The sequence below is a fragment of the Pelodiscus sinensis genome, chromosome 17 (assembly GCF_049634645.1).
Source record: "Pelodiscus sinensis isolate JC-2024 chromosome 17, ASM4963464v1, whole genome shotgun sequence".
NCBI classification, from domain to species: domain Eukaryota; kingdom Metazoa; phylum Chordata; order Testudines; family Trionychidae; genus Pelodiscus; species Pelodiscus sinensis.
The window spans coordinates 30,062,716-30,134,366 of NC_134727.1; the positions used below are offsets into that span (position 1 = coordinate 30,062,716).

General features: G+C 42.3%; 2 protein-coding genes and 1 long non-coding RNA gene across 3 annotated transcripts in view; 1 reads left to right on the forward strand and 2 right to left on the reverse strand.

Annotated features, from left to right (window-relative positions):
* Nucleotides 1-1,651: 1,651 nt before the first annotated feature.
* LOC102451330 (leukocyte cell-derived chemotaxin-2-like) lies at nucleotides 1,652-8,363 on the reverse strand. Its single transcript, XM_025181197.2, has 4 exons — nucleotides 8,209-8,363; nucleotides 4,879-4,975; nucleotides 3,317-3,465; nucleotides 1,652-1,883 (listed from the first exon to the last, which is right to left on the reverse strand). Exons 1-4 carry the CDS (start codon nucleotides 8,252-8,254, stop codon nucleotides 1,717-1,719), a joined length of 459 nt encoding a protein of 152 aa, XP_025036982.2. The 5' UTR covers nucleotides 8,255-8,363; the 3' UTR covers nucleotides 1,652-1,716.
* Nucleotides 8,364-20,296: 11,933 nt separating this feature from the next.
* Nucleotides 20,297-33,868, reverse strand: LOC112544637 (leukocyte cell-derived chemotaxin-2-like). Its single transcript, XM_025181196.2, has 7 exons — nucleotides 33,710-33,868; nucleotides 31,810-31,947; nucleotides 29,694-29,843; nucleotides 27,964-28,979; nucleotides 22,725-22,821; nucleotides 21,412-21,563; nucleotides 20,297-20,489 (listed from the first exon to the last, which is right to left on the reverse strand). The coding sequence occupies exons 4-7, from the start codon at nucleotides 28,019-28,021 to the stop codon at nucleotides 20,323-20,325; spliced, it is 474 nt and encodes a 157-aa protein (XP_025036981.1). The 5' UTR covers nucleotides 28,022-28,979; nucleotides 29,694-29,843; nucleotides 31,810-31,947; nucleotides 33,710-33,868; the 3' UTR covers nucleotides 20,297-20,322.
* Nucleotides 33,869-58,236: 24,368 nt separating this feature from the next.
* The window catches only part of LOC142818674 (uncharacterized), a 25,072-nt gene continuing 11,657 nt past the window's right edge, over nucleotides 58,237-71,651 (forward strand). The window contains exon 1 of the long non-coding RNA XR_012896258.1: nucleotides 58,237-58,355. This is a non-coding gene — a long non-coding RNA (uncharacterized LOC142818674). The remainder of the gene's footprint in view (nucleotides 58,356-71,651) is intronic.

The window sequence follows — 71,651 nt, forward strand, 5'->3', positions numbered from 1 at the left end:
GTGGGCAAAGAACGAGACTTCAGGATCAGACTTCAAAGAGAAACTGCTGAGCTACAGTTCATCTTCAAGTTTGACACAATCAACTCAGGATTAAACAAAGACTGTGAATGGCTTGCTAACTACAAAAGCAGCTTCTCCTCTCTTGCTAGTCACACCTCCAGATCAGCTACTAGAAGTGGTCCTCATCCTCCCTGATTGGACCCACCTTGTCATCTCCAGCCTGATTCTGGCCTGCATATTTATACCTGCCTCTGGAAATGTCCACTACATGTATCTGACGAAGTGGGTCTTTGCACACGAAAGCTCATGCTCCAACACTTCAGTTAGTCTATAAGGTGCCACAGGACTCCTTGCTGCTTTTGTAGTTTAAATATGACACAAAGGTACAATATTAAGATGAATATTCATATTAAAAAAAAAGGTTGTAGTAGGACAAGTTGGCATTTCTGGTATAGTTTATTGCTGAGGAAAAAATTACAATGTCATAGACAAGAAAGCATGGGCATACAAAGCTGAGTGTGAAACACATGGCTAATTATAATTACCATGGCTGACTCATACACTTTGGCTGTATCTACACTGGGCCACTTATTCCGGAAAATCAGCCGATTTTCCGGAATAAGCTGCGAGCTGTCTACACTGGCCCTTGAATTTCCGGAAAAGCAACGATGCTCTACTGTACAAAATCAGCCGCTATTCCGGAAAAACTATTCTGCTCCTGCTCAGGCATAAGTCCTTATTCCAGAACACTGTTCCGGAAAAGGGCCAGTGTAGACAGCCCAGTAGTCTTTTCCGGAAAAAAGCAGTGATCGTGAAAATGACACTCGGGGCTCTTTTCCAGAAAAGCGCATCTACATTGGCCACAGACACTTTTCCGGAAAAAGGGCTTTTCCGGAAAAGCAGCCTGCAAATGTAGACGCTCCTTTTCCGGAAAAATTGAAAACGGATTCCGTTTTAGTATTCCGTTTTAAGCAGTTCCAGAAATTCATGCCGGTGTAGACACAGCCTTCTATTTTGCTGCATGTGTAAAATGTCTCTTCTTTTCCTGTGCATTATATACTGTCAAGCCCTCTGGTGAGGGGAAAGGGGAAGGGACAGGACCAGGACCATCCCTAGGATTTATGGGGAGTAATATTAAACTGGTACCCCTATGCTGGATGGCAGCTGGGGTGGGAACAATGATTTTTAGAGATGTGATTTTTATAATCTTCAGCAATACCTTACTGAAATAGTTTAGAATGGGCTATAAACTAAGCTATTGTAAACTAACACAGTAAAGTAAAAAACTAGGACAGCATTTACCTGGGGGGTTGGAAAATGCCTGTTAAGTGACATCATTGCCATTTGAATGGCTTCTGCTAATTTGTCTCAGGCTTTTTCACTTTTAAGTTAACTAGTTCCTCTCCAGAGGAAGCATAGCCAAGGAACAGGGATAGGAAGAGGCAGGTAGATGGACACTAAGACCCAGGAGTGCCCCAAATTTTGGGGTGCCCTACACAGCCATGTATTCTGCATATGGGTAAGGATGGCCCTGGGACGAGGGTTAATGAAAGGGGGGCAATTCAAAAGGACCCATGTCTCCCCACCGCTACTGCCGCAGTAGCAGCCACTGAAGTCCCAGACTCTTTAAATCACTGCCAGAGTCTTTGGAGGAAGAGAAGAAATTTGCTTTTATTTGCTCATATGATTTTATTTGAGACTTTGTACATTTTCCATTTATAAATTGCGAGTGGGATCGGAGAGGTTGCAAAGCTGGACATGAACATGAGATGTCATACCAGGATATACACTTTGCATTCGCAGCATTCGTCCAATTCTTTGCCCTTTGGTGACTCGACCGTTGTATTTATCAGGCTTGAAGTAGAACATAAGAGCACAGTAACCTAGAAGGGAGGAGAGGAAAAATAAAAAGATTTAGGAGGGACAAAAGGAAACATCAAACATAGATCGTTATCTGAACTCTTTGGCTGGTTTTTATATGGCAATTTTTGGATTGTCTTCTAATCTCATACTACTGTGGGTGCTAGGAGCATTAGTTCAGTCCAGCCAACAGTATGCATGAAATTGTGAAAGGGAGAGAGAAAAAAATGATTTTTTTTCTTAGGGCTGTAGACAATGAAAGCAACAAAAGCTACCATTGTTATCTTAGTGGGTTTCAAAGTTATATTTCTGTAATGGAGAGGTTTCAGTCCAGTTACAATAACTGTACATCTCTGTACATATATTTCAAGCTCCCTTTTATTATAGCTCCCCTAACCCTTTTTCATCTTTGTTTTTCTCACTTTAGATCCTCATTTTTCTCCTATTATCAAAGTGGGTGGAGGGATGTAGGGGAAAAGAAGAGTGTTACTGGTCCTGTCGAAGGAGAATTTGGCCTGTTATGTTTTTCAGAGTGAAAGAGTTGTACTTTGATATGAATGCAGGAACTTATCTGTTCTGAGTGAAACATGGACATTGACCTATTCTATACCATTTAACTTTACATATATTTACAGTGTGCTTCTTCCATAGTTCTCCAGCCAGTTAGCAATAGAATGTAAATTCACTTAACCTACTATATATGTGAGAGAGCGAGTCTGTCTGTTCAAGAAGTCCCCCGAAACGGTAAGAGCTAGGACCACCAAATTCAGTGTACTGTACAGCTTCTTCTTATCATAACTTATAAAGCAAGGTAAGGATTTGGTTGTGCCAGGACAATGGGAGGTGCCTGGAATTGGATTGCTTCTGTAAAACCATACGGATGTGACAAAATCACCGGGCAGGTGAAAGGGTATGGCTGGGGAAACACCTCCCCCCACCTCAGAGTATCCCAATCCTGAGCCTCCCATCACCCAGATGCCCTTTAGAAGGGGTGGGGGGGATGAAGGTCCCCTCTCCCATATCCCGATTCATATGGGAACATTACTGCTGTTCCCCTTCATCAGGAGTGAAGGGAAAATGCACAGTCCGCTGCATTCCTCACTCTGGCTGGGAGGCACAAGGGGCAGATGAACCTGGACCTACCCCAATCAGGGAACATGTACCCCTTCCCCAGATGTGCCCACTGGAGCTGCCATGGCCATGGAGAGATGCTTCTCATCTGTCCCCAAGCTGCTGTGGTGAGATTGGGTTGGGGTTGTCCTCTTTCTCCTGGGACAGCCAGCGTACTGAACCCCTCATCCCCAACCCCACCTCAGAGCAATGATTTACATGAAATATTCACATTTTCATTTTATTTTCCAAAACACAAAACCTAGCAATGTTAAGACCGGAGCTAAATCTGCTAGTGACTTACATTTAAAGATTCTCAAAGATTTATCTATGGGAGCTCAATTACCTGATCCCTCAATCTTGAGGCCGTTATTAATGGCAGTATTCTTTCCACGAGGGTAGGGGGTAGCTTGCTTAATCACACCACTGAAAGGTGCATACACTTCTGATCCATCAGTACACTTTACATCCACTCCTTTGTGTAGTCTGGGTGGTCTGTAAATGTTCAAGTAATGAGACAATGCTGATTAATACATTCATTAGCCTTACCGCGTGATGCTAGGTACGCCATGTAGATAATTAAAGCAACAACGGGGCTCTAGCTACCATTGTTAGCCTAGTGGGTTTCAAAGTTATAGTTCTGCAATGGAGGTAGAAAGGCTTGAGGTTTCAGTCCAGCTACAATAACTGTACATCTCTCTCCCACTATTAATCAGAGCTGGTCAAAAATAGGTTTCGTTTTCACTTTGAAATCTTTTAACTCTTTCTGGACTATCGAGAAGGATTTCAAACAAACAAAAAGAAAATAACACAACCTTCCTCTCCACAGCAATCTTAGAAGCTGGGATGTTTTCCAGTGCTGGGAACGAAACATTTTTGAATTAAAAGTTCAAAATTTTGAATTAAAAGTTCAAAATTTGAGATTTTTGCTTTTTCAATGAAAACCCAGAAAAAATCCCCCCCCCCCCCAAGGGAAATTGTGTCAAGAAGACAGAAGGGGGGGACTTTCTTTTATTAAATACCTAAAATTGGATAAAAATGGTTTGACCAACTCTGCTCCTCATATATCTGAGCTGTAGGACTGACAGCCATCGCAGGCCCCAGGGCAAGGTGGTGGGGAGAGGGGTGGCTCTGTGCCCCCAGAAGGGACCAAGACCATGGCATCTAACCCTCTTCCTCCCCACCCCATCAGAGATGCATCGAGTGCTGCTTTGGTGGCAGTTCAAAGGAGAATGTGGCTCTGGCCCCAGTAGGAAGCCTGTCTCTGATTATTGCAGACTGTCACTTATTAGGGTCAAAAGAACACAACCGCCCATTGATGTAACCCAACGGAATGCCAGATTTCAGCGGATCTGTGCTAGGGTGACCAGATAGCAAGTGTGAAAAATAGGAGCCCTTTCTATGAGGGGTGGGGGAGGTTCGTTTTGTGTATAAGACAAAGCTTCTCATATCAGGACATCTGATCACCCGAAGCTATGCTGGCTTATAGCATCTGACCCATGATCTAGGGACTTTTTCAATATTATTACTTAGCTAGCTGTGTCCTGCCTGTGTCTAGAGCCTGAGAGAGCTGAACATGAAATCGTGTAAGTTGTCTGAGTTCACTAAAGTACTTAAGGAACTTTCTTGACAACCTCAGTAGCAAGGGGCCTCAGCCTGAAAGGGGCCTGGAAACAAGTCTCTCCCATTCTCAGCATCTCTCCTCCACATGAGGGACTAATGCATGCTGGAAGGACGTAGCCACAGTTCTTGTTTAACAAACTGCTTTGCGGAGGTGTCAGACACACCAGAGAAGTCCTGAGTGTTTAACTCTGCATGTTTTGCTCTGAGTGAAGAGTTCATTATTTTAGCAACAACAATGAAGAAAGAAAACACCCCTGCCCAAAATAATAGTCTTAAGTATACAACCTTGGAGCATTATAACGTCCACAGCCCCATCTGTCACAACCTCTTATTGCGTTCTTGGGATTCCCAGCACATATTTGTGCCCAGGGTCCTGCAGCAACTTGAAAAGAAATGGAATACATACAAGTAAAGCAAATTTTCTAGCCTCAAAAAGGACAGACGTGACTGTGTGTATGACATATATTCGTGCAACTAATGGAATCAAAATGGAAAGACACTAGAATTTCATTAGCTGTCTATTTTACAATGTGTCACTTTCCAATACATGTTGCTTAAATAAGTCCCCAAAACTAATGGCTCTACATTTCTTTGCTTTTAATGGAATCAGAACGGCATGGTTTCTTCATTATTTTAAGCAGAGTACTCTGTTCAGAGGAGAAGGGTTTGATTTTGAGGGATGGGCAGAAGAGTAAATGATCCTACTCACAGGTTTTCCTGATAGAACTCTAAAAGGACTGATTGTGTTATACAGCACCTGACCCATGACTAGGGCATATAGGTGCTTCTTAATACAAGTACTGTACAATAACGGAGGCTAAGGATCAGACACTACCCTCTACTACCACTGCATCTTTCTTGATCATAGTTAAGGATTTGAAGTTATTATTTCACTCTCCAGTGGAAGAGTGCACACAAGGGGTCATAGGATGTTGTAGATCAGTGGTGCTCAACCTTTTTTTATTCGCAACCCCCCAGGGCCAGGAAAATTTTTGATAAGCAAAAAAAAAAAAAGTGTGGTCTCTTTAATTTTAAGCACTGGTCCACTCCTCCCTTGACTCATGTGTGTCGAGCATCAAGCCAGGAAAACAAAATAGCAGCTGGCCTGGCACTGTGACCCCCCCAGGGAAGACAGCCACAGGTTGCACACCACTGTAGTAGATATTGACTTTCCTTCAGTCCTGCTTAGTTCATGGGTAGGATAGAAAACAAAAGAATATTCTTTACTGTAAAAGAAGTTGAGAAGCTGCCTATGGGCAGCCTGAGGGCAAATATAAATAGCCTTTCCACTTTTCCAGCTTTCCTAGCCCTGATTCTCAACACAGTTGACCTGCAGAGCTGGGGTTTAGCAGTTTTAAAGAGTTCTATTAATGCTAGGACAGAAGCGAGCAGCTCAAAGTCCCTACTTCTCTACAACCCGCCCCCGTTGGAAAACTCTTCATGGACTTCAGTAGGTTCTAGATCAGGTTCCATGCCATGCTACAAAGGAAAGTAATTTACTGGGGTACATTGAGGAAAAGTGAACCTATTGCCCTCTGAATTGTTTTTGTATGTTGATGGGGGTAAAATTATCAGAGTGCAGTGGGAATTTGATAGATGTGTAGGAATAGAAGGCTCCATTCCTAAAAATCTCTTACTCTATAGAAGCTCGAAATGCATTAGTAGATACTTCTATCAATTTGTAATTTTCCATTGCTACTATACAGGCCATAGCTAGCTCTCAAACCCAGAACCCCTGACTTAGAAAATTATGGCGTGTAACAGATACATTCCTCAGTACTTTGTTCTTATTTTCCCTGGTTGGATTCTTCAACAGGATTATCCTTACACAAGACTTTGTCTCGTGAGCCTGTGCACTAGGTGGTGTCAGGTGTAGTCATCACCATATTCCAAAACTATCCATTCAGAGACTGGGTATAGCTCTAAATGGTAGCAGCAGCCTCAGAAAGTTTAACTCTGGTGGCAGATAGGATGACTGGTGGACAGAGTGCAATCCGTAAGTGCTTAACTTGTAAGAGTGTATCCAAGTATAACTCTGACCTCCAGCAAAGATTTTTTCCCCATGTTTATTTTGTAAATTTTGGGGGAGGAAGGGCAACCTTCTTCAGACTGAATTTCACACAGAAATCTACATCCAATATAAACAGAGGTGGTTTTAGATGTTAATAGGGTTTGGATATCAAAGCAGTATACAACTTGAAATGCATGTTTTTTCTGGCTAGAGAAAGAATTTTGTTTCATTGGAAACACAACCCTTAGGAGAAACCCACAAAACCTTCTTCAGCTCTGGGTTTTTTTTCCAGCCTCAGTTAAGACAACAGTCTAGCTGTACTCAACTTTTCTTGTATTTCCCATGGTTATTTCCATTAGTGGTAGAAACAGCATACCAGAGAGTGTTGACCTGCACTGGTTGCCTCTTCCAGCCTGTAATCTCACTCGCTCATGGTGCATCCAGAGGATAAGATGGTTAAAATGCTGATAGCGGCTGTGGTTTGGTCTAGACTGTCATTCCCACCGAGTTTACTAATGATTGAGCTGCCCCAATAAAATCAGCTCTAGAAATTATTAAGAACAGAGGTCTCAAACTCCCGGCCCACCTGCCAGGCCTGGTCAGAGGCACTGCACAATCTGGCCAAGGCTCCCGGCAGGCTGGAGGGCAGGGGATCTGTCAGTTACCAACTCCCAAACCCTGCCTCCTTTCTGTTATCATTGTGCCCTCTCCCCACATGGCCATCCCCAAGCATGCAGCTCTGGATCATTGGTGATGCCTGGAGTGGTTGCACATCTCCTCCCTTACACTCTCCATGGTGGCATGAGCTGTGGGAAAACTCACTCCACTGTGCTCCCTTGGTGATCCCAAAAACACATGCTCAGGGGACAGGGTGTCATGGATAGAGGGGAGGGCGTGGTGAGGGCAGGAAGAGGCGGGACTTGGAGGCTGGTAAGGGACAACCTCCTCTCCCCATCCTGGCTCGGTGGGAGTCCCAGGACGGATTGCACAATTGCTCTGGACAGATTGGCCTGTAGGCTGGGAGTTTGAAAGCCATGCTTCAGAAGAAAAAAGCTCAGTGCAGACCAGGCCAGAGAATCTGAGCCTCTGATCTCAGGATTGTAATACTTGAAATGACACTGGTGTGAGCAAGGACAGAATGAGTCATATCTCTCAAGACCCTCAAGGTTAAATGCTCAATGTGACTTGTTCCAATACAGTACCAATTGTAATACAAAGACACAGAAAATGGCAAGTTCCTTTAGAAACCAAGCATGGTTAGTACCTTGGTCAGTTGCACATATTCTAATATTTAGACCCATTTAGAAACATTTAAAATGATCTTAACTTTGCACTTCTTATGGCATTTCTTTAAACCACCCCTTGTGTTACAGTAGTCATGCCAAATAGTTGATAAAATCATGCACAGGGATGTTTTTATCTACAGTCAGTTAATACTTCATAAAAATATTGTATGCTACATTAATCCTTCAAAAGCTAAACACATCAGGTTGGATTTTGATGCTAGAGTATTTTACCGTTGTTCATTCCACTTTCTGCTAAAAAAAAAGCATGTTTGAGAAGAAAGCATCAAGACAAGGCATGAAATAGTGATCGTAACTTACCAATGGAAACCAAGGCAACAAAAATGATCAGTTTGAGCGGGAACATGTTGCAGCTGTTTCACCACAGTTCTCTGCCCGAGATGAAGTTGTGAAGTTCAGCCTCTTTGCTATTTATCTGTTCCAGAGAGGGTGAGTCTGCCTAGTGAATCAGAGTTGAGGATGACGGAAGGCAGTATTGCCAGGTGAGGCAACACTGATGTTGAGGGGAAAAAAAGCTAACCGTTGATAAGTCCAGTTGTGAAATGAAACAGTGAGCCTCTTGCCACATAAAAACATGGAACTGGAAGAACAGCCTGGAAAATTGCACAGTTCTTGAGCAGCTGTATGGGAAAGGTGCCAAGAACACACAAGCTAGGCCCAGTGGATCCACAAGAAGTAGATCAGAGGAACCAAACCTTGGGGCTTTTTATGCACAATGAATAGCGCTTCTTATTCCTCTACCCATTGTTGTCTTCTCTTGATGTGGATGCTCATTATCTGCCTTCCAGTGGGGTCACTGAGAATACAGCAGACAATGTTAAATGCTGGGCGGATTAGTATAAACTTCCACTTAAAAATTCCATAGATAGTCTGTTGCTTTCAGAGGGAAAGTGCCATTTTCTCAGCCCATCCACTGTTCATCCTTTTCAGTGATGCAGTGGTACTGGCATGTAATGGTGAGGAGCAGCTGATGGTGGCTGGCTGGTGCTATCAAGTAATTAGTGACCTTTCTCCTTTCCCAATGCCGTGCTTGAAGCATAGGGCTCACTAAATGCTTGAAGAGCAGGGCTCGAACTCTTTCTTTATTCATTGGCCACAGTCCTCAGTTGATGGCCTTGAAAAGTAACCCTATAGCAATTACGGTCACCGTCTGTCACTTTGTTAGTTTCTGTGATCGAGTCAAACAATTTGGGTTCCTCTGTCTCGTCAATGTGGGTGTAATGATACTGCCAGCTATGACCCTGAGCAGTTCAGCAATGATGACAGGGCTTTGGGAATGAGAATGAAGGAGTGGACAGACTTGTAAGACCTTTGGACAAGAGGGGTAGGGGGGGGCTGGCTTCTTGCTCCTAGAAGGGGTAGAGTCTCACAGGGAAGGGGCAGTTCCGGGGCAGCCAGCCCCCAGTGCTGCCCAGACCATGCCCCACACACTTTCCCCACAGCCTTCGGTGTAGTCTGGAGCATGCCGCCTGGGCCTTTGGAGTGTGCCAGGTGAGGCTCTGGTGGCGATTTAAAGGGCCCAGGGCTCTAGCCTGTCCCACATTAGCAGAAGTGGCAGCCAGGAGTACTGAGCCCTTTTGAAATACTGGGCCCCAGGGCAGATGTCTCCTGTGTCACCCCAAACTCCAGGCAGGATTATGTGCATCAGGGAGACAAATGCCCAGCTCCACAGATGGTGTTGACAGAAGGGTTTTGGCTTCCTCAACCATGGGAAGGAGCAGCACTGAGAAAAGATGGGGTCCATCTGACCATGGGCATCTCTGCACCCTGATTCCTCATCCTTGTGAGGAGACAACAGGGCCATCAGAGCAATAACAGGGAAATAGTGGGGCGGGGAGAGAGGGGAATCTGTTCAGTACCTTAGATAACGTATACAAACACAAGGAGTATGGGGTATGAACAGGAACAGCTATGAGTACTGGTACCAAAGCTAAATTATGACCTAATTATCTTCACAGAGACTCAGTGGGATAAAACCTGAGAGTAGAATGTTGGAATAGAGAAGGATGTCTTAGGAAAGACAGGCAGGGAATAAAGGGAGAGGGGGTTACATTATCTTGCAAGAATATATACACTCATTTTGAGGCCCAGAAGAGGTGAGAGGCAGGCCAGCTGAAAGTCTTTGGTAAAGATAAAAGGGAGACAAGGACGGCTGATGTTATGGTAAGGGCCCGCACCAAACCAGGCAGAGGAGGTAGAGGCAGCATTTCTAAAACAGATAACTGTCAGAAACAAATGAAGTGCAAGATTTGTAAATTCATGCCTCATTTGCATTTTTTATGGCCTTCATTCGCATTCTTCTTTCGAGAGAGGAATGCAGTCTAGATGTAGCCTTACAGACTAACATGGATACCACTCTGAAATTATAAATTTAATAATTCTAAGAAAGGGAAGGAGTTAAAGCAGCAAAATATGGACACTATCCTAAAATATAAAAGGCAGATGCTAACAAACTCACGATTCTGGACAGTAAGTTCTCACAGGAAGACAATCTGAAGGGATAAAGGCGTTGAGGAAAATTATCAATTTCTCTAGGAGACAATGTCAAATGCATATGTGCAAATTATCCTGATGCAAAAGAAAGACGAGGAATCAAAAGAGACTAATACAGCTGCATTAGGAGCACTTTAATGACCTGAAAATAAAAAAAGAATGCCACAAAAATGATGTACAAAAGACTAACACATGCATATAGGAACAAAATCTGAAAAGTCAAGGCATAAAATTAGTTACACCTAGGAAGAGACAGAAAAGGCTCTACTAAAAGGTAGTGGGGGTGTGTGTGTGTGTGTGTGTGTGTGTGTGTGTGTGTGTGTGTGAGAGAGAAATACAAGGAGCAAGAAAAAATGAGAAATATCAGCCTCTACTCTCAAGGCCTGTATGTCCACTTCATTGAGATATTCAATTAGATTAGATTATTCAGTGACAATGCTAAAGTGTTTGTGAGATTATTTCACAGGTTGGATCTTCAACATAACCTTAGGTATTTCAAAAATAGTATTGATTTTTTCCCCCCTCACTTCAGCAAGTCAAACGTATTTAGTGTGGCAAAGAAACTGATTCTGAGTGCCACTGTTCCTCTGAGCTGTATGCAGTGCTTTTCTAAAATGGTTTAAAAATTTAAAAAGCTGATTTTCATGAATATCGAAGTTGTGAAGGCTACAGCTGTTTTTAGTAGTTACATATTAGGAACAAAATTATGTTTAGAAATGAGTGAAGAGCCAGCAAAGTGAGCTATTCAGTTCTGCTCCTGACAAGGGAATTGGTTAACTGCAGAATGCAACCAAATAAAATTTGGCTCTATCTAACCATGTGCATGACCTCTAGAACAAAACTCAGGGATTTGTGCTTAACAAATTAGAATTTACTAGGTTGATGAGCTACAGAAGGAGGAACAATGAAGATGAAAAAAAAATCCTAAATGCCCATAAATATAAAACAAAGATGACATGTAATGCCGATAGAGGAATAAATAAGCTGTATCCAAAAAACTTGCATATTTGCCCACAACCTGCTTATATTGTAGTTTTATTTGAGAACCGGGAGGCTTATGGTACTTATTCAGTTTTCCAATTTTCTTGTAAAGATTTGGTCAAAAGTCACTTTGAAGCTATAATATACAATATACTGTACTCCTGAACTACTAAGTTCAGGTTGAAACACTCTAATTGAGCACTCTCTAGTCTGGCAAGATCTGTGGTCTGACATGATTTTAGTTAGCAAGATGTCAACTTATCAAGGGTGTAGCCAAGTTTCGGGTGGTTACATAAAGCTTGTTTACAGACACCAGTCCTCGCTCTCAGTGTTCTGTGCTGTTATTTAGCACTATTTTACCCCATACAGGCAGTCCCCGGGTTACGTACAAGATAGGGACTGTAGGTTTGTTCTTAAGTTGAATTTGTATGTAAGTCGGAACTGGTACATATTGTAGGGGAAACTCTAGCCAAACATTTCTCCAGAGCTCAGTTTTATTCTCCCACACCTCACTTCCCTCACTCCTTTATTCTCAAGCTGAAGTGTCTGCTGAGAAAAGCCGCTCCGCGTCTCCCTGGTCTATTGGGGAGGGGCGCTAGCTTCGCGTCTCCCTGGTCTGCTGGGGGGAAGCAGCTATTGTGGGGTTGCCTCACCCCGTTTGTAAGTAGGGATCTGATGTAAGTCGGATCCATGTAACCCGGGGACTGCCTGTACATATCTTCTAAGAGCCTAGTAATCAGTGTAAGTGTTGGTAATGCTGCTGGACAGTACTGATCTTTTGTGGTTCACCACATTCTCTGGTTTGGCTCCTGTGCTGGACTAGCGAGGTTCAATCTGTATTGGGGGATGTATAATGAGACAGGCCCTATTCTGATGCAAATATTGATTTAATTTGCTCCATTTTCAGGTTCCCACTTTCAAGAAAGTGGTATGTTTATTGTAAAGGGAGAGAATAGACGTGGGAAGACAAAAGCAAAGTTTTAGGGCCTGTATATTCACAAAATGCAATCAGTGTGATTAAATCGGTATAAACCCTTTTAGTACAAATGTAATTCATTCATATAGACTATACAGGTGCTTATGGGTATTCCTGAAGAGAAAGGGTAATATGCTACATATGGACTCTGGACTTAAGTTATGAAAAACCTAAAATGTAATTAAAGTTTACAGACTAACATTTAATATTAAAAACCACAATTGAAAAAACACAAATTTCATAAGACAAATTCTCACGAGACTAATGGACACAGTGACCACTGTACAAAAGCTGGATGTATGCCAGGTGTTAAGTGTCCAGTTTGTTTATTGCCCTAACCCACAAGAACCAGGAGTTTAAATCTGATCCATGCTTACTCTCATTTTCTCTTTCTGAAGATAATATCCATTTCCAATCATAACTTTTGTTGCTGGCATACTCCTGGCCATCGACTTGTAGAGAATTTCTATTTCTCAGGCCATATAAATGGAAATACTGAAGATGTGAATCTTGCAAAGGCTTTTGTCAACAAATAACCAGGGAGATGCTAATAGTCATGGATATCAATTTAGCTGCATTGCCTTTTGCATTGTTGATACATGGTCGGGCTGCCCAGTGGTAGCTACTCTTAGCATACTTCTTCAGAGTAGCTACCACTGCATGCTATTTGTGCATTATGGGAGAATGGTGTTTTCCTTGTTTTTTAAATGCAAATTCTGATGCAGATTTGAGTGTGTTGGGTTCATCCTGATGAACACCAAAACACTGATGGTCACCTGTATATCAGGTGAGCTAATCTTGTGGATACCTTTTACTAGTTTACTAAGCAATTAGGGTTGTACTGAAAATTGGCCTCTGGCACAGGAGGTAAGCCCAACATTTTGGAAAGGTGATATACAGGATGCACTTGAACTTCTCTAAATAAGCTTCAAAGGAACGTGTGGTTCTCTAGTTGCACAAATCTTGCTTTGAAATATGTAGGGTAATGTGCTGTGTCAATAACTGATTTTTTGTGGGTAGGGAAGAGGAAGATTCTGGTCATACACATTTTCTTTAGCTTTCAAAATATTGTATTTATAAATAAAATGGAAGTAAATTTCAAAATAAAGTAATTCCGAATAAAAAAATTAGTTCTGAAAATGTCAAAATAGCACATTTTGATTTATTTCCGATTTTTACCAAAATAATTCGGCATTCAACAGCTGTTTGGGAAATGTTTCAGTCAACTCATATCTGCTTTTGGGGGCAAAAGAAAAGTTGGGGTTAGAAAGGTTTTTTCCCCCAGCTCTAGTTCTCCCTCATAGTCCAGACAAAAAAATCACAATAGGTGAAATGAAGAAGTGAGTGAATGTGTAGAACAAAAACTAATAATGTTAGTCTCTTCCCTGTACAAGGAATAATTTCTGCTTTTAGATCACATGCAGCTTCCACTGAAGGAATGGCTGAGCATAACCATGGCTAGAGTTTGATCTCTTAGTAACTATGGGTATGTCTAGACTGCATCCCTCTGTCGGCAGAGAGATGCAGATTAGGCAGGTCGTCATTGCAAATGAAGCGAGGATTTAAATATCCCGTGCCTAATTTGCACAAAAATGGCCGCTGTTTTTGCCAACTCAGCACTTTGTAGGCAAAAAGCAGCAGTCTAGGGGGGGATCTGTCGAGAAAGAAAGCCTTTTTCGACAGATCCTGTAAACCTCCTTGCAGGAGGCATAAGAGATCTGTCGAAAAAGGCTTTCTTTCTTGACAGATCCCCCTCTAGACTACCGCTTTTTGCCAACAAAGTGATGTCGGCAAAAATGGTGGCCATTTTTATGCAAATTAGGCACAGGATATTTAAATCCCCACTTCATTTGCAATGTCGACCTACCTAATCTGCATCCCTCTGCCGACAGTGGGATGCAGTCTAGACATGCTCTATATGACCACAGTGCTTGCAATATGGCTTAGTCCTTGAAGATCCTTGGAAAAGGCTGTCATTGGCCTGAAATATCTCATCCTATTATGATCCTGGAAAAGGGTTAAAGTGGGCCCTGCTGACTTCATAAGCCAATGACTCGTCGTCCCACCCAAAAATAAGAGATGAGGGTCTAGGTGTGTCTAGGGAAAGCAGTCCTGAGAGAGAATTTGGAGAAAGAAGGTTTGAACTGATCCTGTTTCCTTTGCTTAAAGACAGGGCCCAGCAAGGAGCCACGTATGGATTCTCTATATAGTGGTTGTGTGGGCTGGTTAGGACAACAACTGACCACAGCCAAGAAGGTCGATCAGTACAATTCTGCTGTTGCCTCCATTATTTGTTCCACCTTGGTTCAGCTTTCAAGTAATGATGTACTTTTGAAGAATGCAATTCAATTAACTTGTTGAGAGTGTTTTTAACAATTGAAGAATGGGATTCAAAATGAAAACAGGGAGAATTCAGGGACAAATTGCTAATATCTTTCTCTTCAGTCCTCAGCAGATGGTAGATAAATTCCTGATTTCAAAAAGGTAACTGAATGGAAGACAGGAAAAGAATTCCAAGTAACTTGTAAAGTTAGTTAGATAGTCATGCAAACACAAAGCTCACTTTTAGGAAGGAATTCAACTGGTTGAACAATTCTGTACTTCCCCAGGTGAACACTGAGTAATCCACCTTATTTTAGAAACATTGTAGGCAAATAGAACCTCATTAGAGTGTTCCAGGAAATGTTCTTTTATGCCTCCTTAGCAAATGGGATACTCCTACTCAGTTACACAAGTCTGTTTCTTTGTATATATTGGCTATAACACGCCTTCACAGTTAACATCCTTACCTTTGTTGTTCCTTTCTCCATAGCTCTATCCTCTTATTTGATTTCTCCCCTCCTACTCAATGTGAGAATCAGATGTAGAGATTACACGAGCATTTCCCAACCATTTTCCCTCAATTCCTAGTTCTGAGTTCGTTTGATCAGTTGTGCCAGCCTTCATCCCAGAAGTCTATTTCCCTCCATCTTAGGCTAGTCCTATCACCACAAGATCATGCTCCTTTCTGATACCGGAATTACATGTGGCCTTAAAAAACCCACCTTACTGAGGACTATCATTTAATTGAACTCTGAGGAACATTAAAAGACAAAAGTGACTTTTAAGGAGAGGTAGGGACATAGAATAGCTCCTCTGAGGAGGCAAAGCAGAAAACTATTTATCCTGGTTTATTGTTTAATTAAAAGTGTGGCATGAGGTAACTAACTCTGCCAGGCTGAAGCCAGAGTGTCTACCAGTGTTGATATGTCACAATTCCCGGAGTTCATTCTAAACTCATTTTTAGAAAAACCTAGAGCTGAAACAGGGGGTTTAGTTTTAGGCAACAGCAAAGTCTTGAGATAAAATAGAAGGTTCAGAGCAGTGTTCCTTGTTAGCTTTGTGCTTGTGCAGCCACTCAGGAGAAATTCAAATGCCACCCCATCTATTAGCTGCATGCTGACAGGTAGGTTTTTTATTTCTACTGGTGGTGCACATTCACATGTGCCTTGGTGTACATAACATTTATTTCACACATGGATGAAAAAAATCTGCACACGGATGGACAAGATTAGAATGAACATTGGTGTGGTGTTTAAGGAGGGGATTGTATCCAAATTAATTTTCCAACCATCCATGCAATTGCCATTAACGCAGCAGACAAAATTATTTCCATTTGATTTGTGCACGTAGGCACCAGGGTGGGGGAGGGAAGAAAGGGAACAAACATTAATAAGCCAGCAATTAATTAAGCAACACTATGAATTATGTAAGACTGCCATCACCCAAGTGCCTTGTCAATCATGTTTAGATCAGTCCTCTCCTGGCTCTGCATGGCTAACACATTACTGCATGTGATCCTCATCCATTGTCCTTCTCCCTACTTGTGGCTTGTTTTCCAGTGTTGGCAGAGTCCAGAAAAGATGGGCAGGTTTGTCTCCAGCTTTTAAGGGAATAGCTACTGGGCAGCTAAGGGAGGAGCCCTTGCAGAATTGATTTGCTGGGGAAGGAGCCTGCAAAGAGACCCCCGGCTAGGTTGCTACTCTTGTCCAAGCTGCCTCCGTGACGATTCTGCACTGTCTGCTATCTCAAAACTGCTGCAGCTCCGCTCCATATGCCCCCTCAAAGCTGCATCAGCCAACCTAGCCCAGTCCACTGCCCCGGCTCAATACAGCCCACTCCCCCAAAGCCACCTTAGCTCACCTCACAGCCTTAGCTCTGTGCTGTTTCTTCAGCGATTCATCAAGCACTGATGGTAGCAGAGAACTCCTTTCCCTATGGAGCCTCTGTCCAGCTGGAGTTTTAAAGCAGCTCTGGGTTGCTTCTTAGCCTATTCGTTGGCAGGTGTCAGCAGCCAGCTCCTAGGGCTTCAGGCCTCGGAGTGCAAACAGAGCTTTCGATTTTCAATGTTCACCACCACATACAGATTTTAAAAGGGACATTGGAATGTACAGAATCAAAGCAATGGAGGGCTGGGAAGGACCCCAAGGGCCCATCAGTTCCGGCCCCCTGCAAAGGACTGAGCAAACCTCCACCAGCACTGACAGGTGTTTGTCCGACTTGATCTTAAAAACCTCCTGTGGAAGGGATTTCAGTGTGTGATTCGCTCTAATCCCCATTTCCCATTCGTCAGTACTACCCGCTAGCCACATATTCCCCATGTTCCATTTGGGCACTTGATCTTTCCCTTCCTAGGTTCATCTTGATTGCCCTAGGTTCATCTTGATTGAATTTCATCATGTTGATTTCAGACCTATTCTCCAATTTGTCTCAGCTGATTTGAACTCTAAATTCTGTCCTCCAAAATGCTTGAAAATGAGGAGTACAGGAACTTTAGAAATGGGGCATTTCTGTGAAAAAAGCCCCATCTAAACTGCCATTTTTTTTAAAAGCTCAGTTTCGAAAAGAACCAGTGGCTTCCATTATGCAAATAAAGCATGGGATAATTAAATCCTGGCTTCATTTGCACTTTCAATGTGTCTAATTTACATCCCTTTGCCAACAGAGGGGTGTAATTTAGACACACCCTTAGTCTAGTCCTATCATCACTGGAGCATGCTCCTTTCTGATGTTGGAATAACACATGACCGTAAAAAAACCACCTTACTTATAACTATCATATAGACAGTGTAGGGAGGTGGAGTGGTCTCCCTCCCAATTGGAAGCCAAGCCACCTCACCCCACACACTCACGTCCACACACTCGAGTGAGACCAGTCCCCAGCTGGGGGCAGGAAGTAGAAAAGGAGAACCCTGGAGCTATTGAGGCACCGCTGCAAGAAGCCTACCCAGTCCTAGGGCGAGCTAATCCCTTGCCATCAGGGAAGGCAGGATGAGGAACCTAAGGAGCTGCCAGAGATACCTGCTGCTGAATACTCTAAGGAGACAGAGGCTCTTTGGACCACAGGACCCTACATCTAGTCTGTGAAGGAAGTAGTCCAGGGGGACCAGACTCTAGTCTGGCTCTGCTGCTGGAGTGCGAGTCCGGGTGTTGAGGCTGGCTTCCCCTCTAACTCAGTGGCAGAACACTCCACTACTGCTAGGGCCCAGGGCTGGGATGTGATGGAATCAGGAGGGCCTGCATCCCTTACCCCCTGCCAACAGCCAGAGCCATCCTGTCTGTAGACTTTGGGAGGCCCTGCGGTGGCTGCCTCAAGTGTCCTATGGATGGGGCCCAAGGTGGTGCAGAAGATTACCGGGAGGCCTGGCGCAGGGTGATAATAGGGGTCACCCCACCCCTCTCACCGCAGCAGAAGGATTCAGAGTGATCCAGCAGCTGCTCTGCTATGCCCTCCCCTCCGCCACCTCCCAATAAGTGGCGCTCCACTTTTCCACAGCAGCAGGAAGCAGAGCACCTTGGAGCACTGAGCTGGGAGAGGGGCAGGTTGCCTCAGATCCAGCGCCCCTCTATGGACGGCCCTGCCAGCAGCTGCCATTCTGAGGTGGTGATCTATTTATCCCTAGGTTAGAAGGCCATGTGTGTTTGTTGGTAGCTGCCTGCCCCAGCCAGGTGTCTGAGCTAACGACTGTTGTGCTTTGCCCCACCCAGGGGATTGGAGTTCTCTCTTATAAGACTGTGATTTGTAGTCTGCTAGTAGATAGGCAGAGTGGCTTCCCTCCCTACTCATGTCTGAGGGATCACTACCGACACAATTTGCTCTTGATGAATTCATGATGACTACTATAGGGAATAGCACTTCTATGTGCTACAAATAGATTGTTTAATAATTTGTTCCAGTATCTTCCCTATTATCGAAATTACACTCTCAACTTTATAGTTTACTGGATTCTTTCTGTTCCCATTTTCAAAGAGAGATATTGTTCTCCAGTCCTTTGGGACCTCATCTTGGAGTGCTCAAAGATAATTGCTAACAGTTCCGAGACTGCATCAGATAATTTAACAAGCCTATGATGGATTTCATCAGGCTCTGCTAACTTGAATGCATCTAACTTAACTAAATATTTTAAACCTGCTCTTTCTCTGTTTTGGTTTGTGTTCCTTCCACTTCATTGTTAATATTAAGTGTGTTGAGTACTTGTCCACCATTAACTTTTTAGTGAAGAGTGAAGCACAAGAGATATCGAACCCTTCTTGATGTCAGTTATTAGCTCTGTCTCCTTCCTCCCCAAGTAGAGGCCTATACATCCCTTCATTTTTCCTCCCTTTTATTTCCAAAAACCTTTTTCTTATAGAATTTGATGACCCTTCGTAGGTGTAACTCATTTTATACTTTGGCTTTTCAGATTTCGTTCTTATATGCATGTGTTATTCTTTTGTACTCCTTCTTAGCATTGTTACTGTCTGTAAGATTCCCTTTTGATTTTCAGATCATTAAAGAGCTCCTGATGCTGCCACATTGGTCTCTTCTTATTCCTCCTATTGTTCCTTTACATAGGAATCATTATGGTTATGCTTTGAGAAACTGCCAGCTTAAGGGTAATGATGCTTATTCTGCTGCTTTCCTTAGAACCATGATATCCATCATTTCATGATCATTTTCAGCCAAATTGCCTTTCACCTTCAGATTCACCATCAATTCCTCCTTTTTTGCTTAGAATCAAGTCTAAAATGGCTGTCTCCTGGGTTGCTTCTTCTACTTTCTGAAACAGAAAGCCTCCCCCTCCCCTTCCATTCCAATAATTTCTTGGAAATTTTGTTTTTTGCTGTGTTACTTTTCCAACAGGTACCTCAGTAATTAAAATTCTCCATTACTGCCAGGTCTTTTGTTGTTGATGGTTGTTAACTGTTTTAGAAATGCCTCCTTCACCTCTTCTTCCTGATTTGGTGCAGGCCCTTCGCATAATGTCTCCTTTACTTGTCCCCCTATATCTTTACACAGAGACTTTTGACTAATCTGCCTCTCACCTCCTTCTGGACCGCCAAACAAGTGTACATATTCTTGCTGTATAATCCAACATCCCCTTCCTGTATTCCCTGCCTGTCTTTCGTAACAAAGTCATATTGTTCTATTCCAATATTTCACAAGATGTAAGTCTCTGTGAAGCTAATCAAGTTAGAATTTAGCTGAGGTTCAGCTCCGTCTCTGGCTTCTCCATGCAGGGAAAGAGGAAGTCCCATCATCTTCCCTCCCTCTGCAGCCCACCCCAGATTAGTAACTGAGTCCAGCACAGACTAGGAACCATTGGCCAGAGCATCCCCTCCTCCCAGTGATTTACCTCTCCACCAGATTCCTTGGGGAGTGGTGTGTGACCCTTCTTTTGGCTTTCCTTGCTTGCCCCTCAAAGTCATTTTTCTGCAGGGAAGCAAAGAAACCTGTGGGAGACATGAATTCCATGGGCATGCAATGGTGTGGCATTCCCCCAGAAGTAATATACACTTTTATTTTTCTGTATGTGTAAAATATCTTTTCCTTTCTCATGGACTGCATTTTAGTATTTACTCCATCAGAGGAAGAAACTTCCTTTTGTTCACTCAGATGATTTTATTTGGGATCTTGTACATTTACATTCAATATACATTTCCATTTATAAGTAGTGAGTGATATTGGCGAAGTCACAGTTCTGGATGTGAACGTAAGATATTATTCCAGGATGTACTTCTTGCATTGGCAGCATATCTGCAATTTTTTCCCCTTTTTTGAACCACCCTCTGTATGTAACAGGTTTGACGAAGAACATATTAACACAGAAACCTTGAGAGGAGGGAAGAGGAGGGGGAAAAGATTTAGGAAGGATAAAGGAAACATCAAACTTTGATCATTATCTGATTGCTGAGCTAATTGTATTCTGGCAAGTATATTATCTTTCAATCTTGTTCTGCCATTTGTGTTAGCACTAGAGCAGTCTAGCTAATAGCATTCATTGTATTGGGTTTATTAGCCTGGTGTCTCAGGGTATGTCTACATTACAGAGTTTTTCTGGGATACCAGAGGGATCCTGGAAAAACTCTGCCATATCCAGGGAATGCATCTGCTCTTCCGAAATTTTTTTTGGAAGAGCGAGCAAACACTTTTTTGGCATCCTTGTAAACCTCATTTTACAAGGAGAAAGGGATGTTCCAAAAAAGTGGGGTTTTTTTATATGTGGTCTAGTGTAGACAGGCCAAATGTTGGAAAAGCCTCTTCCGAAAAAAGAAGCGGAAAAAGCTGATCAAATTGCAGTTTGCAAGTTGCGTAGCTTTTTCTGGAAGAACAGTGTAGTGTACATAGCCTCAGGGAGGGATCATTTTTTTTCTTATGGAAACAAACTATCATGTATTTCAAGCTCCCTCTTTTATTTTTCTCCTCTCCTTTTCCTCTTGGTTTTCTTCAAAAATGAGGGCCAAAAGTGTTCCTTTGTCGAAGTGGGTGGCAAGCTATTGCGGGAAAGGAAGATGTCACTGTTGAATGTGGCCTGCTTTGCATTTGAGTGAACAAGTTTTACTTGTATTTAAAAAAAGAACCAGACAGTTCTGAGTGGAAAAACTGGTATTGGCCTACTTTATACAGTTATGATTTGCTTAACTTCTAAGTTTAAGTTGTGCTTCTACCTTATCTCTCAATTGATTAAGAATAGAAGGTAAACTTATTTAACGATAAATCTGTGATCAGTATTGGTTTATAGTAGCTCAGTTACCAGATCCACGAAGTCGGAGACCATTCTTAATGATAGATTTCGGACCATCAGGGTTGTGTCGTCTATCAATCATGCCAGTGAAGGGAGCATACACTGCTGAGCCATCTTGGCATGTAACATCCACCCCTAGGTGCATTCTACTGCCTTGCTGTCTGCAAAGGTGTAAATGTGGAAGTATGAGACAATGCAGTTTAACATATTCATTAGCCCCAAAGCCTAACATTAGATGTGTGGGTTATTTAGGGGCCATGGCTACCATTATTAGCTTGGTTGTGTTTCAAATGTGTATTTGTGCAATGGAGGCAGAAGGGTTTGAAGTTTCAGTCCAGTTTTAATCATTGCAAATTTCTCTTTGTCATGAATCAGAATGAGTCAAAAATCTGAAAATTACTGAAAAAATAAAATCTTCACGTTTACACTTTTTGAGTGTTCTTGGGATATACCAGGGTTTTAAAACAAAACTAAGTAAAAACCTCCCTTCCCCTTTATATATATATATATATATATATATATATATATATATATATATATATATATTTCACTTTGTTAAAAAAATAAAAATCAAACCAAAAAACCTTCACATTTTGAGGTATCTGATATTTGTAAAAACCCAGAAAAATTCCTCGAGCAAAAGGACAATTTCTCCAAAAGACCTAGGAGGAAAAGAAGCCCTTTTTTTGTGAGACAAGAAGGTAAATTATTAGTTTTGATATTTTCACCAGTTCTCTAATTAGTTCATGGTACTACAGATTTTTCATTCTCTTGCAAGGCTCAACAGGATATTGAAATGTCCATTGGTATAAATCAGTTCAACTCCAGTGACTTCATTTCTGCTATGCTGACATACATGGGCTAAGCATCTGACCTATGAGCTTGGGGCTATGAGGATCATGCAAGTATGTAGAATTGGGACCATTTCAGTGTTATTTCTTAACTAGTGCTGCCCTGCCACGTCCTAGAGATCAGATGTCTTGTCCCCACCACAAAAATTCTTAGAAATAGCACTAATGTAACTAAGGACCCATCAGTCAGAGCCAAGAACAGAATGGGTCATGGGGAGAAATCTCCCTCTATTCTCAGTATGATTTTGTCAGATGAGGATTAATACACATTAGAAGGATTGTTGCTGTGATGCATGTGTGGCAAGCTGCTGTGCAGTGGTCTCCTTCTGACACATGTTGGAAGTGTTGAATGCTTTAACAGATGGCTAAACTCAGAAGTTGTAGTTCTTAGTTCTTTCACCATTTTAGTCGGAACAATAAACAAACAAAACACACATTCCACACACATGAAAAGTGATCTCCATATACTACCTTGGAGCAGTATAATATCCACAGCCAAAGTCATCACAGCCTCTTATTTCGTTTGTAGGATTCCCTTCACATACCTGTCCCCATGGTCCTGCAGTAACTTAAGAAGAAATAGATTATACAAAAGTGAAGCATTTTTTTTTACCTTGTCCAAGATTTAATAGTACATATTACATGTTTGGTATTAAACGAATAGATTGAAAATAGAAGGACACTGAAATTTCTTTAGTAATATGATTTCTGATGTGTCACTTTTCCAATATGTATTGCTTGTGTGAGTGTCACAGATGAATGACTCTTGATTTCTTTAAGTTCGTGTGACCAGAGTGGTGTTCTTTTTTCTGTTACATAGAATACGCAGGTTAGAAGGGAAGATTTTGATATTTTTCACATAGGTATATCTGATCCAACCAAGAAGTTTTTCTTGCAGAACTCTGAAAGGATCCCCATGCTTTACTTGAATTGTAAACTTTTTGAAGCAGGGGCTCTCTTAGATGCATATGTTTGCAGAACACTGGAACAGTGGGATTCTGGCCCATGAGTGGGACATGTGAATGATACTGCAAAAGAAATAATGAATAATAACTACCTGGGTGGTCGACAAATACCTTTGATGTCGACACCCTCGCGTCCGGACTATCACGCTGAGCCGACAAACAGCTGATCAGCTGTTTGTCGGCTCAGCGCGGCAGCCATGTAAATTTAAATGAAGCGGCGATTATTTAAATCACCGCTTCTTTTTCCTATGTCTCGTAGCCTCATCTACATGCCTCTGTCGCCAGAGGCATGTAGTCTAGACGTGCCCTTAGACTAAGGTCAGATGCTGCCCTTCATCTTCAGTAGAAATGTATTGATGGTAAAAAAGGGTTCGAGTTTATTATTTAGCTCGGAAGTAGAGAAGAGTATACATGTGGGGTCAGAGAAGTCTATGAATGTTGGCTGTCCATCAGTTCTAACTATTTAGAGGAAATCTTAGCTCTCCCAGAGAGTCAGAAAACAAAAATAACACTCTAATGTACCTGCAAATTGAGATTCTACCTGAGGGCAGCAGGAGAAATCACCTTTCTTGCTTTTTCTCGCCCTGAGTCAGAGCTGGGGAGCTGTATCCTGCAAGGGTTCTATAATTGCCAGGACATAATCGGTCTACTACTCCATGCCTGTGTTTCTACACAGCCCTCTTAGAAAGCACCATGAAGTTCCTTCCTGGACTCCAGAGCATTCTAGCTCAGATTCTATGCGAGGCTAAAATGAAGCGTCAATGACTTGAATGTATTTTGCAGAGTGTTTCGAAAAGTGCTAAGTGGAAAGCAAGCCTACATGTTTCTCAATGTTGCGTTAAAACTGTTCCTTATTTCAGGGTGGTAGGTTTGTTGTTGTTGTTTTATTTTAAATCTCCTTTTGATATCACCTGCTGGGCCTGCGCTCTGTTTGGTGTAGTTGAGGAGAAAAGAGTGAAACTAATTTTCTGCCACCTTGCTTCCATCATGAGGAACATCAGCTTCTACTTCCCAGAAGACCTTTTGATGCTTGGAGAAGTGGTGGGAGGTAGGGGTGGCAATGGCATGGAGCTGACTGTGTTCCCCAAATGGTCCAGTGCCAGGTGATTTTCTGACTGGCTAATTAAGCCAGGTATCCGTGTCCTTTGTTCTTTCAGAGGGGTGCAAAGGATATAGAATGTGGCCTATTATTTGTGTTGCTGCTACAGCAACATATTAAGCATTTTCCAGTTAGATAAGAAGACAAGATGTCTGTTGCCGAGAGCCTGCCTTTTAACAGGCAATATATAAACAACTTAAGGTAGTGGGAAAGGGAGCACGGCAAAGCTATACAGTAGAACTTTGTACTTCCAGGGCATTGGTATAGAGCGTGCGGGGAAGGAGTATTTTTTATAGGCCCCTATTCCGTATAATTAAACTAGTTATAGGGAGCATAGGTCTCCCTCAAGAAAGTGTTTGGATCTTTTTGTAAAGGGGAGCATTGTACGTGGGAAGACACCAAAGCAAAATCTTGGGGCCTATCTACCCACATATATAAACAGTGTGATTAAATCAGTACAATCCCTCTAATACAGCTGTAACTCTGTAGGGTTCTTAAGGTGCTTATAGGCTTTCCTGTAGAAGAAGGGGAATAAGTTATGCTTGTTTAGCGCACCTTTATACTGGTATAACTGCATCCACACGAGAGGTTGTAATGGTGTAACTATTTCAGTGTTTAAAAAAAAAAGACAATCCTAACTGGCACAGGTAGGCACAGTACAAAAACTGTGTGCATGTCAGGCATTAGAGAGATTTCAGTTCATGTATTGCTCTGCCCACAAGAACAAGGCGTTTCAATATGATCAATACTTATTCTCGTTCTCTTGCTCAAGGATATCCATAAATTGTTTCAACATTTGTTGCTAGCACATTTCCTGCCATTGACCTGTAGAGGATTTCTATTGATAACCTGTTTCAAAGGTAGCTGTGTTAGTCTGTGTCAGCAGAAACAACAGGGAGTCCCATGGCACCTTAAAGACTAACAATTTTATTATTTCATAAGCTTTCATGATTTACAACTCACTTCGTCAGATGCATGAGTTGCAACTCATGAAAGCCGCATGCCATAATAAAATTGTTGGTCTTTAAGGTGCCAATGGACTCCTTGTTGTTTTTATTGATAACCTGATCACTCAGTCCATACAAATGGAAACACTTAGGTGATGTGTCTTGCAAAGGCTTTTTGCCAGTGACCAGGGAGATGCCAAAAGTCATGTATGCCAAGCTAGCTGCTTTGCCTTCTGAACTGCCCAACCATGATCAGGGTGTCCAGACATCTTAGCAGACTTCTTCAGGGTAGCTGCTACTGTGTACTATTGGCACATCATGTGAATGGTGATGGTGTTTTTTATTGCAAATTGTGATGGAGATTTGATTGTGGTGGGGTTAATCCTGATGAACATCAAAACACTGACCTAGATGTCAAATATGCAGTTTTTTCCCAGGGGTTAGCTACTTCACAGATATTCCTATAGGAACGTGCTCTCTCTCTATCATTCCAGTTTTGCCTCCTATCCCAGACCAGCCCAAAACAATCCTCAGCAAAAACTTCCCTTATAGTTTCCCACTCTCCTTTTGTCTTAGGTGGCAGTTTTATGTCTAACAAGTTTCTACTCAGCTCATAACAATACTTCATTCTAGATACATTCAATTTTTATTGTTTTTGCATATGAGTGTATATAGCAGAACCTGTCCCTTAGTAATTTAATATAGAAATATTCTAGCATGGCACCTTTTCAGCCATTCTATTACTTTTTGCAGTAGAGGAAAAAGGTTACAGTGTGTCATACTACAAAACACTAAGCATCTAGGCTGTGTTGATAATGAGTCCAACTAGTAATCATACAGTATGGAAAAAAAACCCACATTTTTATCTACACAGAGGATGGGATAGTTCTATGGTTTCACACTTCAATAGTATTTTTAAATTCTCTACAATTATTTAAAGAAGCCTGTGGAACTCTTGGGAACATTTTTTTTAATTTCCTGATGCAATGATTGCATAGAGAAACACTGTAGATATAACTGTTGTTGGAGAACATTGGTATACAAGTAGATACATGAGCTTGGTTAAAGCAAATATATGGCTTGCAGTCATGGGAAGGCCTTGAAAAATGGTATTCTTGACTGGAAATACTGGACTTGGAATGTGACTTAACAGGAAAAATGAGACCTAAAAGGTAACTGATAACATAGAAGGAAAAATGGTTAGGAAAGACCCCATTTACCTGGAATGGTTGTAACAATTAAAGGATTGTGTGTAATGAACCAAATTTTAGCTAGGATAGTAACAGATCATGACATTATTTGTTTGCTGCTCTGTATAAAAGGACCATGCTTGCTAAGGGTATTGATCAGATCCTAGCCAATCACACTGAAGCAAGCCAGGATGCAAGGGTTATCCCAGAACTGAGTTTTTCATGAATATTCTGATCAAATGCTTATGAGTGTGCATTATTCTCTGATGGTAACTGTTTATTGCTTAAGCTTTTAGACATGTTGGGAGCAATTGCATACAGTTTGGCCTCTAGATTGAATAAAGGTATTTGTGTTAAATTAGGAGCTGTGGTGGTATCCTACATAAACATTGATATTCGCCGGCTATATAGAAGTGGATGCATTTACCAAATCGCTAGCGAAAAAAGGATGCGAGAAATACCATAATTTAGCAAATATAACCCGTGGGTTATATTTATTTTTACAAACCACGCATGCCTCCTTTCCCCTCCCCCCCCCCCCCCCCCCCCGCCAGGGTATTCTTGGGTGCGGGGTATACACAATTTTTTTTTACACACTGCCCGGTTCCTGCACAGCCTTTGGGTGGTGAGCGCTCCCTCGCCTGGTTCCTGTGCAGCCTCCAGCCTAAGGGAGCACTCACCGCCCAGTTCCTCCGCAGCTGTAAGAAGGGGCAGAGGGAGCGCTCATCTGGCTGCATAGGAACTGGGCGGTGAGTGGCTGACTAATTTCCCCCCCCCGTCCCCACCTGCACCATAAATATACCCCCAGCACAGCAGTATATACCCTGCGGTTATACTCGTGTACAGGGTATACAAGTTTTTTTTTTTTTTAACTCAAAAAGAAAAAACCACAGGGAATATTTGGGTGCGGGGTATATTTGGGTGCGGGGTATATTCGCTAAAAGACGGTACAGAGGCCTTCATAATGAATATAGAGTAAATATTGGGGTAAAAAGTGTGTATGTCATTCAAACCTGTTTACTTTTAATAGGAGTCGATAACTTGGAGGAAAAGCCTTTTATAATAGTAACAGAAAAATACCACATCCAGCAAACTTACACTGAATGACAGCAATTCACTTGAAAACAGAGAATGTTTCCTTCTCTATATTTCTGGTTCTTTTATTACAGAATCACAGACTGAGACACAATCTAAAATGGTTTAAACCTTTTGATCTTTGTCATTATTTAAACCCATTTAGAGGCTTTTTGGGACAGACCCAAAGTTGCTGATGGAATTAATATACTGTTATCTGCCTATAGTCTCTATCACATAATAGACATAGATCATTGTTATTTATTTTACTGGGATCTTCATCTTTCTTGTTAAAGTATTTATACAAAATTTAGATGTGAATTTGAAAAGCAGAAGTGGCAATTGAATCCAGATCTGCCCTTGTTTCCTAAAGATGATTTCCAGCAAAAAATGTCAACTTAATATCAGGAACATTACAAAATCACTTTGACTTACCAGATGGAATCAAGGCAGCAACAATGATTGTGATGACTATGAGCATCTTCATCTTCATCACCAGAGTTGTGATTGCAATGAAGAATGTAAAATACTTTGCTTTCTATTTATGCATTCCAAGAGAGGTGGTGTCTCAATTCCCAGCCAATCAGACACCAGGGAAATTTAAGAGGAATCTGTTATTTTGGTTGAGAACTTAATTTGTAAACCAAATACCAACCAGAACAGAGTCTTCCTTTGGGGGCGTACAGTAAGGCAGATAATTAATGGAATGGAAAGGCCAAACCTTTGGCAAAAGTAATGATGTGGTTTTGGAGAATGCAATGCAATTAACTTGTTTGGGGTGTTTTTAACAACTGATCAATGATTAAAAATTTAAAAGGAGAGAATTCAAGGACAAACTGCTGATATCTTTTTTTTTCTGCATTCTTCATCAGTCTGTAGATAACCTCCTGATTTCAAAATGATAATGTGATGGAAGGTAGGAAGAGAATTCTAAGTAATCTGTAAAGCTACTTGGGTAGACACTCATTTTTGGGAAAGAGTTCAGCTAATTGGACACTCTTGTACTTGACAAGGTGAACACTGAGTAATCCACCTTATCTTAAAAAAAATGTGAACACATAGAACCTTATTAGACAGTTCCAGGAAATGGTCATCTTTGTCTTACCAAAAAATGTGATGTCTTCTGGTCAGTTACATATGTCTATTTTATTATTCATGTTAGATATAAGACAACTTCAGAGTAAATATTAGGAAAAGCCATGGAGTTAGTCTGGAGAATATCTGAATGTAAAAATGGGAAACCTTATAATAATGTGGTTATACCAAATTACAGGATATTCACGAAATGGAAAATGCTGAAGCACGAATAAAGTAAACTGTGGTTATTCTGGAAAAGGGAGGAAATGTGACATAGAGGTGGTGTGTGGAGACTAAGAGTTAAGTTTATATTCTTGGCTCTTCCTCTTCCAGATATATTTCTTTAGGGAGTTGTTATTTCTGACCTCACCTAGCTGTAATATTTAAAAAAAAAAGAAAAAAAATAGGTTACATATAATTTCATTATGGGACTTGCAGACATTAAGGATGTACTCTTAGCCTTCTCCCCTTTATGCCCCCATTCTTTCTTTCCTTTCATGCTATCAAACATACTTTGGCAAATAATTGCCTATCCTATCTTGGTGAAAAACAAAACAAAACAAAAGGAGATTTGGTGGCAGGAGATTCAAAACATAAATGTTTGATTTCCTAAAATTGGAGGGATGTTAGAATGAAATTCAGTACAATAATGAAAAGAAATGCTGTTGGTTTGTGTTTTTGTATATGTAGTGGCAACACAGAAAAAATAGAAGAGAAGGAGAAAAAAGCCAAGAAACCTGGATCTTTGATATATAATGTTCATGTTGATGAAAAACTGGACACTTTAAGAAAAGGGGTAGAGGATTATGAAACCATCTGGTGTTTTATTAAAGGCAATTTTTTAAAAGTTATGAGGGCAACATTTCAACCATTTCTACTCCCAATGCATTATTTAATGGTAGGAATTCATATCTTGCAAAGGTCAATCCTTTTCAAAGTCTAAATCCACAAAATATTTCCAACTATTTGTAAATAAAATAAGGTGAATTGCTTTTCTTAATACAAGAAAGTGAATATTTAGTTCTTTTTGTGAAGTTCCTAAAATCCGTTTCACATTTTATTTGATTAGCCTCAGTCATTGCACTTACGTAGCAAACAGCAGATGCGTGTTTTAGGTCCTCCACATCTATAGTTAGAATATGCACCAGAACAATAATTGCCGTTATACTGACATATCCCTCTCTGATTTAAACAAGGTCTATCAAGGAGCACATACCACATATGTTCATCCATTTTACCTAAGAAATAAGACAGTTATTTAAAAAAATTGATACTATCCATTTATTTTCGTAACCATGATCATAGTGACATTGCCATCAAGCCCTGGCACAAATTCATGGAAATGGCTAGTAAGGTCCTGCTGTGAATGATTTTCTCCAGGACTGTGTCCAGACCAGTGGTAAAGGACTCACCCCATTACTTGTCCTTATACCCTCTTGAATAACCTTAAGCAATTACTCCCTTTTCTCAGTTACTGAAAATATCAATAGTTTTCCTGACTCCCTTTGTTATTTAGCTAAATTATGTATATTCTTTCATCTTTCCTCAAACGCCAATCTTATAATCCTCATAATCATTTCCCATGGGGAAAATGGGAAGTGACTGACTAGGAAGGAGTACTGCAGAAAGAGATCTAGGAGACATAGCAGACCTTAAGCCAAATATGAATCAACAGGGTGTCACTTTTACAAAAAAAAAAAAAAAAAAGCAAACATCATTCTGAGATGTATTAACAGGAGTGTTGTGAACAAGACACGAGATGTCATTCTTCTGTGTTGATTAGGCCTCAACACATTTCAGGAAAAAAGTGGAGAAATTGGAGATGGCCCAGAGAAGAGCAACAAAAATGATTAAAGAGTTAGAAAGCATTTGGGAAGACTGAAAAAATTGGGTTGGTTTAGTTAGGAAAAGAGAAGACTTTGAGGGGACTAACAGCTTTCAAATGCCTAAAAGGGTATTACAAGGAGGAGGGAGAAAATTGATTCTACTTAAGGTCTTATGCTAGGACAAGGAGCAATAGGCTTAAATTGCAGCAAGGAAGGTTTAGTTGGACATTAGGAAAAACTTCCTAACAATCAAGGTGTAGAAGTACTGGAATAAATTGCCTAGGAAGCTGTGGATTCTCCATCATTTGAGATATTTAAGAGCAGGTTAAATAAACATCTATCAGGGATGATCTAGATGGTGCTTGGTTCTGCCATAAGGGCAAGGGCCTGGACTTGATGACCTCTTGAGGTCCCTTTCAGTTCTAGTATTGTATTATTTTAGTACCACTTCAGTTTGCTGTCACCTTATTGATATTGGTTGCCCACAGCTGCATATGGAGATCTACGTGTAATCTCAGTACCACACAATAGTGAAACAGGTGAATAGATAGTACCTTACTAGAACTGAGGTCCAACCCATATGCCTTCAGAAGAAAGCACACCATTCTCCTCCTTTGTAACCATCATCTGGCTAAATCTGCAATATTTTTAGAAGAGGAAGATTTCAGCTTGACCTCAGCAGAGTGACCAGGTGACATGTGGGGTTAAAGAATTCCTACCAGGCCTGGTTCAAGCCCATTTATGCTGGTTTTCTATACTCTGGATGAGGTTTCCCCGGAGTTCAATTTTACCCTTGGCATCTCAGCTCTGGAGAATGTAAAGAGCTACTGCAGAAGAACCAGGAAGAGAAGTGTTTCTTTGGTTTTCCTATTAACTTAGGGATAAAAAGCCACCCTGAGAGATGATCATTCCCATGGATATGGATGGAAAGAAGGAGTCTCCTCAACATTTCCATGAAAGTACAAAATGGTGGAAAGAAGCAGCCAGCCCATCACCCTCTATCTCACCTATGGAATTTGAGGGAAGAGAAGGGGATGTACCTCAAAAGAAAACTTCTGGTAAAGGATGAGAGGAAACCAAGGTTTGTCGCATGTCAGATGTGGGCCCACTTCATGTTGAATGGCTCCTTAGAATCTTTTCTAACTGCTTACAGTAAACTCTCTCTTCAGCCTTTTATTGAACCTTGACACTATATACTTTTCCCAGAATTGGAGAAGAGTTCTGTAAAGCTCAAAATCTTGTCTCAGTCACCAACAGAAGTTGGTCCAATGAACTATCTTATGTCTTTCTAAGACTATTCTCATGCAGTACTGATGTGTTATAAATGTATACCTTGGAAACCTGGTATCATTTAGGCTGTAAAATAACTTGTACTTACAATTCACATGGCAAGGCAGGCAGCATTTTTGATTTTTATCACTTCCACACAATCCAGAAAGCATCTCAGACCAGCACCTCATATACCGATAGTCATGGCACTTCCCCTCTTGTTTCTCACAGTTAATATTGGCAGCAACTATCAAGAAAAGACTTTGTTGAGAAATGTCTCAGACATGTGATGCTAGGCTATTACAGTGAAGCAACAAAGAATAACTGAATAGCAAATAAGTGCTAATAAAGATCCTGAGGAAATCCTCACTTCACCTTACAGTGTTCCTGGTTGTGCCACTATGAAAGCTGAGTTGAGTCTTTTCTGACATGTTGTCTAAAATAAGTCATCTGGGTTGGAATTCTAACTGAAATAAGTGCCCTGGTCTTTTTTTTTAAGGGAGATTAAAAGGATTAATTTAGAATGTCACTCACCCTCTGTTAAGACAAACAACTTAGTTTTGTTGTTGTTTTTGTAGGCCTGGTCTGATTTCTAAAATTATAAACTTTTAACCAATTGAAAACTTATTTCTTAGCATGATCAGTGACCATATGCTAAGATTTTAGGTATAACCTAGTTGTTCCTCTCTGCATCTAAATGATACCAGAAAGGAGCAGCGTGAACCTATATTCTCCAGTTATCAAGAGGCTAAGTTGAAAGTCCTGAGGAAACTGCTTATTCCAGGCTACTGATGGGATGGTTTGTCTCAGCTAGATTCCAAATGTTTCCTTGAGAAGCATGTAGAAAAATCCCTCAGCTGCATATTTGGATCCTAGTCTCCATGATCTGAGCTGCTAGTTCAGATTCCTATGTTTATGCAGAATCCGATCCCAGGGGATTGGATCTGTCTTTGTGAACTTGCAGTCTTTGGTTTGTGATCACAAATACAGCTGCCCTGTTAACTCAGCCTTAGAAAAACCTTTCCCACCAAACAGCAGCAACAATAAAGGGGTGGTGTTATCCCCCCTTCCGAGGGTATTCACTTGAGATGTGAATTTCAGAACCTTGATTATACCATGCTTATTAATGTTAATATTTATACCCGCAAGTTCTTCCTCCTTCCAACTGCAAACAGTAGGCAAAGAGAGGATTGGGAGGAAAGGAAATCACAAAGGGAGATTTAATAGCCAACTTTCTTCCCCTTGCAAATGAAAAAGTAAGATACAGCAATACCATTCATGAAGTTGTACTCTGTTCAGGGCAAGTAAGAGACTCTTACTTGGTTGTCAAGAAAGTGCAAAAATATTTTCCCCAAAACTTCCCCTAACATTTTATAAACATTTCAGAAAGTTTTTTCAAAAAATTATCAAACTTGATCTCCTCCCTAATTAACCCACAGAGATTAAGACAGTTCTATTTAACACTAGCCACACCAACCATTGCAGATGTTTTCCAACAGCTTTTATTTCAAAATATTTCATTACAAAAATAAACTGCTCAGTACTGAATAGCAGCAAATATCCCTATCAGCAAATCTGTTAGGTTCTCATCAGTTTCATTTTGATTAAATAAGAGCTGCTGAATGAGAAAGTAGAGACTAGAATCACCCAACAATTTCCAGTCCCCACGTTTCTATTTAAAGCCCTCTTGGCAACTACCCTTCTAGAAATAACTCTGTAATGCTGAAAATATTGATAATCTCTTAACTGATTTTTTACTTGGGTTGTCTATAGATATTATCTAGATATGATATCTATATTATATATAGATAATCTTTTAAAATCAATTTTATCAGATCCTTTTGAAAAAATAAACCTCTATAGAATTTGCAGTTAAAAGCTTAATAATAATTAATAATAACTAGCTCTTATATAGCATCTTTTATTCATAGATCTCAATTAGGTCAATGCAACACTATTTGGATCAGTTTAAGTTCATTCAGCCAATTAATCTTTTTTTATAAACTTACCAACTGAAATCAAGGCCAAGACAAAAATCAGTGAAATCATTCTGTACGCTTCCTCACAATTCTGTGCTCATGCAGCAGTACGGATTTTCTTCTCCTTCTGCTACTTATCAATACCAGTGAAGGCCACGCTAGCATTCAAGCCAATCCAAATTCATATAACTTCAATTCAGAGTAAAGGAGGCAGTCTTTTGTGAGCTAATCTGAAGACAAAAGCCTAGTGTATATTGCTTCAATACAAAGCACATGCGCGTATGGGGATTTCTACCTGAGAGTTGTCCAAAACTAAGATTTTCTCCGAATTCTCAACAGAATCCTGCACAATAAATAATTTAGCTATAATTTATTTAAATTATAATTCATTTAAATTATAGCTATAAAATATTGCTGTGCCACAGATGATCTTAGGTGAATGGGCATTTAAAAGCTTGTTTCTATTGTTTCCTAGATTTTGATATACTGTTACTGGAAACCTAGATTAACAGGCATGACTTTTTCCCCATTACAGACCTTTGACTAAATCCTCCTTTCTTCACTGAGGGAACAAGCATTTCAGTGGGAATAATTACTGACTAAGGACGAGATTTGCCCCCTTCTACTGTTTATTTTTCAACTAATTTTGTTCTGATTCCTTATGAAATGAGTTGAATGGGTTAAAATTTGCCAAGACTAAATTATTTGCTGAATGTTTTATGCTCTCCTCCTGGACAAAAATAAGAGATAAATGCTTATTGGCTTCTTTTTTTGGAGCAGGAGAGGCAAGGATGCTATCTCTTCCTTGTGCACATTCTGTATCTTCTGTTATAATTTGTTTCACATAAATGTACAAAGGCACAGTGAGTACAAACTGAAATGTCTGCTCCACTGCCTGAGACCTAGAAAAGTATTGCATTGACTCAAGGGAATTTCTTATTAATGACTGACATTCAGTTTTGCCACCAGGCTGGTTTTCCTTTGCTGAATCACTCAGAGCAGACAGAATTGGAATTGGAGGAATATTGCATTTATTGTAAGTGAGAGTTAGTTAAAACCAGAAATGAGCAAACTGAAATGATAGCAAATTTAGACTTTATCTTCCATGATTTAAGAGCCAGTAAGTAAGGGTACATCTACATTGTGCAGTTATTTCAGGATACTGGAGGGATCCCAAAATAGCTACTCTGCGTCTACACAAGCCATCTGTTATTTTTAAATAATTTTTTAAATAACAGGCACGCTATATCACCATCTCAGTAAATCTTGCTGCATGAGGGATAATGGATGCCTCAAAATAGTGCATTATTTTGAAATTTGGCACTGTGTAGACATGCCAAATTTCAAAATAAGCTATTTTGAAATAAATTCGAACTAAGATACTTAGTTGGAGCTTAGGGTGCTGTGTAGATGCACCCTTAGTGTGGGGAAAGATGAAGATACAGAAGCCAGGAACTTGAATGTTTTTTCTCAGAATAACACAGCTACTTCAGAATGGTTAAGGACAATACAAGAAGAAGAGTGTATGCCAGGGAAACTGTTCCAGAACCCTATGGAGGAAATCTTAGCCCCCACCAATGTCAGTATCAGATTTTCTATTGAGTTCATTAGAAGCCAGTATTTCTTTTAAAGACCCCCCCAATAGAAGCAAAAAAATTGTTTACCCACCCCTTAAGTTGGTTTGGTCCTTATTTATGGCATATATCACCGAAAACCTTATCGTCTCACAGCAAACCCAATGCATGTGTCCTGCCACCTCTCCTGTAACACAGGGGTTCATTAATCTCATCATGAAACTGAGGCACAGGGAGCCACATTTACTAAAGTATTTAGTCATCTAAGGAGGCAGCATTTGAAGAAGTGAGTTAGGTGAATACATCCCATTGACTTTCAGCAGAAATTAATACCTCATCTTTTCAGGAGTTGTGTAGCTCTCCAGAGGGGAGGGAGGTAAAGTGTTGCCATGGCTCACATTAGAACCCTGCTCCTGTGAGGCTACAGCTATGAGTGAGGTTTCCAGACCCCCTAACCATTCAGCACTGTGCAGGGGGTCAGACTAGATGATCATAATGGTCCCTTCTGACCTTAAAGTCTATGAGTCTATGAGCTATAGCTCGCGGAAGATCTTCCACATTCTCTCCCATTGACATTCTATTTTGTATAAAATTCTTTAAACCTTCAGTCAATGAATGAGAGATTCTATCACCTACTGGTTAGGGCACTTACCCAAGAAGGTGGGAAACCCAAGTTAAGGTTTCTACTCCAAGGAATAGTTAAGTATTTTATACAACAAAGAGGAATATCTTCATCCTGCTTCTGGAATAGGAAAAGATCGACAAAACATCACCCCCATAGCTCAGTGGTCAGAACAAATGCCATGATGGTGAGAGACCTGGTAGGTCCTTATTCCAACTCACTCAGAGTGGGGGGTTTAACTTTGGGCTTCCTGCATCAATGCTTTTACCACTGGGCTATCAGATATAATGGGGGTAGGTAGCCCCACCTTTTTCTTCCTCCAGTTGTTTGGTGTGTGCCCTAATCAGTTAAATGTGCTTCTCAGCATGCCCATGGAAGTGGGTGCCAGAAGTGAATTAGGCAGGGGGGCACCAAGTTTGTGAATCCCACCAGAGCTTGGGCACTGAACAACTAACTGGAAATACAGGTGCTAGGGACTTCAGGTGCTTACAGGAGGTGGTAGCAGGACAGGGGTTTCAAGACTGTCGATTTTAGATTTGGATAGCTAAAGTGACTGTTAGGCACTTAAATCCATGTGTGGATCTAGCTCTATGCACCTATTCAAGCCCCAAAATGCCTTTGTACATCTGCCCTGGTGAGATTAAGGGATTTGCCCAAAATCTCTAAGAAAAGTCTGAAGCAGAGCTAGAGCTGGGACTGAGACTACCTGAGGCCCAGTCCGGTACCTTACCCAGAAAACCCTGCTTCTTACCTTACAGACATTATCACTATTACTGGAAGCTGTGGGGAAAGCATACTGAGGTGATCTATGTGACTAATTATCCTTGTTTCACAGTCTCCCATGGTGTCCTGATTGGTAAGAACAAAGAATTTAATCAGAGACTAGCTAAGCTCAGTATCTGTAAAGTGCATCATAGTAATCATTTCCTAGGAATAAAAATTTATCCTGATCATCTTTCTTCATGAACTGGAATTGACTTAGTCATGTGTTGACTAGTAGAGGGAGATGATTTCTGAAGGAGTGTTAATAACCTACAAAAGTACACTCCAAGCCATTTTATAGCAGTGAGTGAAATTACAATGTACTGTAGCTGGTTCCAGACAGAGTAGGCAGAGTGCACCAGCTGTTCTAAAGGGAACAGATTCAAAGAGGAGATGCAAAATGCAGGGTAATGTAACACTTTAAAGACTAACAAGATGGTTTATTAGGTGATGAGCTTTCGTGGGCCAGACCCACTTCCTCAGATCAAATAGTGGAAGAAAATAGTCACAACCATATATACCAAAGGATACAATTAAAAAAAATGAACACATATGAAAAGGACAAATCACATTTCAGAACAGGAGGAGGATGCGGGGGGGGGGGGGGGGGAGGAAGGAAGGTAAGTGTCTGTGAATTGATGATATTAGAGGTGGGGAGAGTGGGATGTCTGTGAGCTAATGGTATTAGCGGTGATAATTGGGGAAGCTATCTTGGTAATGGGTAAGATAGTTTGAGTGTTTGTTCATTCCTTCGCGGAGAGTGTCGAATTTTACCATGAATGACAGTTCAGAGGATTCCCTTTCAAGTGCAGATGTAAAAGGTCTTTGCAGCAGAATGCAGGTGGTTAAGTCATTGAGAGAGTGTCCTTTCTGGTTAAAATGGCAAGAAACTGTTTTTTCTTTGTGATCCTGTCTGATATCTGTTTTGTGGGCATTAATCCTTTGGCGAAGTGTCTGAGATGTTTGTCCAATGTACATAGCAGACGGACACTTTCGGCACATGATAGCATAAATTATATTTCTGGATGCGCAGGAATATGTGTTCTTGATCTTATAACTCACTTGGTTAGGTCCAATAATGGTATCAGCAGAATGAATATGTGGACAAAGCTGGCAACAGGGTTTGTTGCAAGGGAAGGTACCAGGGTTGGTATTAGTGTGGTATGTCCTGTGGTTGTTGGTAAGAATCATCTTGAGGTTAGGTGGTTGTCTATAGGAGACTATGGGTCTGTCTCCCAGAGCCTCTTGGAGTATGGTATCCTGTTCCAGTATAGGCTGTAGTTTATTGATAATGTGTTGGACAGGTTTAAGTTGGGGGTTGTAGGTGATGACAAGTGGTGTTCTTTTGTTGGTTTTCTTGGGTTTGTCTTGAAGTAGATGGTTTCTAGGTATTCGTCTGGCTCTTTCAATTTGCTTTTTTATTTCTCTGGGTGGGTAGTTGAGGTTTATAAATGCTTGGTAGAGATCCTGAAGCTTCTGGTCTCTGTCAGTGGGATTAGAGCAGATGCGGTTGTATCGAAGGGCTTGGCTATAGACGATGGATCGTGTGGTGTGTTCTGGATGGGAGCTGGAAGCATGTAGGTAACTGTATGAGTCGGTGGGTTTTCTGTAGAGAGTGGTGTCTAATTTTCCATTGTTGATTTGTACTGTGGTGTCCAGGAAGTGGATCTCTCGTGTAGAATGGTCCAGGCTGAGGTTGATGGTGGGGTGTAGGTTGTTGAAATCTCTGTGGAATATCTCAAGTGTTTCTTGGCCATGCGTCCAGATCATAAAGATGTCATCGATGTACCGTAGGTAGAGAAGGGGTGAAAGGGGATGGGAGTTGAGGAAACGTTGTTCTAGGTCAGCCTTAAAGAAGTTAGCATACTGTGGGGCCATGCGTGTACCCATGGCTATGCCGCTGATCTGGAGGTATAAGTTGTTCTCAAACTGGAAATAATTGTGGGTGAGAACAAAGTTACATAGGTCTGCTATCAGGTTGGCAGTAGTGTCCTCTGGGATAGTGTTTCTAATTGCTTGTAATCCGTCTTCATGTGGGATGTTGGTATATAGAGCTTCTACATCCATGGTGGCAAGGATGGTGTTATTGGGGAGGTTATCGATGTTTTGTAGTTTCCTTAGGAAGTCAGTAGTGTCTCGGAGATAGCTGGGGGTGTTGGTTGCGAAGGGTTTGAGAAGAGAGTCTACATAGCTGGATAGACCAGTAGGGAACGTGCCAATACCAGAGATGATGGGACGTCCGGGGTGCCCAGGTTTATGGATCTTGGGAAGCAGATAGAACAATCCTGGTCAGGGGTCAGAAGGTGTTTCTGTGTGGATTTGTTCCCGAGTAGCTGTGGGGAGGCTTTTAAGGAGACAGTTTAGTTTCTTTTGGTATTCCAAGGTGGGATCAGAGGGGAGAGGTTTGTAAAATGTGGTATTCGAGAGTTGTCTGGTTGCCTCCTGGTTATAGTCGGCCTTATTCATAATGACCACAGCACCCCCTTTGTCAGCTGGTTTGATTATAATGTCCAGGTTGTTTTTGAGACTCTGGATGGCATGGTGTTCAGTGCGGCTAAGATTGCATGTCGCTTGTTGTCGTTTGCGAATAATGTCAGTCTGTGCGTTGTTGCGGAAGCTTTGTATATAGAAATCCAGATTGTAATTCCGACCGTCAGGGGGAGTCCATATAGAATTATTTTTCCTTTGGTGTTGATAGGGGGGATCTGGTAGGTCAGATTGATGTTCATTGGTGGTTTGGAAATATTCTCAGAGGCAGAGGCGGCGAAAAAAAGCCTCAAGGTCACCACAAAATTGTATCCAGTTTGTGGGGGACGTGGGGCAGAAAGAGAGACCCCGGGACAAGACAGACTCTTCTGCTGGATTGAGTTTGTAGCTGGAGAGATTAACAATATTATCCGGTGGGTTGAGGCAGTTGCTGTTGTAGCCAGTGGTATGGAGCAGGTTAGAAAATTTATTGTTTTTTCTTTGTTGTAGGAAATAGAAATGTGTATAGTAGATTTCTTGTCTGGTGGAACAAAAGTCTTGCAAGGTGTCAGTCGGTGTGGATGTTTGTCTTGAGATGAGACGATCTAAGTTAGAAATGTCATTCTTCATGGTTTTCTGTTTCTTGTATAAAATACTTATCAGGTGATTTCTTAATTTCTTGGATAGTGTGAGGCATGATGTTTCTCCCTTGACAAGTTTTTTGAACCTTTAGCAGTTAGCACTGAATAACAAATGACTAAGTTCATTTGGGATGTGGGGTGGATAGAAGAAAACCAAATGAAAGGAGAAACAGAAAAATGGGCCTATGTCCAAGGATATATTTTTACAGTGTTTCTGTATCTGAATGTGTATCAAATTTAGGAATTTCTTCAAGGAGAGATGAGATGGGAGAAGTTGGGGGAGAACCGAAAGTGAAATGTTTAAGGTTTCTGCCTATTTTTATACATTTTTGGACCAGATGTTCTGAAGCCCCAAACCCGGCTTATATATTTGGTAGCTAGTGAGTGGCCTGTTGATTCAATGGAGTAACACAGGGTTTAAATGAGTGTAAACGAAATATGAATCTGGTGCAAATTATCTCTTGCTTGGACCAGAACTCTGGAGTTTACATTCCACAGTTAATAGAGCAGTGGTACATGCTGTAAGTCAGAAAATGAGTATAAGAAAATCAGCGGACTTAGTTTCATTTCAGAGTCAAACCACTGTAGATTGTTTAAACGTAAAGGCTGCCTCTGAAATCTGGAAACATGAAAGTCTATGAAAGTAAAGAAATAACTAAGTATAAGAAGTAGAATGTGTTGATTTGAGAAATAGTTAACTGATAGGAAGCAAAAAATTGTAATGAATAAACAGCAAAATGCAGACATCTAGCTAGACAAATTTAAAAAGTACAAAAAAAATCTTTAATTAATGAGATTAAGAACAGGCTTATTAATTCCTAGCCCCAAACTCCTCAAACCCAGCAAATACAAGTTCCAAGGACTTTGTCCATGCTATGATCTCAAAGATTTCCTTCAAGGAAATACGACTGACTCAAAATCTATTGTGAAGCAACAGAAAAGGTAGATCACACAGAAAGGGTGAGTCAGATAAATAGCCTTAATAGTTGCTAGGCCTAATAATGAATCAAAACATGTTTTATTTCCCAGCCCAAATGACACATGCAGGCAAACTTATCCATCCTTTATTTGACAATTTTATTTCCCAAACACCATAGACATGACCCAAAGCTCAGGTACAGGGAGCTCAGCTTCTTATAAACCCAGGTACATGTGTTTGAATGTTTTTATTGTGCTTTTAATTCTATCAGTCACTCAGCATACCGTATATAAAACTAAAGTCCCATCTATTAAGTGTCTTTTTAGTAGCAGGTAGAAATGAAAATACCCTTAAATCAGCTGAAAACATCTATATTGATACAGATTCAAATAGAATGTAATCTACCTTTTTTCTGATGGATACTTGTGGATTCCAATAATGAAGGTAGAGAGAATTGTTTAGCAGTCAAAGGATCAGATTTGAAAATATTCAGATTTCCTGAAAGTACCAATTTAAATTCGCTCAGTTGAGGAATTTCATAATGGTCCGTAATAAAGGATTGGATCTTTCCTGGGTGTGTCTGGTTCTTGACACTGTCAGGTGGATCACTTGCCAGACATTTATGCTAATTCCCTTGTCCTTTTTTTGAACAATGCTGGTATCAGTTTCTCTCATTAGCTTTCTACAGGTTGCAGTGAACAGACAAAAGGAGTGAATTAATCATAAAAGCTGCCTGTTGCAGAATGTGTCAATAGCATCTCATTATTTCAGTCTCTTTAATAACAACAACAACAAAAAAGCTGACTGAAGTGTAGATCAAGCAGGGCATATCAGCTGGTGCTAATTAGTAAAACTGAAGCAATCAGCCTCAAAACAGCTGTTTTTGTTCCTTAGCTAAATGTCTCTTGTCTTTACAGAAATGGGAATTAGCTATTGACAAATTTGTGTTCACAAGGAAACACAGCAAGTATTCTGTGCAATCAGCACCAAAGGTGAACGACACACATCAAACTAAATTTGTCTGAATGTAATTTTAAAGAGTGCTCTTGTTGGACAGCTCTGTGGAAAACCAGGAATAGCCTCTGAACATAAGGATTTTGTAGGTTTCTCTGTGCCTTGTTGCAGTTTGGTGCTTACAAACTGGTGCACCCTCACGGCTGAATGTTTTATTTGCAATCATAAAAATCTACCTGAAGCAAAATGCAGGACAATGTAGCACTTTAAAGACTAACAAGATGGTTTATTAGATGATGAGCTTTCGTGGGCCAGACCCACTTCCTCAGATCAAATAGTGGAAGAAAATAGTCACAACCATATATACCAAAAGATACAATTAAAAAAAATGAACACATATGAAAAGGACAAATCACATTTCAGAACAGGAGGGGGATGCGGGGGGGGGGGGGGGGAAGGAAGGTAAGTGTCTGTGAATTGATGATATTAGAGGTGGGGAGAGTGGGATGTTTGTGAGTTAATGGTATTAGAGGTGATAAAATCTACCTGTTTCAGTATTCAGTGCTCCAGTTCTAAAGGCAGGTTCTTTTTCAATGGAAGAGGACTTAACTTTGAAATTTACTCCCCTTGGCTGCCCATCAGAGTTCAAGACTACTGATCTTTAATTTAGGGCATACTTAACGATGTATCCATTTTATCTAGTTTTTACTAATACACAAAGTAGTGTCACAATGTCTAAATGTACTGCCAGGCATCCCAGCAATTAAATAATTGGATAATCATAGCAGGGGAGTTTTTTCCACAGTAACAGAAGCTCTCAGCTGAGAAAAGATAAAGTAGCCAAGATTTAACAGAACCCATCTTTTTTAGAATGCTACGTCAGGAAGTCCTCAAGGAATATGTAGGTAGTTCAACCTCCAAAGCAACTATCTACCTTTGAGATAATGGCCCACTGGACCGGATGTCCAGGATGAAGTCAAGAGGTTTGTGTGCTTTTCTTGCAGGGATCCAGAAAAAAGGAATAGAAATGACACCACCCTCTTTCCCCTGCTGATGTTTCCCTAAGCTAGACTGAGGCATGCTGGGAAAGATGCTTGCCCTGCTATGGCCAGGCTATGTGTTTTGTGGATCCATTGCCTATCCCAAGCACTGGGGGCATGACCCAAAACCCAGGTACAGGGAACTCAGCACTTCAAACAATTGGATCCGTCACTTAGGAGCTAAACTTTACATCCCTGATTTTGAAACTCTGTGTGTGTCTACACTGCAACTAGACACTTGCAGCTGGTCTCTGCTTGCTCCTCCCTTGCAGCTTTGGCCCCAAACCAAGCCCAAATATTCACATTGCAATTAAACAGCCCCTTAATCCAAGCTCTATGCGCCCACATCAACTAGCACAGGCCGGCCATGGGTTTTAATTGTAATATAGACAGTCTAAAGGCTCATTCCAAGGGCCATTGAAAAGTCCATTGACATCAATGACCTTTGACACTGGTCCTAACTTTGCATACAACATGGAAGACAAACCAATATGATCTGATTAATAACAACTTTGCAAGAGCAACTGGAGACTCATGCAACAATTTTTCATCTTCTGTTACTCAGAAGGTGATTAATTGTGTGAATAATGGCAACATTGATTCACAGAATGCAAATTAAGAACTGGTTTCTCTATGAGGGAGATAGCCTCTAGTGATGAACTAATCAAAGCTGAATGAGCATTTGGAAAAATCAGAGAAATGTTTTTATGAGTTAAAAACTGCTCAGGTGGAAAAAGAAAACTCGACTGGAACCATCTAGTACAAAAATACCTATGAAGTCTCCATCCCATCTCTCTTCACCTGCAGAATAATACCCTACATCCATTCTTCCTTGAGAATTCCCAAGAGATGGAGGTTTTGCCACTTACCCTGGGAGACTATTTCACATCATTATGCATTTCACAGAAATAAATTGGTAGTGATAGTCAGCTTTCTTAATGTTGTCCTCTCCCCTTTGCTATATTCCTGTGTATAACACAAACTAATCTCCTGTTAAATACTTGGGACTGCTTTCATATTCTACCTTAGCCCCCTGTCATCTCCTAGTCAGGCTATAACAAACTGAACTTTTAAAATAAAATAAAATTTGTATTCCCTAGCCTTTCATCCTCAAGCTGGTATTGTTGTTCTTTAAAAGCCTTCCAATTTGTCTCCTTTTTTTTTGAGGAATGTGCTGTGCACAATACTCCCAGTGTGATCACATGAGACTCAGGGGAAAGGCAGGAATTATTCAATGGGGAAAATTCAAAATGTCTATTATTTTATCATTATTTATTATTATTCTCTGCTAGTCTCCCTCATTCACTGAAAGGTGGAAAGATCATGTGGACACTATATGTTGTATGTGATGAGGGGTGAATATCATAGAAGCAGAAGTTATCATTCATGGTATAATTTTAAGAAGCTGCTTCCAAAATGATGTTGATTCATTGGCCTATTCTATTCTTAGTGAACTTCATTCTTGTGCAGAGAGCTTGCATAAAGCTCAAGCCCTACTTAAGCTTTATTTAGCTCTGGCCCCTCTGCATGGGGTGAAGTTTGCCCCATGGACGTTATGTGTCTGTGTTGATATGTCTGTTCTTTTCTCTTTTATATAAAAATGGTTACTTCCAATTTTTTTTAAAAAAGGTAACCACCCCGCTGTGACGGGACGTCTGCCCTGGGATCTGATGGGGTATCAGACCGCCTGCTGTGTGGACAGGGATTTAAGAGTAAAGCCCAGCCCTGGGAGAAGGCGGAGAGCAAAGCCCACAGCTGAGGCAGATACTGCCAATTAGGACCCAGCTTGGGGCTGTATAAATAAGAGCTCTGGGAGGCAAAGAGGAGACAGATTCATGCTCTAGTTAGGGAGCATGGTTGCCCGGAAAGGGACCTGGTTGCCAGGGAAGCTGGGGGCTCCCTGAGACAGAGCAGTGCTGGGGAAAGGCAGGCAGAGCTGGGGAGCCCTGGCCTGGCCTCACTCCCAGGCTTCAGGGCCTGAGGCAAGGCCTGAGTGTACTGGTCTGCAGGGAGACAGCCAGGCTAGAAAGAGGCAGCAGGTCCACCCCTCCCCCCTTTACCAATGATGAGCAGGCCCGGCCCGAGCCATTTTGGCACCCCAGGCCTGGGTATGCAGCACTGCCCCCAGGTGCATGGCGCAGGCCTGTCCCCCCCCCCCCCCCAGGATGCGCGAGCTTGTCCCCCTGGGTGCACGGCACATGTGCAGACCCGCCCCTGGGGCGCATGTGCTGCCCGGCCTGGCCACAGCCACTGGTGCGCAGCCTGGGACCCGCCCCCGGGACGCACGGTGCATGCGCTGCCCGGTCCCCGCTGCTGGTGTGCAGCCTGGGGTTGGCCACACCTGGCCATGCAGGGCCTCACAGCCGTGGGGGGAAGGGTGCTACTGGCCGGGGCCGCGGGGATGGGGGCTGGCGCTGCGGGATTCGGGCATGAGCGCCTGATGGCAGCTATAAGGGATGCTGAGTGCCCCTTTCAGCTGCCATCAGGTGCTCCCCATAGGTTCTCCAGATCCTGTGCAAGTAGGTACCACCTCTTCGGAAGACAGAGTACCCTCATCAGTGGGAGAAGCTCACCTCTCAGCATAGGTAGCATTTTTACTAAGCACTACACCAATGCAGCTGCAGTGCTATATGTGTAGACAAAATCTAGTGGTTTAAGTATAGACATACCAGTTCCTCCAACCCTTACTCACCTCAGTAGTACCAGCAACATCAAGGGCTGTAGGACTGAGTCCTTTAAATGTGGAATTTAAATATTACATTAAAATGTCTCACTATTATGAAACTTATCAGAGGGGTAGCCGTGTTAGTCTGAATCTGCAAGAACGAGAAGTCCTGTGGCACCTTATAGACTAACAGATTTATTGGAGCATAAGCTTTTGTGGGCAAAGACCCACTTCATCAGATGCATGTAATGGAGATTCCAGCGGCAGGTATAAGTATACAGGCATAAGAGAAGAGTTCCAATCAAGAGTAAGGCTAGAGATAACGAGGTCAATTCAGTCAGGGAGAATGAGGCCCACATCTAGCAGCTGATGTGGAGGTGTGAACATGGGGGCTAAGTCTACATTGCATCCCTTTTTCATAAAAGGGATACAAATTAGACGTATCGCAATTGCTAATAAAGCGGGGATTTAAATCTGCCGCTTTGCCGGAAAAAAGCGCCAGTTTAGACACGGATCTTTCAGAAAATAAAGCCTTTTCTGAAAGATCCCTTATCCCTCTTAAAATAAGGGATGCAATGTAGACGTAGCACAAGAGAGGAGAAACTGCTTTTATTATGAAACTTGTAAATAGAACAACATTTTCTTGGTCAAATCGAAACCTGCTATTTTGAAAATATTTTTCTTTCTTTTTTTTTTTGGTTGCAATGTTATAGCTGCATATGTCCCAGGATAGCAAGAGAGGGCAGGTGAGATAGTATCTTTTATTGGAAAATGTTGTGTGTCTATTTTTTGAGTAATGAATTGTAGTTACTATCTGTTACACTGCTCTCAATTATACTTGATTGGCCAGATTTATGAGTTACGACACGTTATTTTTTAAATATTACTATCTTATCTGTAATTTGGGAAGCTTTCTAATATTTTAAGAGCTTCAGGGGGTAGCCAAGTTAGTATGTTACAAAAAAAAAACAACAAATGGTCTGGTAGCACTTTATAGACTAACAAAACATGTAGATGGTATCATGAGCTTTCGTGGGCACAGCTCACTACTTCAGATGACCGGAGTTATGAGTAGGGGGTACTCATAACTCCGGACATCTGAAGAAGTGGGCCGTGCCCACAAAAGCTCATGATACCATCTACATGTTTTGTTAATATTTTAAGGATATGTTAATTTTGTATCTGTACTGTAAATGTCCATCTATTAAAGTACAGACTAAACTTGTCTGATCTGGGGCACTGTGATCTGGAAACATCTGTGGTCTGGAGTGATTTTAGTTATCTGGATGTCTACTTATCATGAATGTGGCCAAGTTTTCCACAATCCCGTAAACTTTGTCTACAGCCACCAGCCATAGCTCTCAGTGTTCTGTGCTGTTATTTAGCTCTAATTAACCCCAAATGTCTCCTATGTGCCTACTCAGTAGCAGGGATGTTAAAATACAGTTATTTTCCTAATCTATTAGTCTACAGATTATCTGTCGATTAGTCGATAAGGGTAGGCAGCCCCAGAGCTCTATCTGGCTAGTGCTGGTCCGCAGCATAACCTCCCGAGCTCCTGCTCTGCATTGCACAGCCTAAGGAATCCGTGTGAGAAGGCGCTGAGTTGGCCCCTGCTGAGGGGGATGCAACTAATCTATAGTGCTAATCAATAAGCTTCTGCTTATCAGTTACTTGACTAGTCAATTAGTCGCTAACATCCCTACTCAGTAGTGGAAGTGTTGCTAATGCTGCTAGACAATATTGACTTCCCATGGTCCAGCAAATTCTCTGGTTTGGCACTGGTCAGGTCCTGAGGGTGCTGGATTAGAGAGGTTCAACCTGTACCAAACACATCAATAAAAAATTATTTCCAGGGGGAGAATATGAATTTTCCTAGCCCAGGATCTTAAATTGCTATTTGATGTATAGGCCAGCAGAGGGAGCACTCGTTTTGGTTTGTATACAATCCTTCATTGATATAAGGACTCAATTGTTTTCATTCTTTTACATTTTCTTGAAGAGCAAAAGGGATCGCAGTTGTCTCTTGCTATCAAAATCTGATAGCAATGTAATGAAATGTGGGAACAAACTTTTCGGTTTAGTCTGAGATATGATATTATGTAGAATAATATTCTCATAGTTTTCCTCCAACACAATCATAAGTGTGGGAGGGATGGGTTTAGAACAATGGAAGGCAGGGAAAGAAAGGGAGGAATGTAAGAAGGGGGGCCAGGAGCAATTGGGTGGTGGGGAGGTGTGTGTTTTGGGGATTCGGGAGCAGTCGGAGGGAAAGGAAGCATGGGGGGGAGGTCTGGAGCAGTGGGTAACAGAGGAGGTGGGGGGGGAGTTGAAATTGCACATTCAGCTCTTTGTATATGAATACTCAAAAAGCAGTATTTGCCCCACTCTTTTTTAAAAAAAAGTCTCAATATGATGTGTAACTCATCTTGGGTGAGCAGAGCCACTTCGTTTTCTTTTTCTTTTTGGACTGGTGTCTTTCAAAAAATGAGAAACTTTTAACCACTGGAAAAATGTCTCAACATGCTACGTGGCCATGTGCTATTTTTAAAAAATATACAGCTTACGTGTACCCCACCTCTCCTTAATTATCTCAATACAGAACTAGAGTGAACTGCACCCTTCAGTGAGCAGGAAGTCAAGTTGAGAGTCATGAGGGAACTATTTGTTTCAGGCTACCTCTGGGACAATTTGCCTGAGCAGTATTCCAGTGTCTCATTGAGAAGGGCATAGGAAAATCCTCCAACTGGAGGATCCCAGTCTCTGCCAGTTCATGCAGAGTCCAGCTCCACAAGGACCTGCAGAGGTGCACGGAGCCACACTGGCCATTGTTAGATTGGTTAGTTAGCCGTTATCTCTATGGCTATGTCTAGACTGCAGGCTTCTTTCGAAAGATGCTCTTTCGAAAGCATCTTTCGAAAGAGCATCTTTCGAAAGATCGCGTCTAGACTGCAGGCAGATCTTTCAAAAGAAAAATCCACTTTTTCGAAAGAGAGCACCCAGCGAGTCTGGATGCTCTCTTTCGAAGACGGCCTCTTTACATTGAAGAACGCCTTTCTTCGAAAGAGGAACTTTCGAAGGAAGGCGTTCTTCCTCGTGAAACGAGGTTTACCGCCATCGAAAGAAAAGCCGCGTTCTTTCGAAATAATTTCGAAAGAACGCGGCTTGAGTCTGGACGCAGGGGAAGTTTTTTTGGGAAAAGGCTACTTTTCCCGAAAAAACCCCTGAGTCTGGACACGGCCTCTGTGGGCTCACAGCCTCTGCCTTGCGATCACAAATACAGCTGCTCTGTTAACCCAGCATTCCAGAATCCTTTCCCACCAATCAGTAGCAACAGCAAAAGGGTGGCGTCATTATCTCTCTTCCCATTGACCTGAATTTCAGAAACTTTCTTACACCATACTCAATAATATCAACATTTACACAGCAACTTTCTTCCACCTTCCAACCATAAAGAAAGGCCAAGAAAGGATAGTTAGGCCAGAAAAGGACAAAAAAGCCTTACTAATCTGCAGTGCTACTGATGAATGAAAGGGTAAAACACCAAAACAGCATGATGGTTTGTAAAGATTTTTTTATTTTTATTTAGAGCAAGTAGGATAAAAATTATTGCACACTGGAAACTTTCTTGTCAAAAAAACTTATAAAATTTTTATCCAAAACTTCCCCTGAAATTTGCATGTGCATTTCAGAGTTGTTGTTTTGGGGTTTTTAAAATCTCCCATCTCTAATTTTTCCAACAGTCGACAGGCCTACATTTGTTAAACATGAGACTTGCCAGATATTCCAGATATTTTTCCAAAATTTTCTTTCAAAATTTCATTTATAGAGATATTAATAAGTTAAGCTGGTCAATAATGAACAGCAACACATTTAACTAACACCACAACTGTTTGATTTCTTTAGTTCCATTTCATTAACTTTTAGCTGCTAAATGGGAACCAGAGACTAGAATAATCCAAAATTTCCCTAACATCACATTCCAAACCCTTCTGGAGATTATCCCTGAGGTAATAACTCCATTTTGCTGAGAATTTTTGTTAACTCTTAATTTATTTTTACTGATTTCACATTCCTCAGCCATTATATATCAATTAAATTAATAATCTATTTTACCATGGCATTTTATAAAAGTAGCTTTGGGTAGGTTTTGTAGTTAAAATATAATTTTAAGGAACAATAATAAGAAAAAAATAGTAATTAGCTGTTATATATTTCTTTTCATGCATAGGTCTCGATTAAGCTAAAGCAACATTATGTGGATCAGTCTTAAGTTCATCCAGACAGCTTCTGATTTTGTTATAGACTTATCAGTTGAAATCATTCTGTAGATTTCATGACAGTTCTGTGCTCACAAGAAAGCACTGGAGCTTTTTCTCATGCTGCTACATATGAAATACCATAGAAGGCCACTCTGGCTTTCCAACCAATCCAGTTTTGTACACTTCTGATCCACTGAAAAGGAAACTCATGTTGAGGAAAACTAGCAGAGGCAAATGATAAGCCAAAATGTACTCTTCAAATACAAAGCATAGCAGCACATTGCGATTTCTACCTGAGAGAGCTCTAGAGAGGAACACTCAACAAACTCATGCACAACACACAAGTCAACTCTGTTTGAATATAAAACAATTCTGGGCTAAAGATGAATTTAGGTGAATGGGTCTTTGAAAACTTGGTCCCTAAGTAGTGACAAACTGATCGTGAGGAGGTTGCTGGAAACTTTGATTAACAGATATGAGTCTCTCTCTATTATGCACCCTTGACTAAATTCTGCTTTCTTTATTGAGGGGAAAAAGTAGCACAGTGTGAATAGCTGCTGAGTGCAGACTGCAAGGTTTTGGATCCTCTGTACCCTCTCATCTTGCTTTTCAGCTAATTTGGTTCAGATTCCGTAGGAAAACAGTTGAAGGGGTTAAGCTTGCTAAAGCTAAAATATTTGCTGCATATTTTGCACTATCCTCTTGGACCAAACTGAGAGATGAATGTTCCTTAGCTGTTTCTTTGAGTGGGAGAGGCAAGGATACAATTTCTTCCTTGTGCATGTTCTGTATATTCTTTTACAATTTGTGTCACATGAATTAACAAAGTAACAAGGAGTACGAGTTTACCTATTGTGAGTGCCCACATGAATTTCTTATGAACACTTGATGTTCCTTTTTGCTAGGAGCCCTGACCATGGCTGGTTTTTCCTTGGCTGAGCAGCTAGGAACCAAAAATATTGGAGGAATAACTTTTTGGAATGTTGTATTATTGTGAGTGTGATGGCTATTGATGGGCAGATTGATACAAAACCAAATCAAGACCTTGATAACTTCCATAATGCAAGAGCAAGCAAGTAAGAATGTGTGGAAGGCTGGCAATAATGAAGCCTGAATGTTTTCTTTCAGAATAACACAGCTACAATTCAGAATTTAGAGGAAAAATAGAGGAGGGAAAGTGTGTATCAGGGAAAGTGTTCCAGAATCCTATGAAGGACTTTCTAACCCCACAGGAGTCAAGTGCAGGTTTGTGATTGATTTCCTTAGGGCCAGCATTTCATCCTAAAAGAACTCCCAAAGTCCAAGAGGGGTGAAAGAGGTTGTTCACCATGGAGTATCTCAGCACAATATACATTTATCCTCCCGAACATCATCCCCATTTTACAAAGGTGGAACTGAAGAACAAGGGGCCAAGTTTGCAAAGGCACCTAAAGATGAGGACCAAGAGTGATTTACAAAAGACAATCAGGTATCCAGTGCCCAATGACTTTCCATTCTTCACTGAGCACAATCAGGGCTGGTCCTAACCAATTGGCAGCTCTGGGCAACCACTTGACTTGCCCGTAGGGTTGCTAGATGGTTTAAAAAAATACTGGAAAAAAATTTCAAGCAAAAAAAAAAAAAAAAACCACGGCTGGGGAAAATCCCAAAATGCGGTCGTGGCCTGCCCCTAACACCAGCTCTGTCGGCAGCCCCTTGAAAATGGCGACCCCAGGCAACCGCCCAGCTCTCCCACCCCTAAGACCGGCCCTGAGCACAATATAACAAAATACTTAATCATATGAGAGATGGGGTGGGTGGGAGCAAACCAAATGAAAGGAGAGAAAGACAAATGGGGGCTAACCACATATGCCAAAAGTTCTGAGTGTTAATTTTCATAGGTATTCTGTATTTTGTAAGGAATCGCTTGAGTGCAATGTGAGTTTTGGGAGGGGCAGATCAGTTACACACAATAAGCTGTCAGCTCTAAAAGGGAAATTTTAAGGGTGGTTTCTATCTACTTTGTAGACATTTTTAGAGCAGATTTTAAAAAAGGCAGGCCTCTGATTTACACATTTGACAGTGGGCAGGTGTGTCATTGGTGTTTGTGGTGTAACTTTTGGTTTTATGCTGGAATATGCAGAATAATACTCTAACTCCAAGTTGTCTCTTAGCATCTACACAGCAATTCCGTTATTTCAAAATTAATTCGAAATAGCAGAGGGCTTATTACTAAACTGGTAAACCTCATTTCATGAGGAATAGCACCAATTTTGAAATTGCTATTTCAAAATAAGCGCTGTGTAGACTCTTATTTCGAAATAGGGGGCCTCCCGCCCTTCCCAGGGTGCCCTGCTGGCTGCCCTGGCCACAAGGTAACTTCTGACCTGATGCCCTGGTTCCAAGCAGCCTTAAATGTGATTCAACGTCCACTCAGTGTGGATACACTATTTCAAAATAGAAAAACGCTATTTCAAAATGCATTTTGTGTGTAGATGCGTTATTTCGAAATAACCTATTTCGAATTAACTATTTCGAAATAACGCTGTAGTGTAGACATACCCTTCCAGGTAGATAGAACCCTGAAGGTTAAATTCCCCAGTGTATAGAAGTGTTGTTACAAGGCACAGGCTGCATGAATTTTTTAATCGGATAATGAGTATAAGCACTGTAGTCCCCTGTTTCATTTATTTGTGAATCAGCTGTTCTGCAAAAGGAGCCTATTTCTACTAATCACTCCAGGTTTAGAATCGAGGTAGAGCTGGCAAAGGAGGCATGGGGCACTTCGCTGGCATATCCAGGGGAAAAATCCCACTGAAGATGGATCTTCACTGCAAGATGTGTGTTTTTCCCACTGAAATATCAATCTCGGTGTAAACAGCAGAAAAAGCACAGGGAGTTTTACCTGGATGTAGGCAGTTGAGATCTACTCCATGAGACGGTTCAGAGGGGTAGCTGTGCTAGTCTGTAACTGGAAAAACTTAAAAAACAACAATCTTGCAGCACCTTAGAGACTAACAAAACATGCATCTGAAAAAGTGGATTGCGCCCATGAAAGCTCATGAGCCATCTACATTTTTTGTTAGTCTCTAAGATGCTGCAAGACTATTTGTTGTTTTTTAAGTTTTTCCATGAGGAAGTGTATAGGATTTCTCCTGAACAGTCACATTGAGATAAACACTATCTAACCTGGATGTCAGCTCTAGGAATTTACAGGGAGATAGTTATCTCCATGCAAAACCGTGTCATTTCTTTCTTCAGGGAAGACATAGCCTAAAGATTTGTCTAGACTCCGGTGTTTGGTTGTATTGTAATTCTTGTTAATAAATCATTTACATTAACACAAGCTAATTGGGAATCCATTAATTCAAAGGATTACACCAGCAAAAACTGTAACCTAGGCAAACCCGCAAGCTACTCAACTGGTGCAAGCAGCCCAAAAGCAATTAACTGCAGGATACAGTCTAATGCAGGCTCCTCCCTTATTCCACCTGGCATTCCCAAGAGACAGAGCCGCAAAACTTCCTGCAGAAAGCACCAGTTTCTTGAGAGAGCTGAGGGTTGTGGAAGGAACAGCGTGAGGTAGTGACAGCACTGTAATAATCAAAAGTGTTCTTTTTATAGTCACTTTTATCCCCCACACTGCTAGCTGTACCCTGTGTGCAACACTGAACTATTAGTTCCCCTTAAAATATTTGTAAGCTGCTTTCATATTCCATTACTCCTCTCTGTTGCCATGCAGGCACACTGCCCCAATAGCAGAGCAGGGACTTGCTTCTGACTGAGTCCTTCTTGCTTCCCCCTTTTTTGAGTGGAGGAAGCAAACAACGTGCAAGCCATTTTACTGGCAGTTTAGTTCCCTCTCATCTCAACTTGCTGAGCAGGGGTGGGAGAAGTGGTTGGGAAAAGCAAATCTTCCCCCCACTTCCTGGGGGAGGAAGGAAATGCTTGGAGCTATCTTCTCCCAGCACATGGCCTGGCAAGGGCATAGGCCAGTGCCTAGAATGTGGGATGTGACTTATGCCCCTCTTTTCCCCCATGACCTGAGGTAGATTTACCCAGCTCACAGCTGAGCCCTCAGGAATGAAATTCTGAGATCGTTCTGCAAAACAAACCAAGCAAAAATCCAAATGATGCGTGTAACACAGAAGTAACCGACAGCACTTGACCTTAATATCCAGTAGAGGCTTATGGAGGAGCCCATGTGCACCATGAACACGCAAATCTGGAGGTGGTGTTAACTTTGGTCCTGGGTTACCCTACTCATGCTCTTTGGGGGATGGGAGCTGATGGCACTGAAAGCACAGCAGGGACCAGTTAAATCCTTTTGTCAGACGTCTGAGAATCACACCAGGACACAGAAAGAGCAGTGTTACACCTGCTGCAAAGTCAGTGGGGTGATTGGTGTGGTTTTGGTCTATTGATGTGGTGCTGAATCAGACAATTTATTAGACCGTGCCTCATGTGGAAAGTGAGAAGGACTGTGTAGCACTGCCCTCAGCTGGACAGTGGCTACAAACACCACACTTCCTTTTTAGCTACAGAAGCTTCCTCCTTAGCACTTTTTTGCGGCTGTTTTTTAATCTGTTTTACCACTGACTGCAGGTCTGCATATTCAGTTCCACTCCCCCTTCTTCATAGCCTCTGTATATGGATGGCCAGAGTCAACAAGAGTCTTTGTGAACCCCAGGGGGGAGCCAGCACCAGGATCCCAGAAGGGCTGGGGCATTGGGGAAAAAGGGGCAGGGCTGGGGGCTAGTCTCCCCCAGACAGCCTTTCAACATCCCCAGGGTCTCCAGGCCACAGGGTTCCGTCTACTGCTGCTGAGGTAGCAGCTACGGTGGTGGGGAACCACAGGACCTTTTAAATTGTCAAACCTGAAGGCAACTGCCCCCTTTGCTATCTCCCCATGGCAACCCCGTGGATGACTGAGCACAATGCATGCATGTGCTTCGTTCCAAATTCCTCACCTTACATCTTCACTACCTTATTTAGTGACCTTTAAGGCAATCCCAACCAAAAATCCTGTGGATCTGAGGATCTAAAAATACCCACCCTCCTATGTACACTTTTTCCATCAGTAAATCTCTTGAAGAGAAGGTCGGAATCATTATTCCTGTTTTGCAGATGGGGAAACTGAGGCACGGGGACATTGCCGTGACTTCCCCAATATCACTCAGCAGGCCAGTGCCAGAGCTGCAGATAGAACCCAGGTCTCCTGAGTCCCCCGTCCAATGCACTATCTACTAGGCTCAGGATAGCATCTGGGCATCTGAACCCAGGGCCAGCCTGAGCCCTTTTGGCACCCCGGGCCCAGGCGCACGGCACCGCCCCTGGGCACACGGCGCATGTGCGGGCCGGCCACAGCCGCTGGCACACAGCCCGGGGCCTGCCCCCAGGACGCACTGCGCATGCACTGCCCAGCCCAACCTGGCCCGGCCACCGCTGCTGGTATGCACGCCGGGCCATTCAGGGCCCCACGGCCATGGAGGGAAGGGCGCTGCTGGCCGGCGCTGTGGGAGCTGGGCACGTGGCGCCTGATGACAGCTGTAAGGAACGCTGCGCGCCCCTTACAGCTGCCATCAGGCGCCTGCCATTGGTTGGCGCCTTGGGCAGCTGCCCGGCTCACCCAAGCCTCAGTCCGTCCCTGTCTGAACCATCAGGGATCAACACTGCCACACTGTCTGACTGCTCCCATGCTTTACTGCCTGTTTCTCCTACCCAGGGCTCCTCCTTTGTACATCCCATGGAGTCTGAATGGTGCAGGCTGGCAGCTGCATGTTACAAAATAAGTGATACCTTCTTCCCTGCTGGCTATGCTTGTTATCAGCTATTGCCACACTAGGCGGCCTGCCGACAGTGGTGGAAGTAATGTGTCTACTTGCTTTTCTTCCCTTACTGGCCCATCCATCCCACTTTCAGTACTTTTCTCTTTGCCATGCAGCATATTGGATCATTCTGTAGTTCCAAGACCATGAATTCTGCAGTTCCAAGACCATGGAATTCCTGCAGAATTGTGCTCTAGACTCATTGCTTTCAATTAGAAAAAGTGGTTCTAGCCCCCTGAAGATGGCAAAGAAACCTCTTTCAAATGTGAGTTGAGACTAAATGATGCAGTGTTGTCTGCTGGCGTCTGCAGACAGCTTGAAACATCAGCTCTGAGAAGCATTAATTAGCAGTTCATTCATAGAGCTCTGTGCTGATACAAAATTGGTATCCATACCTGCATCTGCAAAAAGGGTGTGTGGATAGCCACATCCACAGGTGTGAATACCCGCAGATATTTGCAGGGCTGTAGATACAAAATTGGTATCCATATCTGCAGCCATACCCACAAAATGAGTTGTAGATATCTTCATCTGTATCTGTGTCTGTGCAGATATAAAGGGGATTTGCAGGGCTCTGCCCGTTCATCTCCCTGTGCTGATTATTTTAATTGTCACCTCTGTGAATTATTTCACTTCTCAGTCAGAAGCTCAAAATTCCAAACAGTCTCCCTTGGCTCCTCGTGCCCAAAGCTTCAGCTCTCATTTAGCCAGCTGCCCCAACCTCCATTTCCCTCTCCTCCCCCACACACACCTCCACAAACAACACTTAAAATGCATTGTTAGTACAGACAACCACAGTGTACTGGGAAGGAAACCTGTGAGAACAGTGTATAACCACATACAAAATTACATAACACAGCCACCCTACTAATTATTATTCTCTTCCATATTTAATCAGACCCCCGTATTTAATTTTAGAAGATATCACATTATTTTCAGAATCCATTTAAGAGAAATTTTGCTTCAGAGCTATTCCATGGGGCATTGCTCAGAGATATTTAGATAACATCTAGAAGTGCTACTTGCATTCTGACAGAATCCTGCTTCCTGCTACAGGGTGAACTTCCCTCATTCAGCACCCTCGGGACCCGAGTGGTCCTGAACCCAGGCGAGGTCAATGTGGCAGGGGCTCTGCTTTTCCTCAGGCAGCTCCGCCACCAGGGCTCTGCACGGGAGAATGGGGGAGCTCTACTCCCTACTCTCTACTCCCCCTCTCCACTGCTTTGCTGCAGCACAGGGCTGCCCTCTACCTGCTGTGGCCAGGAACTCCACTGCAGTCCGGAGCTCCACTTTTACCCAGCATCTCCGCACTCGCCCCAGCACCCTGCTGCCACCTGGGGCTTTGCACTGCACTGTGCAGCTTTGCTGCTACCCAGCGGGCTCCATGCTCCATCAAGCAGCTCCGCTTGCTGCCAGAAGAGCTCCACATTCCACTGAACGGCTTCACTGAGGGGCTCCGTGGTGCTCCCAGTGACTCTATGCTCTCCTTCCCAGCACCCCCGCTTTGGCCCAGGGGGCTCTCTGCTCCCCTCCAGCAATCGTGCTGCTGCCCTCCCCCTGAGTTCCTCTCTTTGACTCTGCTGCCCCCCTCTCAGCTCCCTAATTTGGCAACACTCCTGGCCCCAGCCCAATGGCTTATCCCCAGGAATGCTTGCATGGATGATGCTGGACCAGGGATGTTGGCGGACAAGAGAAGCCCAGATTAGGGAGTTTCAATGTGGAGTTTTTCTGTATGGGAATGGATTCTTAGGAAGTGACATAATTAGAAACCACTGTCCGGGCTAAGCCACTGCTAAGTGTTTAAGCTGTTGTACATCCAGTGTTCATTCAGGGTGCATTTTTAGTGTGCGTGAAAATGCTACTAATTGACATCATTGCTACAATCTGAGGCCTTGATTCAGGAAAGCGAGGCACAGGGTTAAAGACCATTCCTGAATACCAATGTTTTCCTACTTCAGGCTCCCAACACAGAAGCATTTCAGATGGAAAAGGAGTGGGACTAAAGTCAGAAGAAAGACAGAGAGGAGAACAATTAACCTCAAGCAGTGTTTCCCAAAGTGCTCCATGGACCCGCTTTGGGAACACTGCTAGTGGGCCTTCGAGCCACAGGGAGCTGCTTGCCGTGGCTGCTCTTGGCCAGAAACAGCAAACCAGAACTAATGGACGCTGCAAGGCTCCCTGGCTATGGAGTCTTTAGATAATCAAAGTGGTGCAGGTCTGCTAATGGCTTCCCCCAAGCAGGCCTATGGCCCATTTGAGAAACACTCATCTAAAGGATAAAAGACATCACCAAAGAGAAGCTGCTGTTGCTGGGAAGGAGACATGGCGAGTTGCTTCATTCATGAATGAAGGTAAGTAGCCTGGATGTCACTTCAGTACAAGGCACTATATCAAGCATCCTCTGACTGTGAATCTGATAGCATCAGAGAGCAGGCACAATAGTGTTGCTTCTCTTCACAGAGGAAGGTTTAATTAAAAGGCCACACGTGGCATCATTAACTAATTGCTCAATTGGCAGGAAAGAAATAGACACGAGTATCCTCCATGCTCTTCCACGTGTTGGTACTGTGGTGGTGGTGATGATGATGATGGATTCCAAATTTGTGTTGTGGGATGTCTAGAAGTCCCATTCCTGGCTGAGGATTCTTTGTGCTGGGCACTGGATGGACGCAAAACAGAAAGCTGTTGTAATAAATGAGCCTACACATTTTCCCTGATTGTGAACTTGGCTGTGAAAAGTGAGTGAAAGTTCATAAAGTGTCATCCTCCATTGTCATAATCAGGAATGCTGACCAGCACCTGGTAACTAAGGGGTTAATCCTGTGACTAGCCAGTGGTCAGCCAATAACAATGCAGGTAGGAATTTCAAACTAGAAAAGAGGGGGTTTTCTCTCTCTTCTGTGGTTGAGAGGCAAAGCAGTTTCTTCCAAGAGTGAGGGAGATGGGAGACACTTCTCTCTCCAGGTATGTCTAGACTACAGTTTTTTTTAAAGTGCCCTTTTTTCGAAAAAACTTCCCTGCATCTAGACTGCTGCTGTGTTCTTTTGAAAGTAAATCAAAAGAATGCAGCAGTTTTTTCGACCACGGAAAACCTCATTTTACGAGGAAGAACACCTTTTTTCAAAAGTGCTCTTTCAAGAAAAGGCACTATGTAATGCAAACTATGCTTTTTCAAAAGATAGCATCCAGACTGCTTAGGTGCTCTCTTTCAAAAAAGCGGCTTGCTTTTTCGAAAGTACTGGTTGTAGTTTAAACACTCTTTTACGAAAGAGGCTTTTTCGAAAGAGGCTTGCAGTCTAGACGTAGCCTCCAAAAACAGGCTTCTTAAAATGTGTAAGTAGGGAAAAGTTTAGATAGTCCATCAGGATTTGTTGTTTTCCTTGTTTGGGAATTTGGAGATAATGTCTGAGCTGTTAATTGTGGTTTTTCTTTTTTCTGTGTAACTAAGTTTTAGCCCAGGGGGTTTCCCTGAGTGTGTGTGTGTGTGTGTGTGTGTATATATATATATATATATATATATATATATTGGTGGCTCTTTCCATCTGGCCACTTTACTATGCGTTCAACTGTAGTTTTGTTTTGATGATAAAGGATTGTTTTTCTTTTCTAATTAACCAGGATTTGTTGATTGTTGTGTCCTTAGGACTCAGTGCCTAGTTACAAGGGCAGAGTCCATTGTGTCTGTGCATTCTCTCTTTTTTTCCCAGAGGTTGGGGTGGGGGTAGAGTTTTACTTTAGGGAGGAATTTTCCCAAGTGACCTCTTCACTGGTTTTCTTGGAATTACGTGGTGTTGGCAGCAGATTCCCCAAAATCTGGGTTTTAGAATGGGGGGGGGGGTTTGTACCACAGCCTGTAGAGACAAGGTTTTGGAGTGCTCTTGCTGGCCCCCACTTCTGCATTCATTGTGCCAGAGTGGAGAATAGCCTTGACATCAGTGATGATGGGAAAAGGTGTAAAAAGGAGGCATCAGAACTGCCTGTTTAGCTAGTTCATTTCAGTTGCAGGAGATGTCCTCTGTTGGGGCAGGCTAAGGACAGTTCTGCTGCCCTTTACTTGGGCAATAAAGAGAACAACACCATTACAAGTGATTTGTAAGCCAACACCAGCCTAAACTGATCACTTGGGCAGCTCAGCGATGTAAAGAGTTGACAACTGGGGGGGAGGGATAAGTTGGGGGAAATTCAGGGAGGAGGGTCTGGGAAAATCCCTGCTCCAATTGGAGGCAGAGTTTAAAAAGGGAGCTGGCTGGCTCAGTTTGAGGTGGAGCTTGATTCTAATCATATCAGCAACCAGCAAGTGACCAAACACATTTTTCCTGTAGAATTATTATGCTCTGCAGTTAAAGGGCAGATTCATCAGTGAGCCCCTCTTGTCCCATGTTGCTTTGTTCAATCTACAATTCATTCTTTTTCTTTGTATTTGTTTGGATTGCTGATAATTGGCCAGCTTCTTCTGGACTCACTTAAAATAGTATCATTTCTTACTGTGCAGTTTAATCAAATATTTATATTCTCCAGTGGCTTTAATTAAAATCCCCCTAGGCTCATTAGCATCAAAGTATTTTCTTTGTTTCATAAAGAATAACAACAAGGTCACCAGCTAGCCTCTTCCATGCTCTCACAGCTCTAATAGGAAATTCCCTATTGTACTGGATTGTCTACATGAAAATAGCACAGTCTAAAAGTAAAACTGACCATCTGTCATGTGATGGATGCTGTCGTGGCTGTTCCCCACTCTGGCCCTTCAAGTGGAAGAAGGTGGGGGCCCACAAGCAACCTTAAAATACCCTGCCGCTAAAGGCTTCTGCTTAAAAAACTCCCCAGGTCCCAGATTCCCTGATCTTGGGTGGTACCACCTAAATGCAAAAAACTCTTGAGAACCAAGGAAGATGCACTTTATAAGTTCTTCCTGTGGGGTAACCCCAGGCTCTTTAATTCTTCCTCAGGACAGAGTTTGAAAACAAACTATAATTTCTTATCAGAGGGGGAGCCGTGTTAGTCTGAATCTGCAAAAGCGGCGAGGAGTCCTGTGGCACTTTAGAGACTAACTGAAGTGTTGGAGCATAAGCTTTCATGAGCAAAGACCCACTTCGTCAGATGCAAGTGACGAAGTGGGTCTTTGCCCACGAAAGCTCATGTTCCTACACTTCAGTTAGTCTTTAAGATGCCACAGGACTCCTCGCCGCTTCTATAATTTCTTAACAGCTGACCTTCAGTCTCAGACATAGGCACAAAGAACCTTCTGTCTTCTAGGATACATGAATCAAATCATAGTCTTAAAAATGTTATTAACAAACCAAAGAAGATATATTTGATAAAGCATACTTGGTTGCTAGCTGTTACAGAGACACTAGAAAAAAGGCAGATTAAAAGCACAAAGAATTGCTTCCCTGGGATTCGTTTAAAAGTTAGTGTGCATGTGGGGTTACCTGGGTTCAGCATAGAGGGGTTTGCAAACTGGAAAAGAAAATTACCTGATCACATCTAACTAAACATTCCCTGTTCTGCTTACATTTCTGTTGTTCCAAGGTTTAGTTTTTTTCTTAGGCATGGATATTGCTGGAAAAGCCATGCCTTATTTCTGGCACAATCTATCTCTTCCCCAGCTCCTGCTCTGAACTCACACAAAGCAGTGAAACAGGAAGAGCCTGATTTTCTATGCACATCTCACATTCTCTTCCTATTAGCTCTTCTGGCTCCTTGCCAACACTTCCTGGATACCCCATTTCTGGTTTTAACCCTTTACAGGCAATTTAATTAAATGAATGGCTGGGATGTCTAGAAAAGAGTAGTACCACTCCCATCCATCACAGAAGCATGATTCTTGTTCAGTCCGTCTCTAGTGTGAAGTCAGGAAAGTTTTGCAAACTTCAAGAATTAACAAGGTAGATCTTAACAAGGCCTGCCACTGAGGGGAATGGGGCAAAGGGAGCAGTTGCTCAAGGACCTAGGGATTCAAAAGGGCCTGGTACTCTGGATGCCACCATTACTGCAGTAGTGACAGCGCCCACTAAATCACCATTGGAGCACCACACAGCCCATTGGGGGTGGGGCTGAGAGTTGGGGCAGCCAGTGTGGCATGCTCCAGGCAGCACCAAGGGCTGGCAGCCCATAACTCCACCCCTAACTCATGAGCCCTGCCCCTCCTGGGAGAATAGAGCAAGGCCCCCACATCTTATCATTGGGCCCAGCAAGTCTGTGCCCTCTCCCCGATCTGAACCACTGTTAGACATTTTTACAAAACCTTTTACACAACCCCACAATACTGAAGGAGTTCCAGGGGGGCTGTGAGGTACAGTTTGGTTTTGGACCATCTCTGCTTAAGGAACAGGGCTCAGAACAGCATTGAAAGTTGCAGAGAAGCTCTGTGCTAAATGCTCATAAGATTGTAAACAGTAAGGGTGTGTCCAGACTCCATGCCTCCGTCGACGGAGGCATGTAGATTAGCCAGATCGGAAGAGGGAAATGAAGCCGCGATTAAAATAATCGCGGCTTCATTTAAATTTAAATGGCTGCCCCGATCTGCCGATCAGCTGTTTGTCGGCAGATCGGGAGAGTCTGGACGCGATGCCCCGACAAAGAAGCCTTTCTTCATCGACACAGGTAAGCCTCGTGAAACCAGGTTTACCTGTGTCGATGAAGAAAGGCTTCTTTGTCGGGGCATCGCGTCCAGACTCTCCCGATCTGCCGACAAACAGCTGATCGGCAGATCGGGGCAGCCATTTAAATTTAAATGAAGCCGCGATTATTTTAATCGCGGCTTCATTTCCCTCTTCCGATCTGGCTAATCTACATGCCTCCGTCGACGGAGGCATGGAGTCTGGACACAGCCTTAATTACTACAGCAGGGCCTGACAGTAAGGAAAAGATGATGCTAGTATTGTGCTGCCTCAATCCAGGGACACTTCTGTTTGCTTCCCCAATGTCACAATAAAGAGAGAGAAGAAACCTGCCTTTTCTCATCTCCATTCCCAGGAAGCTTGTTCACCATCACTTTCCATATGCCTGTCGTAATCAATGCACTAAGGACTGGTCCTGAGATGGATACCAACCTATACAATTGACTACTTTTGACTTATGGTCCCTGCTTGCCATTAACATTCTAAAGGAAGTCGAACTTTGTTGCTTTAATGAAAATAGTTTTATAAATGTATCTGCTACCTGACAGAAAAACAGATTAGCTCTGCCTCATCCTGAGGTGGAGAAGGGGAAATAACGCTTCAGATAACTCATGGAACAGGCAGGTTTGCTAACTACCTTCAGACCCATCTGACATCAAGTGTCTCATTATGTCCCTGAAATCAAGTTAGGCACCTAAATGTTTAGGCACATTTTAAATCTCACTAGGCACCAGAGACTACTCAAGGTGGGAAGAGGGGCAGAGTGAAGGCAACTGGCTTTGGTTGTGTTACTGAGCATGCTCTGGCTGTATGATGCTGCTCCATACAAGCCAAGCAGCAAATCAGAAGGGGAATGTGTGCCCCCAAACACATCAAGATTGCCAACCCTCCATTAATTAAATTAATCTTTAATGAAAGATTATATCAGGTGATAAATCTCCAGGACTAAATCTCCTTCGACTTCATCGAACTGTCCTCCCCCCCGATGTTTCACCTCTCCATCTTTAATGCCTAAATACCATTGAAAACCTGAAACTAAGTAACTTTCTCAACTAGAACTTGGCTTCTGAAGTCACTTAGGTACTTTTAAATATTTTATTTGTCCTTGTCCAGTTTAACAGGGAAAGGAATGATTTCGTTCACACCTCCCCTTTAAACTGCTGCCTGAAAACATCAGTCAAATTCAGGGGAATCTTAGGGCTTCATGCTGCATGAGTAGTGTCTGGTGCCTGGTAAGATTTAAAATATGCCTAAAAGGTTAAGTGCCTAACTTGGTTTCAGAGTCATAATGAGACACTTGATGTCAGATGAGTGCGCAGTTCTGATGCTAATTAGCAAACCTCCATAGTTAGGGTGTGTCTACACTGCACCGTTATTTTGGAATAATATTGAAATAATGGGTGGCTTATTCTGACTCCTGTAAGCCTCATTCTGCAAGGAATAACTCCTCTTCCAAAGTAGCTATTTTGAAATAGCTGCAGTATGGATGCTCCACTGCTGCTATTTCGAAATAGCTGCTTCCCAGGGCCATTCTAAGTCATTTCTCCCTGGTTCTTCCTGGGGCTCTAAATTGAGAAAGCGCATCCACATTTGGGGAGCCTGCCTTGGACTAATTTTGAGGCTTCCCTGTACTGTGGATGTGCTATTTCAAAATAAGCTATTTTGGAATATATCTTTTGGAATAGCTTATTCCGAAACAATCATGCAGTGTAAACATACCCTTACTCATCACCTCAATAGCTCCATGAACAACAAGGACTGGAGTACTGAGTCCTCTAAATGTACAATTTAAATATGTTAAAATCTCTTGCTGTTATGAAGCTTTACAAAAGCATTTGAAAGTAACAATAATTATACAATTCATTTCAGAAAACCAATTTTGGTCAGCCTTCACATTTGAAATATGGGATATGGAAAACTACTTTTTCACTAGATTATTGATGTAATCTATAATTTGAAAACTTTCTAATATTTTACATATCTATTAAGTTTTCCATTATATTGGAAACACACAGTACATTAACTAATAAGCCATATTTGCAGAAAATAATTTGTTTTCTCGAGGGGACAATAAGAATTTTGTTAGCTCAGGAGTCTAAATAGCTGTTTTCAGTACAGAGACAAGGTGGGGGAGGTAATAGCGTTTATTGGATCCACTTGTGTTGATGAGCGACACAAGCTTTCAAGCTTACTCAGAATTCTTTGTTCATTGCTATGACACCATTTGCAAAGCAACCAGCAGAGGGCACAATAGCTCTTTGTGTATGAACATTCTTCATTGAAAGTTTATCTTGAGCCCTCTCAATTGCTGGCATTCTTTTGAAAAAAATTGTTTAGAAATCAAACAGCTTACTGTTGTCTTTAGTTATCAAAAATGGATACAAAAGTATGTTCTCATCACAACAGTTATTCCTGTTTAGTTTGAGATACAATAATATTCTTATAATTTTCTCCTTCCCCCTAGAAACGTCTGTCCCCAAATGTATAAGGATAAATAATGTCCAACTGTATAAAATAGGAAAAGACAAGCTGACAAAGACTGATTATAGCAGTGTTTCCAAAATGGTGCTCTGTGGAACCCTGGGGTTCCATGAAGTGAAAGTAACGGTTCCGCGAATACCCGATCACCCCTCCCTCCCACAAGAGACAGAGAGGAGCCAGTACGCAAAGATGCCGGCTCCTTCTCTGGTTCCCCACCGGGCTTTCAGACACCTGTCCCCTCCTCTGCCCCCCGCTGTCACTCTGCCTTTCCAAAGGGACCTAGTAGCAGCAGCAGCAGCTGCTAGTCCTGCTTCTCTTGCTCAGCACAAGAGTCCTCTCCCTCCTTCCCCCACTGCCACTTTCCTTGATTACATTTTGGGGAGATTTATGTCAAAATCAAGAATATTCATCTTTATCGAGACGTGCAATTCATCAGTTGTTACCCTTCACCAGAACATACTCGTGCGAAACTGGGTTCTCGAATTATGCAGCAACAAAAACGAAATACAGAAATCGACCGAATGCCATGCCAGATATGCAAATCCAACTTTCTAGTATTAAACCAAATATAAAAAGAATGTGCCAAGAAAAGAAGAAAAACTACTCTTTGTATTGAAAAGTGCCAATATAATTCATATTAGTTTTTTAGTTTAATTTTTTGTACACATTTAATGTGATTTTTGTTTTTAAATATGTGCAATTAAACTGAATGTTGATCTCATGACCTTATTTAGCATCTGTTTATTACTATCCTTACTTAATCATGGTGTATTGTAACACACCCCCGCTCCTTTTTCTTTCTTTCTTTTTTTTTCTCAACAAAAAAACTTTCCCTGAGTTTAAAAGGATTCCATGGTCAAATAAAATTGGGAAACACTGGAGTATAGAGAATCCTTTTGCATGTCATATGGCACTTGATCCAGAAACAAGCTGGACATATTAGAAAAGCTCAGTAAATGTTGTGGTAAATTATTCTTAGCTATCAGAGTCAGATAACATTTTACACAGTGGCCAGGAATTTGAGACTTGTTGCTTTTACCGTGTGGTGAGTTTATAGTAGTATTGATTGCAAATGAAAATATTTTCTCATGATTCTCTTCACTGACAGAAATTTGCCTTGGACTGAGAAATTTGTTCCTCTGCTTTGCTCTTGTATGCTTGTTTTTTAAATCAAAATACATACATTGCTACCACAGGTCAAGTTAAGGTCTCCTTTCTATTTGACTTCTAGCAGTCTCTCTGGGTATGTCTACACTACCCCCCTAGTTCGAACTAGGGGGGTAATGTAGTCATTCGGAGTTGCAAATGAAGCCCGGGATTTGAATTTCCCGGGCTTCATTTGCATGATGCCGGCCAACGCCATTTTTAAATGCCAGCTAGTTCGGACCCCGTGCCGCGCGGCTACACGCGGCACGGACTAGCTAGTTCGGATTAGGCTTCCTATTCCGAACTAGCTGTACACCTCGTTCCATGAGGTGGAAAGAGGTGTACAGCTAGTTCGGAATAGGAAGCCTAATCCGAACTAGCTAGTCCGTGCCGCGTGTCGTAGAACGAGGTGTACAGCTAGTTCGGAATAGGAAGCCTAATCTGAACTAGCTAGTCCGTGCCGCGTGTCGTAGAACGAGGTGTACAGCTAGTTCGGAATAGGAAGCCTAATCCGAACTAGCTAGTCCGTGCCGCGTGTAGCCGCGCAGCACGGGGTCCGAACTAGCTGGCATTTAAAAATGGCGCCGGACGGCATCATGCAAATGAAGCCCGGGAAATTCAAATCCCGGGCTTCATTTGCAACTCCGAATGACTACATTACACCCCTAGTTCGAACTAGGGGGGTAGTGTAGACATACCCCCATTTCAGTAACTTCATGAACTGATTTTAGCTTTTTTCCCTCTGTAGTCAAACGTTCCGAAACTATTTTCACATTGTATGCCCTGGTAATCAGGAGGAATTCAGTACCGAATTTGCATGATTAGGTTTCAAAGCCTCTTGATTATATATAATCCTTATAAATCAATTCCCCCAGATCAAATATTCCTGTAAAACAATCAGTCAAAAATAATTTTTCCTATGTGTGAGGTCAGCAATACAGCGGAAAGGAATTCTGGAAGGTCAAGTGATTCTCTTTGGAGAGCTAAGTCTATCTCAGTACGTTTTCATAAAGCCAAGTCACAATCCCATGAAATTAACAGGATTTTTGCCACTGACTTCAATGGGCACCAATTTTGTCCTTGGCATGCAGCCTGGATATATATTCACAAGGGTAAATTACTTTCTCTGTAAACCAGGGGTGTTGATAGGAGGGCGCAGAGGGGAGGAAAGAGGGCAGTTGCCCTACCGCCCTCTGATTTAAAAGGGTTTGTATCTTCAGGCAGCCGCTATAGGCAGCAGCAATGCCTGGTGACCTGGCCTTTTATGGGCCATGTAGCACTGAAAACTAGCAGCCACTATCGCTGTCCCTTCCACCAGAGGCCACACCCATTCTGTGGGGCCTGGAGCCAACCCCCCTCTCACACACACAAACATTGCCCAGGGACCATCGAAGTCTGTCATCAGCCCTGCTGTACACCTACTATTGTATGTAAGTAGCAAAGGGTAATTTTGCCAGATTATAGACTAATGGGTATTGGCAGAGAGAGTATTGATCCAAGTCTTATTAGTTGCATAGTGTTGAGTTGTCGGAGCAGTCGTTATCCACCAGGGTGCACTGTTATGCACTGGTCAGCTCTCAGGGTATTTCCAAAAACTGTTGAAAAGCAGCACTGTAATTTTGCACTGTTGCAATAATGAGGAGCATGAAGTCCTGGCCAAAATTTAGCTCTTTAAGGTTAGTGACAAGATGATTCCAGGTCTGAAATATGTAATGTTTACCAATTGCACCATTTGCCTATATACAAGGAGGTCTGAAAGAAATGAAGATTGTGAAAATGATCAGAATATGTATGAATTCCAGTCCTTACGAACATGACATACAAATAATGCATTACAAATGGGAGCTGTTCCTTGTAGCTATTTTGAGGGCTAGCTTGCTGCAGCCCAATTGGATTAGATGCTCACTTCATAATGAACAGACTAGTCGATGTAAATTAGTTTTTGCAGCATTAATCTTCTTCTGTTTGTCACTGCAATGGTCTGTCTGCAGAATACAGCAATGTGTGGCATAGACTGTCTGACAACCCAGCTGGAACTTAGGGCGGGAGGGACATAATCAAATACTTCCTCAATTTCTGAGCCATCTCTGAGAAATATAAATATTTTTGCTGCTAGTTCCCAAATTGTGCAGCCAACAATTTCCTCAACTTCTGGGTGGAATTGCAACTAGTTTTTATTACCAGCAGTGTGTCATGTCCAATTTTCAATTGGCAATACCTGAAAACTGAGTATTCATGGGGTAAATTTTCTACCTATATGCATACTAGCTCCCATTGTTGTCATTGAGTTGATTTACCAATCACAGGCCTCTAAGCAACAAACTGGACCCTGCTAATATATTGGTGCTCCTTCTTCCACCAAAGTCAGGGCCACAATTCCACTGACTTCCATAGCCACTGGATTGCCCCGTATCTACACCTAGTGGCAAGTAATATGTATCCCAGGACTAACAGCTAGAACTGGAAGGGAGAAATCATCAAGACCAGTACATGGTCTTCATGGCAGGACCAACATAGGGATGTTAAATATCAGGTAATTAACAAATCAACTATTCAATTAGTCGATAGGGTGCCTCCATCTTGGAAAGTCCTGCGTGGAGCCTTGGGTTTATATCCAGCTGACCCCGGGCTCCATGCAGCACTGCTGCTTTGAACCGCCATGGGGAGCCCAATATCAGGCTCCTCACGGCATTTCAAAGCGGCAGTGCCATGTGGAGCCTGAGATCAGCTGGGGACTCCCCTGCTGACCTTGGGCTCCATGTGGTACTGCCACTTTGAAATGCCACGGGGAGACCAGTGACACCCGAGTTGGCCCCAGGCTCGATGTGGCACTGCCGCTTTCAAATATCCCCTCCTCTTTCCCATCCTTGCTGCCTCTTTCTGATAGAAGCAGCGGGGGGAGGGAGAGGAGGAAGGGCAAAGAGAGAGAAGCGACTAGTCGAGTAGGCTGTCGACTATCCAATAAGCATTTGGATAGTCAACTTAGTTGTTCACATCCCTAGACTAAGTATAATCCACACACCTAGGCTATCTCTACACTGGTGGGTTGTTGCGCCAGAAGTATGCAAATGAGGCTAAGCGTGGAATATCGCCGAGTCTCATTTGCATACCTAATGAACTGCCATTTTTGTGGAAGAGGCTCTTGTGCTAGAAGGAGCTGTCTACACTGCCCCTTCTTGTGCAAGAAGAACCCTCTTGTGCAATGCCATTATTCCTGAAAATAATCAGCATAGCGGCATTGTGCAAGAGGGTTTTTCCTGCACAAGAAGGGGCAGTGAAGACAGCTCCTTCTAGCACAAGAGCCTCTTCCACAAAAATGGCGGCTCATTAGGTATGCAAATGAGACTCAGCAATATTCCACGCTTAGCCTCATTTGCATATCTCTGGTGCATGATCACGCCACTGTAGACATAGCCCTAGTGTGGTTACTGAGCAATGCAAGTGGTACCAAGACCACAGCAAAAGTTAAGATCGAGAGACCTCTACAGCATGGGCTGGGCACCAGCTGGCTTTTAGTTCAGAGGGTAGAGGCTCCTACACTCTGCTTCAGAGGTCCCAGGTTCAAATCCACCCTGTGACGGTTATATAAGCACCATCTAGATCATCCCTGATAGATGTCTATCAAATCTGCTCTTAAATATCTCCGCTGAGGGAGATTCCATAACCTCCCTAGACAATTTATTCTAGTGTTTAACCACCCTGACAGGTAGGAAGTGTCTCCTAATGTCCACCCTAAACCTGCAGAGGTGCAGTTTAAGCCTGTTGCTTCTTGTCCTATCATCAGAAGATACGAAGAACAATATTTCTCCCTCCCTCTTTTAGGGACTTGAAAACTACTATCATAGGTCATGTTTTCTAGACCTTTAATCATCCTTGTTGATCTTCTCTGGACCCTGTCCAATTTCTCCACATCCTTCTTGAAATGTGGTGCCCAGAACTGGACACAATACTCCAACTGAGGCCTAATCAGTGCAGAGTAGAGCGGAAGAATGACTTCTTGTGTCTTGCTCAACACTCCTATTGGTGTTCACACCTTCACATCAGCTGCTAGAAGTGGGCCTCACCCTCTTTGACTGAAGTAACCTCGTTATCTCTAGCCTGATTATGGCCTGCATATTTATACCTGCTTCTGGATATTTCCCCTATATGCTTCTGATGAAGTGGGTCTTTGCCCATGAAAGCTTCTGCTCCAATACATCTGTTAATCTATAAAGTGTCACAGGTCTCCTTGTCACTTTTGCAGATCCAGACTAACACGGCTACCCCTCTGATACTTGACTCCTGTTAATGCATCCCAGAATCATATTTGCTTTCTTTGCAACAGTGTCACACTGTTGACTCATGTTTAACTTGTGGTCCACTAGGACTCTAGATCCCTTTCTGCAGTACACCTTCTGAGACAGCCTGTTCTCAATCTGTGTGTATGAGTACATTGGAAGGAGTAATCAGTTTCACATGTATGGAATGGGAAGTGACTTTCTAGGAAGGAGAGCTGTTCTTTGTGTATGTGTGTGGAGGGCGATGGGAGGAGTACAGTTGTGTTACCCTTTCAAAGGGTAACACACTGCACTCATGCTCCTGAAAGCATCCTGTTCACTTCAGGAACAGCAAGGTTAGGGACTTTCCCCACATCACTCAAGGAATCAATGCCAGTGTAATAATAATAATATAACCCAGGAGCTCTGGCTCACGGTTTGTTTGTTTTTTGGTGAAACATTAGATGGCATCCTTCCCTTATGTGTTAAAATGTGAATGCATCTTTGATAAACAAGAGCAATCACATAAATGTGACCTGTCAGCAAAGAGGATCTTTAGCTTAGCTAGGTATGGAAGAATCAATGCGGATAAAATAAAATCATCCCTTATTTCATGCATTTCTCTAACCGAATCTGAACTGAACCCATTTCTTGAACTGGAGAAAGTTCAGATAATTTGTTATTTCCTTCATTGTCCCTGTTCCTTGTTTCCTGCAGCAAGGTACTTGCTCAGGCCCCTCGCCCTGGGACAGCTTCTTTGTCCACAAATTAGCTGGAGACCCTTTCTGGTGCAGTCACTAATGTCTTTTATTGTCAGTTTCCACCATCTATTTACAGAAGTTTGGATTGCAGCAAATTCAGCGAGCTTCTCCTTCTGCCTGGGAAGCATACTCAGCCACAACGTGGCTCCTCCCATTGCTCCTCTTTCTTTCACTTCCCCTCTGGCTGCCTTATACAGCCCTCTGACTAATTAGGCCCACAGAGGCTTCCATTAGCCTTTCAGGCCTGGGCTTGCTCAGCTGTCTTCAGTTGGCCTTTTCAACCAGGCTATAGTGGCAGAGCTCTGGCTTAGCCAGCAGTCTGTCACATTGCCCCATTGTTAATTCTTGGTTTTGACCAGGGCTTGAATTGGAGGGAAATAAACAGACTAGTTACTCTTCCAAGCTCTGCCTATAAAAAAACCATATTCCACCCACTTGTATGTCTGTGTGAGACACCATTCACAAACTGTGCACATTTGCACCGGTTGTGGAGGTCCTGAAATTAACATAATGGAAGGCTGCTCTCATGGTATTTCCAGTCTGAACAGAAATAAAGAAGTCAGAAGTGCTCCTGAGACAGTGTTCTTGTGAGGGTTCTTGCTTAGATTTGCAGCCTTAGACTCTTAGGGCACATCTACACAGCAGGGCTACAGTCAAATTAAGCTACGCAACTTCAGCTACGTCAATTGCGTAGCTGAAGTCAAAATAGCTTAATTTGGCTATTGGTGCTGCCTACACAGCAGGAAGTCAAAGGAAGAGCACTTTTCCTTTAACTTCCCTTACTCCTTGTGAAATGAGGATTATAGGAGTCAGAGTAAGAAGTCCTCCAGCTCAACATGGTTTTGAAATAATGGCTTGCTGTGAAGACACGCTCTTTGTTATTTTGGAATAGCATCAGATATTCCGAAATAATGCTACTATGTAGACATGCCCCTACAGGTCCATGTAGACTCAAAATCTTGAATGCTGCTGTGATGTGTAATGAACATGAGTCTC

Excerpts from the sequence above, each read along its gene's own strand:
- LOC102451330 (XM_025181197.2), bottom strand. The coding sequence starts at position 8,254 with ATGTTCCCGCTCAAACTGATCATTTTTGTTGCCTTGGTTTCCATTG. Across the intron at positions 3,466-4,878 it reads GGACGTTATAATGCTCCAAG|ACCACCCAGACTACACAAAG; the intron begins GTTGTATACTTA and ends GAACATTTACAG. Across the intron at positions 1,884-3,316 it reads CCTCAAGATTGAGGGATCAG|GTTACTGTGCTCTTATGTTC; the intron begins GTAATTGAGCTC and ends CCTCCCTTCTAG.
- LOC112544637 (XM_025181196.2), bottom strand. The coding sequence starts at position 28,021 with ATGAAGATGAAGATGCTCATAGTCATCACAATCATTGTTGCTGCCTTG. Across the intron at positions 21,564-22,724 it reads GGATATTATACTGCTCCAAG|ACAGCAAGGCAGTAGAATGC; the intron begins GTAGTATATGGA and ends ACACCTTTGCAG. Across the intron at positions 20,490-21,411 it reads TCTCCGACTTCGTGGATCTG|GTTTCTGTGTTAATATGTTC; the intron begins GTAACTGAGCTA and ends CCTCCTCTCAAG.